General features: G+C 37.5%; 1 protein-coding gene and 1 pseudogene across 3 annotated transcripts; one reads left to right on the plus strand and one right to left on the minus strand.

Annotated features, from left to right (window-relative positions):
* Positions 1–25,052: 25,052 nt before the first annotated feature.
* LOC143556099 (uncharacterized) lies at positions 25,053–26,761 on the minus strand (annotated as a pseudogene).
* A 4,120-nt stretch (positions 26,762–30,881) lies between these two features.
* On the plus strand, positions 30,882–34,328 carry LOC143556100 (uncharacterized). Of its 3 annotated transcripts, XM_077045519.1 has the most exons (5): positions 31,223–31,297; positions 31,393–31,557; positions 31,867–31,942; positions 32,492–32,580; positions 34,264–34,328. In XM_077045519.1, the coding sequence occupies exons 1-4, from the start codon at positions 31,241–31,243 to the stop codon at positions 32,548–32,550; spliced, it is 357 nt and encodes a 118-aa protein (XP_076901634.1). In that variant the 5' UTR covers positions 31,223–31,240; the 3' UTR covers positions 32,551–32,580; positions 34,264–34,328. The 3 variants fall into 3 exon arrangements, 2 of the variants coding, with proteins under 2 accessions (XP_076901634.1, XP_076901633.1); XM_077045518.1 differs by lacking the exon at positions 34,264–34,328 and having other exon boundaries at positions 32,492–32,991; XR_013139318.1 differs by lacking the exons at positions 31,223–31,297; positions 34,264–34,328 and adding an exon at positions 30,882–31,058 and having other exon boundaries at positions 31,867–32,991.
* Positions 34,329–72,089: the final 37,761 nt, after the last annotated feature.

Raw genomic sequence — 72,089 nt, forward strand, 5'->3', positions numbered from 1 at the left:
TTTATTTTTTTTTTAATGACAAGTAACGTCGGATACTTCGTACGCGGTCCCCTATTGGCTAAAGGTAGCCCGAGCCGGCCATGAGTCCGGACGGACGAGCCCATAGCTGTCCATCTATTTAGGGATTACATGGATAAAACCTGACCCTCACGCCCGCCACACGGCATGACAACGAGAAACCGGTAAAACCGGTTGAGATCAAGATTCGAACCCTGGCTAGCCAGGATCATCCCTCATATCTCCCATATAATTTAGTGATAGTGAGATTTAATCCCATACCTCTAATTAGTAAAATGAGTGTTTTACCATTGAGCCACATCCAATTTATATATACTAGTTAGGTGCACACGCGATGCAGCGGGGTGCACATGAATGTCAGTACGTTCCTCGCAACAGTACGTGCATAATCTGATGATGGTATGTGCGTAACGTGACATCAGACATGTAACCGGTGTCGGTAATTGCGTCACACAACGCCTACATGCAAGTAATCCGGTACACATAAACAAGATCATCCACGTAACTAATGCCTGAACGCGCGTAACCGGTAACAAAAATCAAGAAGCAAAAATGAAATGTATAGTAATTTCAAGTAGACCAATTTTAACCCAACCTGTTTTGACGTGAAACCCACTCCAACCCAACGTCGTTTTAACCCAAAGCTCGTTTTGACCTGGCCTCTTATGACCTGAACCCATCGAGAACCGAAACAAATTAACCATTTTTTTGTATCGACATGTTCTGACCATAATTTGTTATGACCCATGAGCCGAACATGTCCGACCATTTGCTGCAACTGATTGATAATCACATAACATGTTATTTTTTTTTAATTAATAAACTATAGCAATATGATACTCAAATTAAAGATAGTAAAATGCTCGTTTTTATAGTGTAACTATTTTTAAAAAATACTAACGTGTGAAAAAGTTATGGCTGTTTAAAAGTCGTGGGGATAGTTTGTTTAGAATAAGGTGTAAAAGTGTAAGTATTATATAAATTAACAAAAATTAATTGAAGTTGAAGGACTAAAATTGTAATTTATTTTTGACAAAGTTGAAGTTAACTGTACATTGATATGGGTAAAGAAAAAAGTGCCCTTAAAATCTTATAATTTGATGCATCGTGTGTTGTACAAGTTGCATTATAGGTTGGACATATTAAAAATGGAGAGGTCCTTGCTATTCTTTTTATATATAGTATAGATATACATGACCATAATGTTTTTATCCTACCCTTCAAAAATAACTATAAAACATGTACAATTCAACAGGGTCCTACTAGAGACACCACCCCAAATTAAAAACACCCACCCAATCCGCCATGGATCGGGCGATCCGCCATGGATCAAAGGGTTTTATCTTATTATGACAAAGGGTTTTGTCTTATTATGTCTGTACCCGATCCGCCATGGATTGGGCGATCCGCCACAGACCTCGTACACGTCAACCTCGGATTATCAAATCAGTCAAACCTCATACATGATCCGCCATGAATAGGGCGATCCGCCATGGATTAAGTCAATAATTGAATTTTAAGGCTCCCGTATCCCTTTCTCTATATATTATGAATGTTTCTTTCCACTCACTTTGTTAAGATTAAAAACAAGTATCTAACCTAATATTTGTTAAAATATACAAAGATAATGTCGTTGTATGATATTTGGTTTGGTGACGGGAACGACGAGCAGTCGGGCTACGCATATAAAGATCAGCCGGAATAGTCGGGATTGCCAGATTTGAATGAACTTCCAGACTCGAACCATGAGTCGGGCTATGCAAATATGGAACAGTACGACTTACCAAATCCTGACCAGGTTATTTAGTATATTTATATAGTACAATAGCGCGCTAGTTATTTTTTATATATCATACGTTGCTATTATATTTTATCAGGGGTATATCATATACGGTAGTCACCCTTCCTGGCCGGAGGATAATAGGACATCGCCGATACATACGATGCCAGACCCGAGCAGCCGTATGGTCAGTCTTCGTAGCAATTACATGTAGACGGTCCGTATTACGGAACCCAGAATTCGTACCAGTTACCTTTATGAGAGAAACCATACATGTCAAGACCAGTAACGAGCAACGTCGTTGATGGCATTCAAGAGGCTCACGGCGAAGGAGGTGATGACGATGTTGATGATGATGATGGTGATTGTTACATATGCGAGACGACATGTTCCTATGTAACTGATAATGTATGACCTATGTTTTTTTAAACTTATTATTATTCTTTTTCAACACGTTAATAAATATTACTTTATTTACATTGCTTGATATCAGTATTTTAATTCTCTTGATGAGTTGGTGGATTGGTTTAAGAAGACAGGACGGGGGCATGGTTGTGTTATCTCTGTCCACCGTTCAAGGAACAAAAGTGTTGAACTTGTATGCAATCGAGGAGGGGAACCAAAACTCAAGGCCAGGGTGAGGCATACCGAGAGTATTAAAAGGGGATGTCCATTTAAACTTGTCGAGAGGTACAACGCGGCAGGTGATTGTTGGAAGCTAGAGGTTGTCAACGAGACGCACAATCACAGTCTCGTTGTGTTTGAGGAGGGGCACCGGCTCTAAGGAAACTGACCGACGAGAAAATTGATATGGTTGCGACGTTACATAGGCAGGGTCTGAGGCCTACTCAAATTAAGGCAACTATAAAGGAACGTTTTCCCGGTAACAAATGTAATACTAGGGACATATACAACGTCGTGAAGCTTGTTGATGACCAAGTAAAATTGGTGACACCCCCATGCAGGTACTTTTTGTAAGAATATTATTATTTTGTAAAACTCTTTTTAATATATATTATTTTGTAAGACTATTTTGAATATATATTATTTGGTTTTATCATATATAAAATATATATATTCTGTAATATTTAATAAGAATATTATTTATTATATTATTTTTATTATATTCTAATATTTAATAAGAATATTTGTAATATTTAGTAATTTTTTGTTAAACCCAACGTAGGTACTTAAAAACTTTCTTTAAACCCATGGGTTTACCTTTTACACATGGGGGAATCCTTCCACCAACAGGACGGATAATGTTTTCTTCTGTCATGAGAAGTCATATACCATGTGGCGTGCGTTGCCAGATTTATTATTGATTGAAACGACGTACAACACCAACATGTACAAGTGGTCGTTTGTTCAGTTTGTTGGTGTGACGTCGACATCAAAGTCTTTCTGTATTGCACAGGCGATTATCTTTAGGGAACAAGAGTGTAACTTCACATGGGCCCTGGAACGACTTAAAGACATGCTCGGCAATTGTAGGGAGCTGCGTGTGATCCTAACTGGCAAGGACCAAGCCTTGATGAAATTCTGTGAAATAGTCTTTCCCGAAGCTACCAAAAACCTTAGTAGGTGGCACATCACACAGAACATAACACAAAAAACATAAGAGTCTTTTTCAGACAGATAACTTTGAATCCTTCTCTTACTGGTGGAAAGTATTGTATGAGTCGCCAACAAAAGGTATTTACGACTACCTGCAGTCAAATGGAAGCAACGTTAGCTGGACACGGCAGACGTGGTAAGTCTTTGTCTCGTATATACACATGATTTTAGATTCTAGTTGTACATTGCCTAAATTGTTTTTTTATTTGTTTCTAGAGGCTTGGTATTATATTCGCGACAACTGGTTGGATCCATACAAAGAAAAGTTCGTGTCCAGCTGGATTGACGACCGACTAAACTTCGGTGAGCATACAGCAAACAGAGTAGAGGGCCAGCACACGAACTTGAAGATATACCGGCCAAACAATTCTCTAAACTCTATTGTGGCGTATGCCCTTCAAGTCGTGAATTCCCAAATGGAAGAAATCGGTGCAACCTTTGAAGACTCCCGTGTTAGGATCAAGAAGTACCATCAGTTGACTTTGTTTAATAAGCTACATAATAGGGTGTCGATTTATGCTCTCATTAAACTTGAAAAAGAGCAGACTTTGCTTGACACATTGCAAGATACAGGGGGCTCGTGCGACCACCGGTTACAAGCATCCCGGGGCTTGGCGTGCGCTTGTAAGCTTAACTGGTACACTATTAACAATATACGTATTCCATTAAAAGACATAAACCCCTTTTGGAGTAAGCTCGATTTCAGTCCGGCGTTTGTTCGATACGAAGAACCAGACTATGAATCAGAACTGGAAGATGTGAAAGAACAAGTTCTAGGAGTAAACAACCGAATGCAAAAAAAAAAATGTCTACTCTCAAAGATAATGTCTGTTCTTCCAGGGAAATCAAACAAGGAGGAGCCTGAGAAACGAGAGGACCCTCGGGGCGTCCAAATCTAAACCAACAAGCCAAAAAAAAGAGAAACCCCTAGACAGTGCTCGTACTCCCCGTCCTCGTCAACTGATCCCCACAGACACAGCTCGTACTCCCCGTCCCCGTCATTTGATCCCTACAGACACAGCTCGTACGCCCCGTCCCCGTCATTTGATCCCCAGAGACATAGCTCGTACGCCCCCTCCCCGTCATTTGATCCCCACAGACACAGCTCGTACGGCCCCTCGTCACGGGAACCAACACCCGAAACCCCACCCATTTGTTGTCGCGTTCCCAGTCTCAGTCTCGGGCCCGGTTTAAGATACCTAAACCACCGAAACGTTCATCTAAAAAGCAACAGACCGCAACCAACCTTGGTTTCCCATTATTGTGTAACCCAAAGGACGTCCCAATCATAGAAAAGTATGTGCACATCATCCCACCTGGGCATACCCGTTCATCTCAAGAATAAGCAATGTAAAACCAGATGGTAATTTCGGTTTCCGATCAATCGCTCTCGGTTTAGGCATGCGTCAAATAAACTGGAAGGACGTTAGAGCACGCATGAGGAATGAGATGGACACTAACCAATCGTGGTGGTGGCACAGGTTGAACTACAAGACAACCAGTAATTATGACACGGTTCGTGATTCGCTAGACTACTCGACGTCAGCTTTATTCCAACAAAAGAGTAGCTGGTTTTCGGTACTTGGGCACGGAAACGTAGTGGCTCAAACGTATAACTGTGTTTTAATCAATCTCCACCTGACTTCTAGTGAGAGTTACTTCCCTATGAGAATGAGTCCAGAACCACTATCTCAGATTCCAGTGATAGCAATCTTAAATGTTAAAGATAATCATTGGCTTAACATACGATTAGAAGGGAATTTCCCCGTGCCGCTACCAGCACATCAATGAGAAGGATACGCCAATGAAGCGGCACACGAATGGAAGTAAGTTTTTGTTCGAAGATCGTATAAAAGAGTATATGCAAATAAGGGAAACTTGGCGAGTGCAAACTGAAGTGTCAGTTTATTTAGGATGATGTGTACGCTGTAGTATGAGAAACTATTAATAAAATGTTTGTATTATTGTGAATAATTAATTAATAAAATGTTTGTGTTATCAACAATGATTTTTACATATACTTTTTTTATATATACTTGAGAATGATAAAATAAATATTAAAAATAATAAAAAAAATCAACAATTTATTTTTTAAAATAATATTTAAAAAAAATGTATTTTTAAAATAATATAATAAGGAATAATATATTTGATTGTGAATAAGGAATATATTATTTTTTTAAAATAATATATTCTTTTATAATATATTTTCAAAAATAATATATATTATTATAAGAAATAGCATGATAAAAATATACATTAAAAATAATATAAAAAAATCAACAATTTTTTTACATATATTTTTAAAAAACAATATATAAAATATTTTTAATAAGAAATAATATAAAATAATACAATAAATATCTGCATGCGGATCAGATCCGCCAAGGATTGACCGATCCGCCACGGATCTGCTGCTCCGTGGCGGATCTGATCCATATTTGATTGTGTTAAATACCCACGGGTTATAACCGTTCAACTCCCCAAAACCTCAAAAAACGCTCAACATTCAATCAAAACATCACCAGATTATACCACCAAAACCACCACCACCACCGCAAAATAATGACGATGGGGTCCGAAAATAGCATCTACACAGCCATAATAATTTCGTTCAGAAATAGTGGTGGCTGTGTAAAGACTATTTTGGAGTCCGTTATTATTACAAAATAAAAGCCCAAATAAAACCATATGTTGGCGGAAAATAAAGACGACGGGGTCCAAAAATAGTATCTACACATCCATAATAATTTCGTTCAGAAATAGTGGTGGCTATGTAAAGTATATTTTGGAGTCCGTTATTATTATAAATAAAAGCCCAAATAAAACCATATGTTGGCGGAAGATAATGACGATGGGGTCCGAAAATAGCATCTACATAGCCATAATAATTTCGTTCAGAAATAGTGGTGGCCGTGTAAAGGCTATTTTGGAGTCCGTTATTATTACAAAATTATAAAATAGTGGTGACTGTGTAGATGCTATTTTAAACTTATGTGCTACCAGTGCAGCTGTCGAGAGCTGGCGGAACACTTTAGTAGTCCCCCTTCATAAATCCCAACAGTGTCTTATTATTGGGGATTGTGGTGATTATGGGGATCGACACTGGTCAGCCACATAACAAAGTCTCGTATCAACCTAATTGGGGGTTGTCCAGTATTAACAAAGATTGCACTGATGCACCCACATGGGGTTCATTTAACAATCTTTGATGAATTCGGTGTCACCCCCAAATTGTCACCTTGTTGAAGTTAACCGATCGATGACTCGATCATATCAGCAAGGCCCTCCACAGCTGGTGGAGGAGATATGCGGGCATAACTGTACCCCACTCTATGAATCTGGTGTCACCAGTAATATCCGCAAAGGGCTAACCCAGCTGCTGGAGGAGATATGTGGGGCAAAACTGTAGCTGTGACCGACACAGATTTGCTCACCTGCCAGTGAGTGGAGAGCCGCGTCAAATATCTGCTGTGTAGATGCTATTTTTGGAGTGGTTATCCAGAAGAACTGCTAATAAACCCAAAGATGATTAGGAAATAGTCGCTGTATAGATGCATTTTGATGTAATTATTCAAATTTGTAATTTATTATTGGTTTAATATAAAATTTGTGTTGTTATTAGTATAAATCCGTTTATATATTATGAATATAATATTATTTTATATAAAATATATTCAAATTTGTACTCACAATATATAAAATTTATATAATATTATTAAAAAATACGAATTAATGGTTTTATGTTGTATAAATATTACACATAATATTTAAAAATTATATAATATTATTTTAAATGTTAATACGAGGCGGATCGGTCGATCCCTGGCGGATCCATGTTCACACACATATACTATGTACGCTGTCTAGTTACACTTTTAAGCATAACAAACACAAACCCTAACACATCGATTCAAGATCCGACCATCGTCGTCGTTTAACATAAGCTATTCCAGATCCGACCCGGCAACATCAAGGTAAGTAAAATACTTGTATTATACTCTAGTTTGATATAGGTTTTGATTTAGATTAAGGGTTAGGGTTTGAGTTTTGAAATCGGGTTTGGATTCGGATTTGAAAACGGGTTGGATTAAGGGTTTGATGTTAGATTTGGGTTTTAGGTTATCAAACTTTTTCATAACGGGTTTGGATTCGGATTTGAAAATGGGTTTGGATTCGGATTTGAAAACGGGTTTGATAATGAAACGGGTTAGATTTGGGTTACGGATTTGATAATGAAATGGTTAGATTTGGGTTTGAGGTTAACAAACGGGTTTGATAATGAAACGGGTTATTTGTATTATATAATTATAATAAATAAAAATAAACATTATATTTATATCTTAAACATAGATGGAGAATACCTACGTTGAAGGGGATCAACATCTAGTTGGCTACGTGCCTTTGACGTTTGACCCGGAGTTCGATTTCCATGTCCGGTTGACGCAGCTTCGGCGTATGGTGCCGCAACCTACTTCGCCTCTTGTCTGAGAAGTTTATAGAAAGTGTTCGGGCGGAAGAGAGGTAAAAAATATTGTTGGGAATAATACACCGTGGGAGAGATTGTTTACCGCCGAGCAGCCATCGTACCGGACGCTCACGCTAGATTTTTACTATACGTTCATTTTCAGGTATTTTTTTTCTTTTAAATTAACTTATAAAGTAGATTTAACTATATTGTTTCAGGCCACGCCCAAATGGAGAGCCGCAGGTCCAGATGATGCTTGATGGTGTGGATACCCGTCAGTCGGAGGTTCGGTTCTCTATGTTTGGGGAGGAGCGTTATCTTTCGATGGAGGAGTTTGCTTTGGTGCTCGGCTTGTACACACCTTAGGATTTAATCAAGCCTGTTTACACAGAGAGCATACACGATACACCAGATGACTTGTTGAGGCGTTTTTGGACGGCGATTAGCGATGAACCTTGGCTTACCGACGGCCAAGAATATGCCCTAGACTCAGGGACCCGTTGCACAGGTTTGTATATGTATATGTATAATATACTAGTAGGAGAGCATGCGCGTTGCGGCGAGATACAATAGAAATTCGGTCGATGCGTTTATACATCGAAGGAAAACCTTTATATAAGAAACTGAACTAATGGAGGCAAACCCTAGAATTCGTAGATGTGATTTGGGAATTGAAGATGAGGTCTTAAAGTAGGCTTCAATTGAAACTCATCTGGGATTCAATAGCGGGTAGATGGAAAGGGTAAAGTATTCATGTGTTGCATTCAAATGAAAGATAATGAATTATAATATAGATATAATGTATTATAATGAAAGATTCACTGACTCAAGCAACGAATGTGATAATGACAAAGCAATGAATGGAATTGAAGGTAGCATTCAATCCAACATTAAATATACAAGCGTCTCATGAGAGAGAAAGTGGGATGTGAAAGTTGTCTACATGTATTATAATGTAACTAGCAAAGAGCTCTCGCTTTGCTGCGGGTGTGAAATGTGACCATAATATACTGTTACTTATAGGAATTTATTGTGTTATAGTATCCGTCAAGTTTATCGTATGAATTTAATCGCTTTATTTAAGTCAAGATGTAGCAAATGTATCCGTCAAGTTTATCGTATGACTTTAATCGCTTTATTTAAGTCAAGATGTAGCAAATCGCGCACATCTCCTTAATTTTTGACCACACGGAATGGTTAAATTAGACTCAAGCAACGAATGTGGTAATGACAAAGCAATGAATGGAATTGAAGGTAGCATTCAGTCCAACATTAAATATACAAGCGTCTCGTGAGAGAGAAAGTGGGAGGTGAAAGGTTGTCTATATGTATTATCCATATCTTTAAGTCAAGATGTAGCAAATCACGCACATCTCCTTAATGTTTGACCACACGGAATGGTTAAATCAGAGTCAAGCAAAGAATGTAGTAATGACAAAGCAATAATGGAATTGAAGGTAGCATCAGTCCAACATTAAATATACAAGCGTCTCATGAGAGAGAAAGTGGGAGGTGAAAGGTTGTCTATATGTATTATAATATAATATAGATAATATAATAATATTTTATTGTATTTTTGTACAGGTACCTACACAAGCTTATCGCTCAGACCATACATGGTCGTCACCAAGGGGCAGATTAATACAACCTCCATGACCTGTTTTTTTTTTTTTTTTTTTTTTTTTTTTTTGTGATGCTTGCTTACGAGGAGACATTGCAACCTAGCTCGCTCGTTCGCCGACTACTTCGCCATATAATGGCACAGGAAGGATCGCGGGTCGTTGCTCGGTGGCACGTTCGTTACATGGATTGCGATTGCTTTGGGCTACGCAAACCGACTGGATGACCTACCCATTCAGTCGCCGATTCTAACGCGAGAGCTGGGCCGTTCACTGGTAGGGCATGCACATCATCTGAAAGATTAACGGCCAGTATCACCTGGTCACTGATCTACATGCTCCTCCATACGTTGAGGTCCCACTTGTTGAGCCTCCGCCAATTGAGGAGCCAAAGGTGCATATTTAGGGCGTCGGAGTTGACAATGCGAACGGTGATCATGTATGTTCTATTTTATTGTTTAATTTTTTTTTGTATCTTCGTGTTATTAACGTTAACTTATCGTGTTCATAACAGTCACCGCATCAGCACCCGCAACACGTTCTGCGTACATATCGCGCCGTGCGTTTGGATGCGGCCACTGACTCCCCGCTACGTAGAGTAGAGCGTGACGTGTCACAGCTCCGTAGTCAGATGACCTAGATGGTTGGGTATATGTCTGCCAAGCAGCATGGAGCCCAGTACACAGCACCAGCGCCACGTTTCGATGAGGAGGGGAGCGATGACGACGCAGGTGGTGCTGCGTTTTAGATTTATTTTTGTATGTTGTTTCTTTTTCCCGAACTCGTTTGTTTTTTTTTTCGAACTCATAATGTATTAAATATTATTATTATATAAATATGGTTATGCGTTATGCTTATTTTGTTTGTTTTCAATTTTAAAATTGTTGTTTCGTTATTACTTTAAAACCGATCAAAAATTGGTTACACCCGACTAACAAAAAAAGAAAACAAACAGAACTCGTTATGTAGTAATTATTATTATATATATCTCGTTCTTTTTATTTGTTCATTTTTAATTTTAAAATTGTTGTTTCATTGTCACCTTAAACCGATCAAAAAAATGGTTACACCCGACTAGCAAAACAACAAAACAACAAAACAAACATAATAAAATAAATAAAAGAAAAGACAACAAAAATATAAAAACACAATAAAATAACAAAAAAAAGACATTAGAATGACAAAAAAACACATTTTTTCCAAAACACCCCAGTAATCCATGGCGGATCGCCCGATCCGTGATAGATTAGGTGGGTATTTTGGAAACACCATATGGTGTATGTAACAAACCCCATTCAATAAATTATCAGACAAAATATACTCTTTCTATACCTTGAAAAGTGAGTCACTATCCTAAAAACACATTAAATAAAATTAGATATAGATGTGATTATGAATTTAGGATACCATAAAAAAGTTAATAGAATAGACTGTTGGAAGTAATTTCTAACTTAGTAGGCTCGTCATATGTAGGTGACTAGGTTGGACCTATTGGACTCGTGAGATTCATTATTGAAGAAACACTAAGGGACCCCGGCAGATTACGGATAATCTTAGGGTTAAGTAGATGTTTCCCATGAGGGTTAGGTCCGGCAAAGATGGTTATTCTTCTTGACCTGCAAAACAGACACCGTGAGCTCGTCACTGAGAAGGGGGGGGGGTCCTCCTTGTGACCACCCTCCGGCGTGAGAATCAGACTAGATTGCTCTGAATATAAGTGTATATTAAGAGAAATAGCTAGAGAAAATCAAATGATGATACCGTTCCAAGGTGTTGGAGTATTTATAGCCGAAGGTAGGTTTCCAAGCAGGTACGGCCAGCTGTATAATATTCCTTTTTCACCAACTACGGGCTACGTATGTGCCACGATGGGAGTTGGTGGGTAGGCAGCGGCTGATAGTGACATGGCCAGCTGTGTACTATTCCTTTTCCACCAACTACGGGCTATGTACGTGCCACGATGGGGGTTGGTGGGTAGGCAGCGGCTGATAGTGACATTTTGTACTGGAGCGTGCTTCTCCTCGTACTATTGTCGGTGAGCGGTCACCCTGTGATTGGTTCATGGGCTGCTTTGGTCAGATCTTGTCTATTTTGTCCATACCTTGGCAGGTATAGTACAAAAGGTCTTCCAGAAGCGTACGGACTGGCTCTTTTGGGCGGGAATATTCCCGCCTTGCTCATTCCTTCTTTCAGGTGACATTGCAGAAGTATAAGAGTTAGTGCCTTATGCGTGTAGCCTTACTGTTAGTGCGGGTAGCCTTCCTTCTTAGCTTGTACTCATAGCTGCGGGAACATGCAGGGTACTGTACCAAGGGAGGCTTTCCTGCGGGAACAGCTGGCTTACTGCGTGTAAGGTCTTCATCTCTCTGAGCATGGTGGGTCCTGCGGAACCAGTTGGTCTTTGCGCAGACGTACCTCATCAAGGTGTGTCTTGCGGGTCCAACTGGGCTTGCGGGGACCTACCTCTTCAAGTCCCCCCAGTCCATTATTCTTCCCATGAATTGTTAATAAGTGAGGTGAACTTTTGGACTTTAAGCAAGGGGTTTTTAAAGAGGTTTTTGTTTTTTAAGGTTTTCCGTGGGGATTCTTCCCGCAGTTTTCCTAATGTCACTTGCAGAAATTCCCCACTTTTCTGCCTGATCTTTGGTTATGATGCGGGTAGGTGTTTAACCTCTTCGCAAGTCGGGAGCGTTGAGTTTCATTTGTATAGGCTCTTCACTAGGTTTTGGTAGTTTTGGACATAGTGATCAGTTATGTTAAACCACCAATTCCGCCTTGAAGTTTCACACAAGCTAGTTCTCAACGTTCCCTCCATGCGGAGGTGTTATTTCCCTTTCCGCAAGCATGGCCCATAAGATCCTTCTTGGCTTCAATTCCCTGCAAGTGCTAAGTATGTGAAGGGTTTCGCCTTGACATTGTACCCGCACTTGTCTTATGGTTTTTTGCTTCCCAAGGTAAGGGGGTATATTCCCTCTTATTCTTGAATCTTTTTTGAATCTTTTTGAAATTTGAAGAGTTGGTGAAAGGATAAGAACCGTCCAAACGGTTGAAGTGACGTTGGCGTCTCCTGACGGTTTCTTCTGACAGTTTCAGGACGTGCAGGAAGTTATGGCGACGTGACAGTATATGGTCATTCCAGACGCTTTTTCAGGCGCGTGGGAGCGAGTTTCCGGGCGCGTGGTCGCGAATTTTACGGCACGCGTCCTTTCGACAGCTGTTGTCAGCTTGCTCTTTTCCACGTGTCGCCGTTTTATTGCACCTGCGCTTTCTCTCTCCTCCGCATTAAATTCATCGCATTCATTGCGATGAGTATATAAAGGGGGGAGAGGGTGCATTTCAATTCACACCTTCACTTCACTCTTCTTCTAAGCGATTTCCGGCGAATACTCAACTTTTCTGTCGAGCATTCTCCTGAAATCGTTCTCTTTCATACCCAAAACATGTCTTCTATTCATGATCCTGAGGTTACTGCGGAGGAGTCCGATGTATACCCCGAGAACCCGATGTCCGCGTCTGACAAGGACGACAAGAGTACTGCTAGCGAGTGCCAGTGTGCTCTTTCTGTCGATCTATACAACTATATCGTCAAGAAGTTCATGCTCGATCCTTACGAGCCTGAGTTTCCGGAGCCTCACCAGACGGTGTATGATGCCCCCAAGGGTAAGATAGGGGTTTATGCCTCATTCTTCATGTATGGGAATCTCATATTCCCATTAACGAAGTTTGTATACCGTGTTTTGGAGAAACACGGTGTACACTTGACGGAGGTACACCCAATGGCGATCGCTAAGGTCCGCCATTTTGAATGGGTGTGCCACATTCAATACATCGAGCTTCGTGTCGACCGCCTGATGACCTTCTACTCCTGGAGGTGCATCCAGGGCTGGTATACCTTGGTCACTCGAATCAAGGGTTTGAAGATCTGCGCTACCGAGCGCAGTCTTCGGTCTTGGAAACGGGAAGTCTTCTACATCTCTGCCCGCGTCGTCCCCATTGCGATGACGTTCAAGAACGGGAGAGCACTCCCCAACCTTCACGCCTCCAATTACCAGGAGACGGAATGGTTTACCAAGATCTCCCAGATCCAGACTCCGGTTTACCGCTTTGTGGAGTCTGGGATGGTGATGCTCGGGATTAGCCGGGTATGGAAGGATGCCGGTTCTAGGACGCCGCAAGTACCTATCATCCTCGAATACGGTTCGAATTCTACTCCCTGCGGTATGCTCCGTCTTTTGTGCTGATTTAGGGTTTTTCTTCTAACTGTTTCTTTCTTTTTATTTTCAGAGGGAAACAACTTACAATCGCTTCTGCAACCGCGGGAGACTGGTGGTCCCGCTCGACTGGGTACTCGTGATCTCGACGAGAACGAGTTGCCCATTTTTGAGCAAACGGCGGATAGGTTCGTGGAGGTCTACCCGCCGGGCCACGACATTTTGAGCGCCACGCGGCCAGGTATGGGATTCTTTAACCCTCGCCCTCTTCATGCTGAAACCTCTGCTGGAGTTCCTCTAATTTTGTCATCTTCTGATGAGGAATCCGCAGATGGTCTTTTCTTCGTGAGGAAAAAAAAAGCTGCCGGCGTGAAGGGCAAGGCGAAGGTTACCTCCACCGCCGATCAGGGAAATCGCTCTGATTCGGAGACCGAAAGCGAGGAGGCGGCGGGGAACCCTGGTGAGACCATTGTCTCGGAGGTTGGGACAGCTGTCACCTCCGAGCAGCCAAACGTTACGACGGTGACTGGCGTGAAGAAGCCAGTTCCATCGGGTTCGTCCCCGCCCGTCAGAACCTTCAAGCTTAAGAAAACCCGTAAGTATAAATTTTATTTATCTTTCCCGCATTTCTTTCCGCCGTTGTTCTAATATTTTATCTTCATGCAGGCGTGGATGCAACCGCATTCCAGAGTGGTGTGGGCGGAAGCAGTTCTGGACCCACGACGATAGGTTTGGTCAACCTATCCGAGGCGATGACCCAGGCGGCTGCGCCTGTTTCCCATGTTGGTTCAGTTGCTCATCCTGTTGAGTCAACTGTTCCAATTGTGTCGTCATCTCCGCCGGCTGTCAGTGCCATCTTCACCGCATCCTTCACTGAGCCGGCGGTGATTTTTTCTGCGGGCTCCTCCGCAGCGGCGGCCACGGTTGTGAGTTCACCTCCAGTGAGTTCACCTCCGATGGTCTCTACAGCGGCGGCTTCTACCATGCCTTCTCCGGCACCGGCGACTACCTCGTCCATGGCCGGTTCATCAGGTATGTTCAGGGTTGGGGCTTCTAGCCAATCTTTGCCTCCTTCCCATCTCTTTGACCTCTTGGATGGTATCCCTTAGGTTCAGGTGATGGGTTTGGTGGCTACCGGCCTATTACCGACCCTACAGGTGCGTGGGGTTCTTTTAGCCCATTATCCATTTTTATCATTTTTTCCTAACTGTTTTTTGTTTTTGCAGTTTTGGATTCCAATGAGGTGTACGCTCCACGGTGGAGTATCCGCCGGGGAACGACCCTCCGGACGGCTGCGGATTGCGTCGAGTGGGCGCGTCACGCAGCCCCAAGCGGTGCGTTGGGGGAGGCCATGTCTAGCTACCAAGAGGGTAGGCTAACGAATGAGCTCCGAATCCTCCTTGCCCGGATGCAGCCGCACGTCGAGTTGCTTTGTCGTGAAAACGACAAGTTAAAGACGGCGCGTAGCCTGGAAGTGGCTCAGGCGCGAGCAATCTGGGAGGAGAATAAGAGGCTTGCCGCCATTGCTGCAGAGGAGAAAGCCTTCAAGGACCTTGAGGTCGAGGTCCAGGCCAGGCATGAGGCTCGTTCCAAGGCTACCCAAGCTGTTAACGAACAGGTTAGGTTGGCTAAGGAAACTGCGCGGAACGCGACCGAGAGGGCCACCAAAGCTGAAGCCATTGCTGAGCCTCTGCGCGCCGAGAATGAGGAGCTTAAAGCCAAACTAGAGAGGCTTCAGCAGGCTCATGATGCTTTAGCCTTAGAAGATGCCAAGAAACTCCAAGAGCTCCTGGACCAGAAGGGTATGCTTGATCGCACTGAGCGTAAGCTGAAGGGCGTTGAAGAGGCTGCTGCGAAGGATGTGTTGCTTGCCAACCTTAACAAAAATGAAGCCGAACGCGCCCGTGATCAAGCTCAAGCTACCCTTCAGGAGGCTCTGACAAATAAGGAATGGCTTCTGCAAGAAGCGTTGCCTCAGGTATGCATAGCTTCATAATTTCTTTACGCTTTTCTTTATACTTAGAAAAGTTTTTGATATATATATATATATATTTGTAGGTTGTGCATCGGATCTTCACGAACACATCTTATGACGATGCCATGAGCGCAGCCCTCAACGCTTCTCATGAGGATGGGGAAAAGGCTGGTTTCCTGCTTGGTCTGGGGTTGTTGAGAAGGGCATCCCGCCTACCAACTTTCCTCTATATGACGAGGACACTGAAGCTGCCTACGACCAAGCAGTGAACCAGTATGCTGTCTTCCCGCATCCGGTGGTGGAGAAGGTGAACGAGATTGCTGCTGCTGATGATGGGCTAACTATTCTCAAGGCTTTCCTTGAACCGCCACAGCCAACTGATGGTGCGGGTTCAAGTGGATTTGGAGGGAGTGATCCTGAAGTTTGAACCTTGAGATCCCTTCCCACCATTAGGATAGATTTATATTTTTGTAGGCGGGTAGATACCCAACTATTCTTGTAATGTTTTAATTTTTATGGAATATAAATGTTTTGTTAATGCCTTGCCTTGTAAACCTTATATGTTTTGCTCATGCATATTTTAGTTTAACTTAGCAACTTTCTAAGTGTTTTGGATAAGTTAACCTGTCAACGTGGTAGATAATAAGTTCAAGTTTTGCTTCCTCTATCATGATTGTGCGGGTAAGATCGTCACTTTCACTTAGTAGGATGGCCAAACTTTACCTATATCTGACCTGCGTGAAGGTTTTCCTCATTTTTTCCTTAGAAATTTTTACCGTTTTTATGTTTATGCGGGTTTTGCCGCCTTCCACACGCAACTACTTACTTCTTTCCACACTTATTTATGCGGTGAATACCGGCATATCAGTGTGGAAAGTTCATAAGTATAAAGGTAAGGCTATCAACACAATGTGATAAAGGAGAATCATTTCCATTAGAAGTGGCTCTAGGCCTTTTCTTTACAAGTTTGGAATTGATCTACATGTAACATTTGCGTAATTGAGCTCCATTCCATGTTCTTGGGATGGGGGTGCCATCGAGCCTTTCGAGCCGGTATGTGCCCTTTTTCAAAACTTCTTTGATAATATATGGCCCTTCCCAGACGGGGCCCAGCTTTCCTGGGCGTTCTTGGTTCGAAGCCTCGTTGTTACGCAGTATGTAGTCTCCGACATTGAAGTTGCAGAGTTTTACCCACGTGTTGTAGTACTTTTGCATTTGTCGCTTGTAGTTCTCTTCACGCGCTGCGGCTAAGTCTCTTCGTTCTTCGGTTAGCATAAGGTCTAACCGTCTTTCCGCATCATTGTCTTCTGGTTGAGTCAAGAACCTTGGTGAGGGTAGACCAATTTCGACCGGGACCATGGCTTCAGTGCCATAGGTGAGGCTGAACGGGGTTTCTCCCGTACTTGCCTTTTTTAGCGTTCTGTTTGCCCAAAGGACGTGTGGAACTTCGTCCACCCAACCGGATCTATGTTCCAAGAGTCTTTTCTTTATGCCGTCGACGATGCTCTTATTTGCTCTTTCCACCTCACCATTACCCTGCGGGTGTGCCACTGAGGTAAAGGTGTGGGTGATTTGAAGTTCTTCCAGCCACTTTTGTAGCTTCTTGTCAGCAAAGTTGGTGCCGTTATCGCTCACCAAATTCTGTGGAAGTCCAAAACGACAAATAATAAATTCCCAAATAAATTTTTTGTTATGTTTTGCGGTTGTTTGGGCTAAGGGTTTTGCTTCTATCCACTTGGTGAAGTAATTGATAGCTACCACTAGGAACTGAACGTTCCCTGCTGCTGTGGGAAATGGGCCCGTCACATCGATGGCCCACTTCTGAAATGGCCATGAAGAAGTGACTGGAACAAGTTCATTTTTCGGGCGATGCGTGTTGGGTGCGTAGAGCTGGCAGGACCTACATTTTCTGATGTATGCCAGCGCATCCGTATGCATCCCCGGCCAAAAGTATCCCGCGTTGTTTAGCTTAGCTACAACTGCGCGTGGACCTGCGTGTACTCCACAGATGCCTTCGTGTACTTCCCTTAGGAGGTAATCAGCATCTTGGTCGTCCACGCATCTTAGGAGTGGGCCAAGAAAATTACGCCTGTAAAGTATGTCATCAACGAGTTGATAGTTCAGTGCTTTACAGCGTATCTTTCTTGCCTGTGCTTTTGACTCTGGTAGTATACCCGCCGCAAGGTAATATATGATTGGTGTCATCCACGTTTCCGTACCGGTTTGGATGACACAAATTTCCTTGTGCGGGACTGACGGTGCTACAAGGAGTTCAACGCGGATGTCCTTTCCCAAGTGGGTGAAGGCTAACGATGCAAGCTTGCTTAACGCATCCGCAGATTTGTTTTCGCTTCGCTTGATGTGCATGACTTTGCAATCGTTGAAATCGCGCATAAGGGTTTTTGCTTGTGCGAGGTACAGGGCCATTGTGTCGTTAACGGCCGTGTACGTCCCGTTTATCTGGTTGGCTATTAACATGGAATCCACGTGGGCTTTCAGGTTTTTCACCCCCATCTTCCGCGCAATTCTCAACCCGGCCAGGAATGCTTCGTACTCCGCTTCGTTATTCGTACTTGGAAAATCCAGTCGAATAGCGTAAGTGTACTCTTGGCCTGCTAGGTTGGTTAGCTTCAACCCTGCGCCTGAACCCTCGTTGTTGGCTGCTCCATCAGTGTAGAGTCGCCAGACACCATCAATGTCCTGTGCTGGAGAGGGTTGAGCCTCTTCCTGGCACTCTTTCTCCCGTGAAGCGGGGACTTCTTCAATAAAGTCGGCCAAGACCTGGCCTTTTATGGCTGGTCTTGGCTTGTACTTTATCGCATATTCTCCCAATTCTATTGCCCATTTGGCTAGGCGTCCTGATAACTCGGGTTTGCCTAGAACGTGTGCAAGTTTGAAGTTGGTGAGAATGGTGATTGGGTGACCTTAGAAATACCGTCTTAGCCTGCGTGAAGCCTGTACGAGCGCTAAGACTAATTTTTCCAAAGTAGAGTACCGGGTTTCTACGTCTGTTAAGACGCGGCTAACATAGTAGATGGGCATCTGGATGCCTTTTCGTTCTACTAGCAGGACTGCCCCGGTTGCTCTATCTGTGGCGGAGAGGTATAGGATTAACTCCTCCCCCGCTTCTGGTGCTGTGAGCGTTGGGAGTTCGATCAAGCGTGACCGAATCTCTTGAAAAACTGCTTCCGCTTTTGGTGTCCAGTGGAAGTGCGTTTTCTTTAAACAATTTCTCAATGTTGACACGAATGGGAACGACCTATCCGCATGATTCGCCAAAAAGCGGTTAAGTGCGACTAGTCGTCCATTCAGTGTCTGAGCTTGTTTGATGGTAGTAGGTGATTCCATTTTGATAATGGCTTCGACCTTTTCAGGGTTCGCTCTGAAGCCATCTTTGGTAACGATGACTCCTAAGAACTTCCCTTCTTCCATTCCAAAAGAACACTTGTTCGTGTTGAGCTTCATGTTTTTCTTTCTGAGCGTGTTGAAAGTTTCCTCGATGTCTTTCAACATCGCTTCTGGCTCAAGGCTTTTGATGACCAGGTCATCCATGTAAACTTCCAAGTTTCTCCCAATTTGGGCATGAAACTCTTTGTCCATCAGGCGTTGGTATGTGGACCCGGCATTCTTAAGTCCGAATGACATCATTTGATAACAAAACGTGCCATCGGGCGTCCGAAATGCGGTTTTGTCTTGATAGTCAACGGCCATGTGGATTTGATGGTATCCCTTATACGCATCAAGGAAGCATTTAAGGCGAAACGGTGCTAACGAATCTACCATAAGGTCAATTTCGGGTAACGGGTAACAATCTTTGGGGCATGCTTTGTTTAGTTCTTTGAAATCTATGCACATGCGCCATTGTTTGTTAGATTTCGGAACCATGACAGGATTTGCAACCCATGTTTGATATTTACTAACGCGTACGATGCCTGCGTCAAGGAGTTCATTGACTTGGGTTCTACACGCGTTAGCCTGTTCCGCTCCCATTACTCGACGCTTTTGTATGACCGGCGTAAAAGCCGGGTCACACTTGAGCTTATGCTCTGCTTTACTTCGAGGTACACCAGTCATGTCAGCTGGTGTTCACGCGAAGATGTCAGCGTTTTTCTGCAGTAAGCGTTTGAGTAAGGTGCGTGTGGGATCGGTGATTGTTGGACCAATGGTAACAGCCTGGTCAGGGTATTTGCCATTGAAGGCCCATTCTTCTGGTTCGGTAATGGTTGGTTTAGCCATCTTTGGTTTGGGTTTAGATGAGACAGATGCGATGCATACCTGGGGAATACCGGTGATCATCGCTACACCCTCAGCTGTTGGCCACCCCATCATGCCGTGGACTGAAGACACCACGGCATTGAATCTTGCCATCCCATCTCTCCCGAAGAGAATGTCGTATGTGTGGTGTGGCTTTCTCATTACGACGAAGTCCACGTATTCTGTGCGGGAGTGTTTCCCGTTCGTGAGAGTGACGGGGAAAGATAGGATACCCAGGGGGTGTTTGTGCTGCCATCGAACCCTTCCATCGAGGCGTAGACCGTTTCCAGGCGTTCTTTGTCTTCGTCGTTTAGCTTGTCGAAGAACTGCCTGTACATGACCGTTGACGAAGCGCACTTTAGCTTCCTTCCACGCACATGGTTCTGGACTAACAATTAGGGGGTTACAATTAGGGTTTATTATATTTGGTAATGTCTTGACTAACAAGTTAGAGTTAGTCTATATAAACCAAGTTATGGTTAGACATTATAGTGTGATGTGAGGTGTAACCAAGTTAGGGTTCATTCAAGAGGCACACACGAGATGTAACCGAGTCAGGGTTCATCTAGATGTAACCGAGTTAGGGTTCATCAAGAGTCAAACCGAGCTAGGGTTTGATAGATATTGTAATCAGTTTTTTGAGTCATATTTTCTGATTAATATAAATGAGAGTTAGTCGTTTATTCATGTTTGATTATCGATCCGGGACTTGAATTGGTATCAGAGCGGTTACGCTCTCGGTGTTTATCGATCAAAGACGTGATCGATAAGGAGGAGGATCATTTTTTGGAGAAGTCGTGATCGAAGTCACGATCCAGAAGGAAACCAGAATTTAATCGATCAAAGAAAAGGAGTGTCTTTTTGGGTTGTTCTTTGTATTGGTGGTTAGTCAAAGAAAAAGTGGAATTGAGTTATTCTAGGAAATTGATTTGGAGAACTCTTAAGTCTTAATTTGGTGATTTACGTGGCTAGCTCAAAATCAAAGAAGGTTCTAAATGTATTTATTGTTTCGTTGGCAGGAGGAATCCGAAGAAAAGAAGAAAGTCACCAGTGGGTTTATTTTTCTTACTTAGTTGAGTTATTTTGGGTAAACAAGTTGGTTTAACAATTATTGCTGGGTTTTTATTTGGATTGGACTAGTCGGTTCAATCGGAGTGTGTTTATATACGGGTTGAACGAGTTATGTTTTGACCAAGGATTTGAAAGATGTGCACATGTTTTGATTTGGGAACAAAAGATGATCAAGAAAAATTAATGTTCGCTCAATTAGATGACCGGGATCGCAACCAAAGGAGTGGTTATGGGTGTTCATACGACTGAGGGAATGGTCGGGGACAGGGTCACAGAGGTAGTCGAGTTCGGGGGAGCCGAAGAACAAATCTATGGATCAAGAAAAGTTCCGGGGAGATTAAGGCCAAGATGGTTGTGAAAACCGAGAAGGTCAAGTTCATGAGTCAAATCAAACAGAGCAAAAGAGACATGCTCGGAGTTGAAGAACCACCTATTTTGAGTGGGAAATTAGGGGGTGATTGTTGGAAGTAATTTCCAACTTAGTAGGCCCGTCATGTGTAGGTGACCGGATTGGACCTATTGGGCTCGTGAAATTCATTATTATGTAATGGGTTTATGGGATTACAATTAGGGTTTATTATATTTGGTAATGTCTTTGCTAACAAGTTAGGGTTAATCTATATAAACTAAGTTAAGGTTAGACATTATAGTGTGGTGTGAGGTGTAACAAGTTAGGGTTCATCCAAGAGACACACACGAGATGTAACCGAGTTAGGGTTCTTCAAGAGTCAAACCGAGCTAGGGTTTGATAGATATTGTAATCAGTTTTTTGAGTCATATTTTCTGATTAATATAAACGAGAGTTAGTCGTTTATCCATGTTTGATTATCGATCCGGGACTTGATAGGCGTGTTGGCAACTAAACTGTCTCCTTAACGCCATAATTTGGTTTTCCTGATCATAGGAGAACAGAGATAACAAGGCTAATTTGATAAACCACATGTTTAAAACTTGGGTATATATAATCACTGTTTTAAGGAAAGAAACAAAACACATTTGCTAGTAAACTTTTGAACAATTAAAAGCGAAAGAAACATAGACTATCGGTATTAATTTGGATTTATTTCCTCTAATTTCCTTCCAACTTAAAAACACACCTAATTAAAAAAAATTTCATTATTTTCCTCTCCCTTTCTTATTCTTCTCTCTCATTTCTTTTTCTTTCATTAGTTAAAAAACTCAAGAACAAGACGGAAGTTTTAACTTATACTTTTTATTAATTTATTCTATTAGAATTTGGTCCTAAAAATTAAAAACATCTTTACTACCATAATTGCATTTGCGTCAGAGTAGGGGCAAATCCCCACGATTTAACCTACGCCTATTTCCCCCATGAGTTTTGACCAAGGGTTGTGGACGTAGAGGGGGCGTCTCTCCCCCATCCACCTTAGTGTTAGCCACAGTGTTTTGAAACCAGGCCCGGCCGGTCGGACCGGTCTGACCGGGACCCAGTCACTATACCGGGCCGGGTTAGGGTATTGGGCCGTTTTCTAAAAACCCGGCCGGGTTTGATGGGTGGCGGTCGACCCGGACCTGGTGACCCGCCGGACGAACCGGCCAAATGCTTATTTGATCAGAAAAGAAAAGAAATCGGATAAAATAAAACACCGTTAACCTGTTCTTCCTTGCCGCCATCTCACTTCGCCACTGGTCGGTCATACTCAAGGAATTTTTCGGCGATGAAGATGTTGTATGATGAATATTGGCAAAGATGTGTAGTGATGAATGTTTAACGAAGATCTGACAAAAACTTACCGGAAGATGGTGTGATGTTCATGATGTAAACCCTAAAAAGATATTGAAGACAATCTTTGTTATAGAGGAGCCGGTTGTGGACTTCAAAGTATATTAAATTCCTTATATTTATAACCCTTTTATTTATAAAATTACACTTTTTACCCTGAAAATCATAATTTTATTTAAGTTAGTCCTATATTTTGGATTTTTAGATTAGAAAGTTTCATGAAAGTTAGTTATTTTTATGTATACTTATAATTTATATATGTATATATATATATATATATATATATATATATATATATATTATAGTTATGACATCATCCGGGTCAAACACCGGTCCGCCCTCCCGGTTCGGTCCGACCATTGACCCGGTAAGGCGTCCGGGTCGACGTTCGGGCCGGGTCTGAAAACATTGGTTAGCCATGTTCTGAACCATCACAAGCCACTGTGGCGCCGCCTTCCTACTAGTTCTTTGGCTAATCAGGTTAATGACCAAGAGGGCTCAAAAAGGTAGGTTCCAACTCAATTTTAGTGACTCATCTTTTTTTTCTTTTTATTTATAAATATCTTGATTAACTAACGTATTCTCTTGTTTTTTTATGATTGATTAGTTAATGTCCAACTGTCTAGTTGATATCACTTTTTGATTAACTAACCCTTACATAGCACATAGTCTTCTGATACATAGTTAGTATAAGATTTGACGATCTCACGTTTATACTGCAAGAGAACTAGCGAGCGAATGAATAACTTAATTTAGATACATAACTTTTGATCTGTTTATAATTAGATACCTTATAAAATATGGACATTAACGAAGGTTTGTTCCACAGGCAATTTAGCTATATGTAGTTGCTCAACATCGTAACGTCAAGCCCTATTTGACTAATCATAGGTGTGTATTCGGAGTTTTGACGATTTTCTTTTTCTCAAATTTTATCAATTTTGTTTTGATTGTAAAAATGCGTCAATGGTGAATTTATTTGCCCTTTAGACAGTCAACTTTTGTTTCTTAATATTCTGGCATATATTTTCCTTATAAAAGAACATTTTTAACCTCACTTTACCTCAATTTGTCTTTGATATTGTGTTTCCGTCTTACCTCAATTTCCGGAAAATGTTTTTCTTTGACAAAATTATTGTCTCGGTTTTTTTTTTTTTTGAATGGCAAATTGGCTATTTCTTAAACTCCTAAACACCTATATATACATAACACCACCACAGCCCAGGTTCGATCCTGGGCATCCACCAAAATTATTGTCTCGGTGCTAGCTTCACTTAAATCGAGTAAAACTTAAATCATTTGAAAGATTTTGGACCGTTTTGGTTTCAATGCCATTGAAATCGTGAAGCTTCAGTTTAGATGCCAATATCTATAAATGGTGCTAATCGATGTTTTTCAAGCTAAAGTTGATTATAACCTACCACGGAAATTATCTTATTTCTCAACCACCATACCTTATTCTATAAAGCCGCCTAACATTATGACTACGTTTGAGTAACATTACAATTTATACATGGCAAAACCTTTTATCAGCGCAATAATCTTAACTGTTCTAAAAGTCATATGTGGCCAATTTCAACTCAATTCAGCTATGAGTATTTAAACGGAAAGGAAGCATATTAAATGGGTCATTAGAAACATAGTCAGATGTAATAAAACCTTCTAAATCTCCTTTCTTAACTTTATTAAAGGTTTAGACTTTTGATTAATGATTATTATCATATAAAGATGGACATGAAGTCATATTTCGTAATATTATTCATGTGATATATATCAGAATAATAATTGTTAATGATTCTATAAAACCCAACTTGATTCATAGAAACTTTTTAACCGTTACCCTGGTTTTAAAAGAGTACACCTATGCCTGAGGCGACCTTTGGCACACAACTCTTCAATTTTGTATGTTTAAGGCGTGAGCCATGGGCAATTGGGGCATAGCCGATGAAGGGTTTTTAGGTTGTACACACATGTAACTATATGTAAAATCTTACATAAAAGTTATTTACAGCTACATTTTGAATGGGGGATACAAATAACCTATGATATTCCGATGACCCTATAGGTCTGGTGATATGATATCCTCTTACAAATGTGAGATGGTGGGATTTTGTTAAAAAAAAAGGACCTACAATACATTAAAAAGAGTTAAATAACCACTTTGCACCTTGAATACAAAACCCGGTTCACTTTTACGCTTTACACCTAGGTTCTAGACCCTCTTTCCAAGAGGGTTTTAAACACATTATGAACCATTCCACTGCCTAAGACGCAGAATCTAATACGCGGTCCTATATCATGTTTTACAACATATCTTAAAACTCATAAACCAAAATATAAGTGCATTCAGGTATAAACAAACATGTTTGTTCAATCATCATTACCAGAATCTTGATCTTCATAAGAAGATTTGTCTTCCTTAGGTTGTTGTTCATGGTACCCTGCTTCCAATTTCATCTTCTTTTCTTGTTTCTTTTGCATTTTCTTTTGGCGTTTCAAACGTTTTTTTGCAGTGCGGTCTTCTGCTGCTTTTAATCTTTCTTCCCTGCGCTTATTATACTCGGCCACCTGTTTTCTTTTTTTGAAGTCAACGTCCATTCTTGCAAGCCGGTCTTGCTCTTTCCGTCTCATCTGTCGATACTGTTCCAAAAAATAACTACTCAGATGACATTCAATAATCAAATATAAATAAACACCAAAAAGTTTATTTACAACAAGAAGATGATCTAACTTTACACTCAACCTTTTGTATCAAGTAAGCCTGCCATAATTTATTCAACCCTTTGGTTGTTTTGACCAACTTGAACCCCCAAAGTACATGAGGCGCATCTTTTTAAAACCATGCATGCATCATGTTTTAAAGTTAGTTCAAGAAAAGATGCAAGAAACACACATCAAATTGTTGAACAATTATCCATTAATGATAACTAGAGAGGCAATCGTTCCGGTTCATGGGCCCACACTTTGTCATTAAGACTGTGCATTGATTTGCAGAAATTGAGAGTGGTCCGGTGAGCCCGTCGGATTTGCAGAAATTGAGGAGTTAAGTTGAGATTTGGGGATGATAGAGTGTTTTGGCTGAGTGATGAATTTGGTGGATTCGGTTTGCGATATCAAAGAAAACATTTCCCGGAACACCTATTCCAAACCTGAGTTTGTTTTTGAGTGGAACCGGTTGGTTCCGAAGAAGGTTTCTTTTGTGGCATGGCGGGCTGGCCTAGGCCGGCTACCAACTCAGGCTGCTTTGATAAGAAGAAATATCCTGGTAAGTTCAAATCTTTGCCCGATTTTTGGTGATTTAGAGGAGTCGCTGGAACACGTTTTTATTTCGTGTGGCTTGGCTCAATCAATGTGTGTCGTGATCTCAATGTTTGCATTTTTCTTGTTCAGCTTTCGGGATTTGTTGGAGCTTCACAAGTTCTCAACATTTTCTAAAGACAAAGCCAAGCGGTTCGTCTAATAGCGGCGTGGTGCTTGTGGAAGAAAAGGAGTGCCCTCGTTCATAGTGGGGTTCCTATCGAGCTTGATTGAAGAAGTTAGGGTTTCCTTTGGGTAAAAATAGGGGTATAATGAGGAGCCATTATCCATTCACAAACAATGGTGGCTGTGCGTTATATTCATATATGTTAGGGCTCAGCACAGTATTGGATTATTGATTTTAGAGCTCTAAAATAAAATGAGAACGTTATCAGCTTTTAACAAAACATAGACAACACTGATTAACAATAACATTGTAAGAAGGATTAAAAACCTGACCTGATGAAAGTCTCCGGAGCCAGAACCAGCGGAGCTACGGAGGTATTATTAACACGAACTGGGACGCAATCCAATATACGACGGAGCTTAACCTCCAGGTCCTCCTCTTCCTGATTAGGCCTAGTGTATTCAACCACAGCTGTAGATTAATGGCGTGGAGGAAGGCTGGAGGAGGAGATTGTTGTTTTATCCGACGAATATACAATCTGCAAGTCTCCACCCGCCGAAGGTCTACCTGAACTCGACATCGGAATATCGCCGGAATTTTTTTTCTAGTTTTGGAAAATTGGGAAGGGATATTTGGGATTTTGCTTATTTTATTATAACTTCTAAATTATAAATTCTAATTGTGTTTGTGGGACGGTTAGCCTTAGCCGGGTGACTACTGAGGAGTTTTCTCTTACATTAAGGGTGTGTTTGAGATTCCTTATTTTAATTGAAAAGGACTTATTGTGATAAGTAGAAAAGAACTTATGGATTTATAATAAGGAGTTTTAAAAAAGTGTTTGGATTAATAAAAGATAATAAGTTATTTTTTAAAAAGTGTTTATTTAACTTATTGATGGAAAATGACCAAAAAAGACACTTTTATATTAGTGAATAAGTTGTTTTTAAAAAGTGTTTGGGTGGAATGAAAGGGTGGAATGGGTATTTTAAACATATAACGAGATAAGTTACCATATCCCAACTTATTCAAAACCCATTTTTTAGCCTTATGAATAAGGAGAAAGTAAAAAGGCCTTATTGATTCCCAAACGCTATATAAACATAAAATTAACTTATTTATCCTATATAAGTCATAAGGAGAGAAAAATAAGGAATCCCAAACACACCCTAAAGATAACTTATAGACGCTTAAAGGGTTTTGTACAATTTGGTTAGGTCAGCTGGTGATGAGTCCGGTCACCTTTAGCCATTGGTCACCCCGTAAAAAATACCTAAGCATTCTATGTTTGTTGGTCGTTAAAAATAAGTTATAATTTATGACTTATATAAATATATTATAAAAATGTTAAATAAGAAATTCATCTTGTACTGTTGGGCCACTAATTCAAACTCTGCATGCATCCTAACGCATGCATCCTAACGTCCACATTTTCCATCACTTTAAAGTCCATCCATTAAATTTAGATGTTAAATGTAACGATATTTCGGTAAATTTGCTATCGTTTAAATATTTATATTAAAATCATATCCACCTCCATCACACCATCCCAACTCTGCAAATTTTCCTTTCCCTTGAGATCTATTGATCCAACAAATCATGGCAAATTAGAAAAACGATTTCAATCGTAAATTAAGACAAAAAATAGATAAATAAATATAAGAATTGCCTCATCAGTATAATCGATGTCGGGCCATTAAATAGTCGGCATAATCTTTATTTTCTTGTCAATAAGAAACTGTTTAATTACTTAGAAACATAATCTGTGTATTAATTAGGCGTATTGAGTTGAGATGCAACAATTGGGAACGAATTCATGATGTCGAGTTTCATTTCATCGCCGAATTAAGATGCCTCATTTTTGTGGAGTAATTCCGCCGCTTGCAAGTCAATTTGAGATTCAAATTAAGTTGATTAGAAACATGATTTACGGAACAATTAGGTTATATATATATATATATTAGAGAGAGAGTGAGTGATGTCCGCGGAAGAAGCGTCCCGGCGACTTTGAGTTTGAAGGAGATCTAGTCAGACGTTGTTGGTTGTGATTGTGACACACGACCTTTATAAGACTCATTGTACTAATGTAATATGGGTTTATCATGTAATCAACTATTATGAGAAACAACGTACTGATATCTTACTCTAAAAACTCAAGAAATTAATGTATTATGTTGTGTTAAAAAATATAAGTTTTAGCGCGTAGAGAATTCTGCGTAAAACGGAGACTGGCAGTGACTCGGGTGAGGTTAAAAGTCCAAAAATATTCCTAACATCGAGAGTGACCTGAAAAATTAAATATTTAGTAAAATTAATAATAGATCGTAAACACAATTTTAGAGGTTTCAGTTCGCAAATATTCCTTATACCTTCCCACATATCTCAACACATTCCAACACAAACCGTCACTTACCTCTCTCCCTCGCTCACCCATTTCGGCCACCACCACCCCCACTCCTCCCTATTTATTCCATTTTGATCAAAACTCTTCCATTCCACTATTAAAACCTTAAGTGTAATCCAAAAATCAAGAAGTTAGAAACAAGTTAGGATGATTTAAGCCCTAAACACACACTTAGAGACTTACCAAACTTATCTTATCCATTTCTCTCAAACCCTAAGGAAAACCCAAAACCTAAAATCTAGTTATTTCAAGTTTTGGTGCAAAACTATTGTTATTGCATCTTAAAAACATTCAAACAAAGCTCAAACACCCAAACAAATGTGAAAATGGAAGTTTGATGAAAATGAGTGTGTTAGTCGTGGTGGTGTGTGTGGGTGGGTGGGGGGAGCCGAACCAAACCCACATATCTAACTATCTATATAATTGCCTACCATAAAATTCTATGTGTCGCTCTCAGGTTGTTCTCCTCATTCTCTAGAGCCACCGGATTGCTTGATTTATAAATGGAGTCTCCTCATGCATTTGACCCGAATTCGCGGGTATGGGTCTCACCAAACCCGGATAGTATTTAAATGGGTTATAACATCTCATTTATTTGTAAAACTATTTTAAAATCAAACAATAATTTTCGCGGGTCATGAGCCTCACCAAACCTAGATAGCCCTCAAATGTGTTATAAGATCTCATTTATTGATAAACACCTTCACCATCAAACCCTAATTTAATTTATCTGCTTTGCATGTTCTCCGTTGTTGATCTATCATCTCCATCGTCGGTTAACTTCCGATACTACCTACCATTGTCAGCTACATCAACGCCCCTTTTTTCATTAGACAAATATTTGTGTTCATGTTTGTATATTTTAAAAAATCAACATGCTTTGCTATTGGTGGGATATACTGAGTACGATGATGATGATGATGATGATGATTTGTATATTTTAAAAAATCAACATGCTCGTGTTCGTTTATGTTTGTTCGTTAAAAATCTAAAAAACCTAAACATCTCAACTGATAAAACCTAAACATTAAAAAATATAATAACAAACTAATATATGTGTATTAAAGTAAAACAGAACTACGTTAAAAAATAAAATAAATCATTATAAAATAGCAAAACGATTAAAAACAAAACTTTAAATAAACCCCCGTAACACGGGAGGATCAAACTAGTACGTACATACACACATACATATCACTTCCATTTTCATATTTGTTGAGTTTGGTTTGATGATTATTGAATTTTAAGTAGGGGTGTTCAAAATTTGATTCGAATTCGAAACATTCGAAATTCGACTCGATTCGAATTCAAATATAAATATTCGAATTCGAATTCAAAATATTCGAATTCGATTCGATTCGTATTCGAGTATAGTAATCGAATACGAATCGAATACGAATTCATGATTTCTTATTCGATTCGATTCGAAATTCGAATTCAAATTATATAATATATTAATATATATTTAAGTTATTAATTTTGGTCAAATTCGTAAATAATAAATGTTCAAAACATAATAATTAAGCCCAATAACCTGTACTGATATTTCTTAATTTTGCTAATACTTAATTTTGAACTTATTATCATGTGGTATTGTTGCTACTTTAAACTTATATTTATGTGTTTTACATTGATGATTATGGTTTTTTGAAGTTTTTGACATATGTGAACTTGAATCAATTCGAATTTATTCGAATTCGAGTTTCAAATACGAATAGAATCGAATTTCGAATATGGGAGATCATACGTATACGAATACGAATCGAATAATCCAACTTTTAAACGAATACGAATCGAATACGAATAGTAGCATAAAAAATAAATTATTCGAATTATTTGATTCGATTAACTTGAAAATTCGTTATTCGATTTGATGAACACCCCTTAAAATAAGAGATAGAAAGTGAAGATATATAATTTTAAGAGATTAAAATGGATTCTAAAGGGAGCAAGTGAAGATATATATGTATATTACATTATAAAGAATATAGGCACCTGTTCAACTTCCTAGCCGTAACATTTATTACCCCATTCACCGGCGGCGACATTCTCCATCGTTTTCTGGCGGACTTCAATTATTATCAATATGCAATCAATTGAACTAAATGCAATCATAATACCTATTCAATTGAATCAAACACATGATCTGTATTACACGTTTCACAATTCAATCGTCTATGCCTGTTTCACCCCCCCAACCCCCATGATTATATAAGTAATAATGCGTTGCTATCTCAATCGAATTGGTTCTCACCATCATCCGATTAGGGGATTATGTCGATAGAATTTTGAGGGGTACCATGGCCAGCGTTTTTTACCCTAGGTAATCTAATCAACTTCTAATTCCATTGTAATCAAAGTCGAATGTTCTAATAGCTTGGAGTTCTTCAGGTACCTGCTAATTATTGATGTTATTATAAAATCCAAATTCATGTGGTGTGGATCTTGTACATGAAAAATTCATAGCGAAGATGAGGTTAGTTTTTGATCTTGCCTCTAATGAAACTGGTCAAATTTTCTATTCTTTTATTGTATTGGTATGAGTCATAACTAAATTTAAGAAACCGCTACACTTGATGCGAGCTTTTTAGTTTTCAGTTTCTTTTCGTTTTAACGTATTTTGGCAGATTTTATTTTTTAAATGCACTGCAAGACAATATGGCTTCGGATATAGGACTTGTAGTAGAGCCTCAAAAGCATACTTATGCTTCCATGGTTTGCAGTTCTTTTTTGATTTTTGTATGCAGTGATTTACATGATATTTCATTTAATTGTCTTTAAATTGATTTTATTATCATTATTCTTGGAAGTTGCATGCTGTTAGAGGGCATGTTGCACCATTAGCACATAGAGAACGGCCTATCACAAAGCATACAGTTTTTTCAGAGTTGAATCATACGGCCGATCCGCCTGGACATTGGACGGTTGCAGCGTCATTGAGGCAATGGATGACACGTCTGATGTCAATGATGAAGGTGCATTTTTAATTTACTTGACTCAAAAAACTTTTATATTCTTTTAACTAAATAATATACATCATTGACATCTTTCGAGCTTCGGCGTTTCAAGCTCTATTTCCAAATCTCAAACTCCGCTCATGGGTTGTTTTTTCAAGTTCTAGGAGTTAATTATCTCTTTGTTTTTTCAATTCACTAAATAACAAATTTTAAACTTGGATATATTTCATTTAGCACCCTTTAATCCTTGATGCCTTATAAAGCTATTTCTTCTTTTTGTTTGTTTGATTTTTTTATTTTATCTTATTATTATTATTTTTTTTGCAGAAAGCAATGTTCTCAGTTATTGATTCAATTATTAGCCTAATGAAGAAAGTGGACTATGAAGAAAAAGCTGCTCATGGTACTCCAATATTATGTTTATGGTGAATGGACTAAACAAGATTTATTTGAGCTCAAGCCCGATAACTAAACTAGATTTATTTGAGGCTCAAGCTCAGCTCGAGCTCAAAAAAGCTCGCCAAATTACGAGCTTTTTATTGATCCGAGCTCGAGTATCAAATGCGTGCTAAATATATCAAGAAACTGAAGATAATAAATGAACTTAATGAAAACCATCCATGTCCTAAAAGTATCAAGAAAGTGAATATAAATGGCAAACAAGTGTGTCAAATCTGTGCTAAAAATATCAAGAAAGTCACAATAAAATGTCTGCAAATTGAAAGTCATAAATGCACATTTTCGGCCTTTGTTTAATTAAATATTTTTCTCGGTTAAAACCGAAACCAAGCCGAGTTCAGGTAATTTCAAACTGAATTGGAAACTAGGTTCAAATTTTGGTTAGGTTAGATTTTATTTTAGTTTAAATCAGATAACACTCTTATGGTTTCTTATATAGCTACTCTTATATGTTGGTGTTTTCATTTAATTTAGGCACAACCATTACTTGCAGGCAAGAAATACGTCAGTTTGGATAATGAAAAACTATCAGAGCAGTTGCCTTCTTTATAGCAGCTATTATACCGCCTTATGGCCTGCAAGGTCGGTTACCTTCTCCGTTACAGGTGGCAGGTCACTGGGCTGGTGGATTGGGTAATGAATTTAAGTTAAATTGGATTTTTTGTTGTGGATGGTGACGGTCCGGGTTGTCTAACTGCTATTAAAGACTTAACATACTAATACAAAAACAAACAAAAATAGTCCCAAGGTTGTATGAACAATTCAAATGACTTTGAACTTATTTGATCAGTTAAAAGATAAAATATAATCCAATTCAACGCATATGTCTACTTTTAACCATTATTTGTTTATTAACTAGACTGGTTATATTAGATTGTGTAAAATGACAGAACTTAAATAATTATTATTAGGGGTGTGTATGGGTTGGTTTGGGTCGGGTTTAGGCCAAACCCATTACCATAACCGATATGTCGGTTAATCGATAACCATAACCATAACCGATCCATTATGGCAGTTTCGGTTAATCGGTTTTGAAGGTTATTGCGAGTCGGTTAACCATGACCAAAACAATGTAATTGAGCCTAAAACTTTGATATTAAATATTACCAAAAATAAAAAATTAAAATAGCATGACATATAGTTCAACAAAATATATAATCCATAATATTTAAATCATATAGTAAAAAAATGAGAGTATTATTAGTGTATTACCTTCTTTAAAATCTCCAAATTATCAACAACGTGTTCTAATTATACTTTACAAAGTTGAGAATCTTGTAAATGGGGCGGCTCGGTTATGGCGGATTTGAAATTATCTTTAACCAAAACCGACCCGTATTTGGCGGTTTTCAAAAATTCATTAAACCGACCCACTGGTTATCGGTTAAAATAGGTTCGCTCATGGTTCGGTTAACGGTTATGACGGTTAATATGCACACCCCTAATTATTATTGTTACTTGGTTTGAATCGAATGTGGATTTTTAAACCAAATTACCAACTTGATTTTGGTATAAAATCAAACCAAAAATCAAATATCTAACTACCATTTTTTTTCATTTTACATGCATGCAGATCTCAACAGAAGGTGAGAAGAATATAACTATTAAAATGACAGACAATCAAGAGGGTGTGTTGGCAACTGGAGGTGAGTGTTTGTTTATAATCATCATAAATTATATTGAATTTATTTTTAGGGGATATTAATTGATTATAATTGGTTTTAAATGAAGTTGACGCCGATGTTTTGATATTACAACTATTACATGTGAGGCCATGACAGGTTTATCTTTTTTTGTTCAAAAATTGATTTAATGGGGATTTTGTTGACCGAGGATCATTTTCGGCTGAGGTTATTATCACACAGTTTGCATTCAAGTGTATGTCACCATCATGGTAAAAGTTTCCCATCTGCTTAAACATTTTTTCCATTCAAGCAATTGTATCGACTTATATAACTTTACCAGCTATAAATCTTAATTGTGGAAAACACTTAAGCAAAAGCATGAAGAAAATCTGTGGGATATTTGCAGAAGTTTTCTGTTATTTACTATTAGCCCATGCTTTAAGCAATAAGATATTGTCTTTAATTGTGGACTTTTTAGCACTGATGGTTTGAAGCTCCGATACTAGAGTAATTGATATGTATTGTGAGCCCCCATATGAAAGGTATGTATGTTTTTCTACGTTTATTTTGTATTTTAGTCCAGAAAGCTGTATTTATTGGTACTAATATCATATCATTATGTTATGTTAATATGTTATAGGTTTGATGTGTGAGATACTATGGAGTGATCCATAACCCAATCCCGGCGGAGGACCGAGCAAGCGCTATGTAGGTCTCTTGTTTGGTGGAGATGGAACAAAAAGGTTTCTAAAGGATAATAGTACATGCCAATCATATATACTTTCTCTTCCAAATTACTGAAACAATGTAATCTAATATTGTTTTTCGTTATAACTGTTAGGCATTGACTTTTAATATTTGTAATTATCTGTAAAAACTATATTGGTGTTGCGGATAGGAAACAAATGTGCTTTTATTTGATTAGAAGCTCCAACATCGGAGCATAAAATAGTCACATTTTCAGCCCTTCTTAGGTTTTTCACCTTTATATATATTCTCTTTTGTTTTAAACCATGCAAATGTTTTTTATAATTTCTAAATTATCTTATTTTTGTGAAACCTTCAGCCACACCTGATGTGAAGCCAACGTCATGCACAACAGTTATATGTGCATTTTTAGTTAGTGGTTATTGAAAGTGGTGAACTCAGGTCCGGCAAGTTCAGGTTACGGTTACCTTCTGGTCAAAACACGTCTATTCAGAAAAGGGCTATTTTGGTTCTGGTCGAGACATGTTTGACTATCTTACTTAATGGGCTTAACCGGTGTATGTTCTACCCAAACTACATTAATTTGAGAAAAAAAATTAAAACATGAATCAAGTCGAAGAGTGTTTAATGTGTAACTTTTACATCATTTTTGTTAACAAAAATCAGATAAAAGTTCTTGCCATCTGTAACTTATGAATTTATTGACGTGTGAGTAACAAAAAAATGCATTTTTTAAATTTTGGGATGATGGTATTCGCTTTGTTTTGTACTAAATAATGAATGAAAGACCAAAATTGGGAAGAAGATAGCACAATAGCACTCATTAGCGAAACGTTTGTATCGGACTTCCAAATTTCACAGCAGACTGCATTCTTTCATTTTTTCAAGTACTAATTCAAGTTTTGCTTTATCTAATTGCACTTAAGGAAACATTATAGAAATGAGTTTTATATTATGTGTTTAGCAGTGTAGTATGTGTATGTAATTGTATGTTGGTATGTAAAGTATATCATTTGATGTATGTTAGTATGGATAGGCTACTGTTCGTATGCATAGCTAAACTATTAAGGCTAACTGTATGTACTAATTCACACAATGCTACTTACCCGCTATCAGCCGCATTCCCGTTGCGTCCCCGTCGCAACGCGCGGGCACTACTACTAGTATATATATATATAGAGAGAGAGAGAGCGCCATGAGAAAGAGAGAGAGATAGAGAGATAGAGAGAGTATGAATGAGTGTGTTGAAGTGTTTAACATGGGTGTTCAAGAAATTCGAAATCCGAAAAAAACGAACTCCGAGCCGAACCGAAACCCAAATAAACCGATCTGATATTCAGATATTCGGGTCGAATCAATCCGAATATCCGAATAAATATTTCGGATTTCGGATCGAATTCGGATATGGAATTTTAAAAAATTCGGATTGTTCGGATTATTCATATATCCGTTTAATCAGAATAAAAAACATGTTTTTAGTGGTATTTTCCGGTTTGGTATATTTATTAGACTATTATTTGAAGTTTAAACTTTTAAATTTGTGTTAAGAGTAATTCGTATTTTCCGGTTTGTATGTTTATTGTGATTCTAAACTATTAAATGTTAGGAACAAAAAATAGGAATCCAATCTGAATTGAATTCGGATCGGATAGGAATATTCTTAATTCGGATCAGATCGGATGTCAGATAGAGTCCAAAAATTTTCAAATCCGAATAACCCGAACTGAATAATCCGTTATCCAATCCGATGAACACCCGTAGTGTTTAATGTTACATGCATGCTTGAATCATGATGTTTGATTATGCTAGAAATAGGATTGATTTTGATGATTTTGTAAGTTTGATGATAGAATTTGGCATTGCTAGTTTATGTTTAGAAAACCCACTTGTTTTTTATATTGAAAAATGCATATACCTTACATGCATGTCATATACTTGAAGATTGGTTAATAAAGACATGTAAATTGTTAAGGACATTGTTGGATTTTATCTTGAAAGAGTTAATAAACTTATTTAAAAGAGAGAAAATATTACATTATGGAACAATTATTAAAAAATCATATGCTAGTAAGAATAGTACAAAGTTTAGTTAAAAAAAAAAGTTAGGATAGAATCCTAAAAAAGTTATAATTTAACTAAAATATTAAAAGTTTAAGGGATATTGGTTTTTAATACTCTTAACTTTCACCTACCGGTAGATATCACTTCCAACTTTCGATTTGTTACCAACCACTCTCAACTTCCACTCTATTTGTTTCTAGCACTCCCAAACTTAACGGCCAGATCCTAACTCCGTTAGTGAACATGTTGATGTGGACGTTTTATGCTTGATGTGGTATGCCTACATGGAAAATATTCAATTAAAAGAAAATTAAAGTGAAAATCAAAAGTCTCTCTCTTTCAATGACTTAAACACCTCTCTCTCTCTCTCTCTCTCTCTCTCTCTCTCATATACCATCGCCACAATCACCATCAACACCCTCCACTACCAACATTAACCGTGTTACCCCTCCATTGCTGCCATCGTCTACCACCTTTATAGCAGCTAAAGCCCCTTTAAACACTCTTATCTCTCTCAAAAACCCTTTACATCAATTGTCTCTCATTTCCATCGCTGCCAACAGTACTACCGGCTGCCATAAATGAACTATATTAATGACTATCAGAAACCCAACTCGGCGCCTTAGGACAATAAACGAGCCCTAATCATGACTATCCGAAACCTAATCAGGGTGCATTTCTTCCCTTGCAGCAACACCAGCGTCACACCAGCGTCGCTAGGGTAGGCAATAAAACAATGGTGGATCAATTATGGGTTGTTACCAAAACCCCTTTTTGATAGAACCGCCGATGCTGATAGTAACCTTAATCATGGTTTCGACGACATATATAGAGAGAGATGATGAAGCTTTTCAGGTGGGGGGTGGGTTGTTGAACAACGATTTGCTGATGGTGGTGGGTGGAGGTGGAGACGATGGTAGCGGTTGATCGGGAAGACGGGATAGGCCAACCGTGATGGTGATGGTTTCCATATGTGGTGGTTTTATTGGTGGTGGTTGTTTACGAAAGTCTTCATCGGAGAATGTTGTGGTGGCTCACCGGTGGGGAAGAGTTATATCATTAGTGAACAGAACAAATGGGAGATGGGGATGTGGGGTTGGGTATTGCTTTTAAGAACAAAGGGGAGATGTGGAGGTGGGGTTGGGTAGTTTTTAATCATTTATATATATTAAAATGTTTTTTATTTTTTCCAAAACTTTTAAAAAAAATTTAAAAGGGTATTTTCCATTTAGGCATGCTACCTCGAGCATAAAATATCCACATCAGCATTTTCATTAACGGAGTTAGGGTCCGTTAAGTTTGGGAGTGCCATAAACAAATAGAGTGGAATTTAGGAGTGGTGGGTGACAAATCAAAAATTGAAAGTGGTATCTACCAACGGATGAATGTTGAGAGTATTAGAAACCAATATCCAAAATTTAATCATGAAATATTTATGATGAAATAAAATATGATTTCTAAGTTTTATTAATGTCACATGTTAATTATTAAATGATTACCTATGTTATATTTATTAATATCAGATAAATAAACTTAGGATAAGTAATAAATGCAAGTTTTAAATTAATAAAATATGACATTTTGTGATAAACAATCAAATTTGGAAATTTATAAGTTTTGCATGTTTATAATGATTAGTTTTTATGTGTTATATGAACTTCATGCTTTACTTGGTCTAAATTAAGTGTTAGTTGCTTAAATAGTAAAAAATTCGACTTTTATCGCGAAACTGACTAGATTTTAGGTGTCATTTTAAAAAACCACCCTAAAAATCAAAAACTCATATAAATTACATCATATGATTTATATAATGAAGTCAAAATGATAAAGCTTGAAAATAATCGAGTCCCGTCATAAAAGAAGACGCGAAACTGTTAAAAATAACCATTTTTGTGAAAATTTAAACTAAACCGATGATGAATATATTTTTATTATCTAAGTTATAAAAATTATATATTTTAAATATAAAAGTTGTTTCCTTACTTTAAATAATAAAATTTTGGTAAAAACGTTATCCGGTTCGCCATTAAATGCGAAACCGATAAAATCATTAAATGCGAAACCGACAGAATCGGGAAGATATCTTTTAAAGTATAAAAATCTACAAATTCTTAAATCATAAAATTCCAGCTAATTAAAAGTATTTTAATAATATTTTATCATTCAAGTAATATTTAATAATATAATTATTGTTAATGTATTCATTGTGACCGATGATTTATAGTAAAAGTATTCGAAGTTAAAGTATACGACAACTACATAAAAGGGGGAGTCTGTTAGTGCATGATTTGTTGTCCGCAATTGATCGAATATGCCAGGGTTAGTTTAGTCTTTATATTTATTGTAACATAGCCTATTCACTATGGATTGTATAGCGAATGGGGTCCATTCATCAGACTAGCTATTCATTAGTTAAAGTAAGAGCTCATTCACTATAATGTAATGCTCATTCGTTATAGTAGCCTTACATCATACGAGTTTTTGGTTATTAATATAAAGTATAGGGGTATTTTGGTAAATTTACATGCACATTCTCTATAATGTAAGGCCCGTTCGTTAGAGTAGCTAATAACTAATGAGTCGTTGTGTTGATTCGTGTTCATTCGTTAGTGATGTTAACGAATGGAACCAACGAATGTGCTGATTCGTTATAGTAACGTATAGGAGTTTAACGTTTGATAGCGAATGACTCTCCTTCATTATGACATGTATAACGCTTGAGGTCATCTCCTATATATATGCCCTGTAACTTATCGTTTAATTAACACTTCTTATTATTATCGATTGAGCCTCGTTACTCTATCCAAATACTCTCTCAACACACACAGTTACATAGTTAATGTATTCTAATCGTATTAAATATCAATAAACTAGATCCGTAATAGAAATCGATAACACATGGTGAAACATTTGTTAATTTTCAAACCCGAAACCCGACCCATTTTAGTTTTCAATGTGATTTGAAACATTTATTATCGATAAGATGTTTGATGTCTATGTTTTAGTCATGTTATTGGTCATTGATACTAATGTAAAATCATAATTACTATGCTAACATATTCGTAAGTCTTGATGAATGAAAAATCGTTACCTCATATCGTTACTTATAATGTGTTACGTATTTAAAGCCTTTGGAAACTCGTATAACCTAACTCGTTATTTAGAGTCCCTGATAAGTTATATATATATACATACATATATATATATATGGCCTATACATGATAAGTTATAACTCATAAGTGTGGTTCTTTCATTTTATTACAAAATAAATAGTTACATGGACCTTTATACATGTAACTAGCCTAAGTACTATATCTAATTAATTTAGCCAATGTTTCTTTGCATATCTTAAAAATACAATATAATACAACCTAAAACACCCCCAAAACCGTCTACCCCCTTTCCCCTTCTCCAAAACGTTTTACAAAAACAAACTTCCTAAATTATCTCCTCCAAATCTTGTTATTTATATAAGATTATCATCCCCTATTTTTCTTTTGTACCATTATTATTCATCTTTGAAATTATAAGAAGAAATTCTCTTCTCTCTCTCCATCTTCTTCATTTTTCTTATTGTTACTATTTTGTCAACAAAATAAGATAATCAAGTTGTTGTGTAACACTAGTTGTACTATCTTTATGTTTTTTATTCTCTTTCATCTTCTTCATTTACATGGTTTCAAAGCCATCATATATTCATTTCAAGTATCCCACATAATCTATACACCTTGGTATGTGTTGTGGAGGAGACAAAGAACTAAAGGTTGGAAGATGATCTTCAATGGTTACACATTAACAAAGTTCTTACATTCCATGTAACTTTATGTATTAATTTGATTTTCTTTGATACAGTAACCATAAGGGTTTGTTGATACATATTCTATATATGATGTATTCGTCATCCAATCAATGACTTATTATTTATTTCAGTTAAAAACCATTTCAAAATGTAAATGACATTACTAATTGTAATGATTTAGAATTGACATAATTCTTGGCCAACAAAGTTTGAGCCATAACATTGTCATAATAAATTGAAATGGTGCAAGACCAAAGTTTATGACTAAATTCATTGAGTTATGGTTCTAATGAAGCTTTATATTCATTTTATGACTCCATATTGATCAAATTAAATTAGTGCCCAGATCTGTACCCTTTTAATAGAGTGACTGTTTTTGCCAATCTCGAGTCCGAATCTGACCAAACTTTCTAAATGAAAGTTGTTTCTAACATATTGATTTAGTTGACTAGAGTTCTTTTATAATTTTTGAGAATCGTTTCATATATTTTAATAATCTGTGACAGCAAGCTGTCCAAATTCTTTTTTCATCTTTCTTTTCTTTTTTTAAGTACTAGTTATCATATAATCATACCATCATAATCCTTAGTTATCATCAAACACAAACTAAAACTAGCCTTATTACTTTTATTTAGGGCTTACACGTTAGGAAATTCAACACTTAACCAAGATCTTATCTTTCAACCCACAAAATTCAATGTGAGTTTTACATACCCCTTTTTTCGTCTTTTATATATTTTAGGGGGTATCATGTATACCTTATGAATTATTCGAGTTTTTTTTCCACATCTATTCAAAACACAATTAAATTTATGTTTATGTGTGATTATTGCATGCTCTATGTGATTAAATATTTATTTTGCTGTTTGGTGGTTTGGTATATGATCCTCATCTATTCTCATATAGTATGATCGTATATTTACCCAAGTACGTTGTGTATCAATATGAACGGGTCCACATATATTTAAATGTTTACATTTTCATAAGAATTGTAATTTTCATTATTTACATATGAAATGTGATTTTATCTATATATATATCTAAACTCAAACTTATGTATTCTCATCAACATTCGTGTTTACAAACTCTATTTTTATGCATGCTACATGTTCAAGTATTTGATGTAATCAAGATTGAAGACATTAGTTTTACTTTATGATATTTATTCAAACTACAAAGCATGATGTCTTTGTTTTGTTTATTGAACATTTTACTTGTTAATATCAATGAAATTAAATAATTATTGTCGCTTTAATTAGTGTCTTTTGAGCAAGTATCCAATTAGTACGTTACGCCTCGACATGTTCCGCCTTCTTTGGTCGGGGCGTGACACATGATTTCTCAATTATTACTAAATAACTAGAAGAAATTACTATGTGCGTTACTTGTATATTTTGATGCTAGTTGTAGATAGTTAATATAGGGGTTAAATATTTGATGTGGGCTAAATTATACATATTTTTATATAAACATCTCCTATACTTTTACTACTTTCTACATTTTTTGTTTAACATTATTTTAAATTGGCTCATATTTATATTTTAAAGTGTTTCACGATAGGACGATCCAATATGAAGTATTATACAAAGCTTGAGATTGAAAGTAAAAGTTTTAATAAATTTGATTTATTATAATTATCTACTTTCCTCAAAATTATTTACGTATACATATTATTATAAGTATTTAACTACGTAACTAGTTAATAATAATAATAATAATAGTAATAATAATAATAATAAAAGAGAAAGTTATGAGAAAAAATTCTTATAATATCTCATAATTCATTAAAGTTGTTTCATTAATTCAAATTCTTTTACATTAATATTAAAAACGTATCTTTAACGTAGGGCCAAATGTTATAATGTTATTGAAGCTCGAGAAAATGACGATTTATAAGGCCTCGTGTGGACACACACAAATTCCTAAAAAGAAAGAATAAACCAGATTGTGTCGACATTGAGAAGGGTTGTCACACCCAGCTTCATGGGCATGTGACCAATATTGATACATGTTTTGTAAGTATATCAAAGTTGTATGTGTAGCGAAAGTCTTGGTTTAATATACTATTATTATATTTAATACTTCGGGACTTAAATAACCTTCATTGATACAAAAGAGTTTATCATAAGAAAAACCATTAATTTACATATGGTTACAATATTAAAACTTTTGAGCTATCAGATCATCTAATGGCTAAACCACCATCTTCTACTCTCTATTCCTCATTACATCTAAAATAGTATATAAAGTATGTCAGTGACACATGCTGATGAACACACTGATGCTAAAATATCTTTATGTAAACCTTTAGTTTATACTCGAACAATCAACGACCTTGTAGATCAGCGTACTAATTATATGAGCCAGCACAACCATATAGACTGACTCAATTAGATGAGGACATGATGCTATGTATGGTGGGGTCTGCCTACCTTCCGCCACCATATGTAAGGGATCCATACACATGTGTAACTAGCCTAAATGCCAGTTAATACCAAAATTTTAGGGATCTGTAATCCCATGCAAACTTTTTTTATAAATGATTCGTGTTTATATTTGTAAAAAGATTAGACGTATTCACCCTTGTTATGATCAGTTCTCCACTGATTTATGCTTGTGAGTTGCCTCAGACATATAGTACGATAATAACCTTTTTGAAAATCTAGATCAATGATCTAGATTCAGACCTTTAGTCTGTTTTGCATAGCTTTAACCTTAGTAAATCATTTGTTTTAATAAAACATTTAGTCTTTCTGTTTATTTACCAATTATGTGTTACGTTTCTTCTTCACAAAGAGACACCTTCGCTAGGTTTCTTCTTCAAGAAGAAACGTCAATTTGACTATACCCTTTGTATGCAAAACTTTATGTTTCTTAATCATAAAGAAACATTATTTTGATTATAACTTTGTGTATGTAAGCTTTTGTATACATAAATTTGATCTAGGTTTAGGCTATACCCCGACTAGGGTCTAAGATAATAATAAAATAATTGCGCGAAACCCTTACTTAACACGGGTACTTGGAGTTTAACATGTAACGTTGGTTGGACACCACTTCTGTTCTACGTCGTGTACTAGGGATTAAATCAACATAACTTCATAGCTTGGCTTGTCGGCACCCACTTCAATGTTTGTGTGTATAATTGAGAGTGTTTTGTGATGTAAGATGTAGAGCACGACTGCCCCTTTTATAGGCAATGTTTGGGTTTCGTTGCTTATCATGACGTGTATCGCGTCGCCTTTGTTTTCTCTGAGTGCTATCACTTGGCGACACGTGGCCTGTCACATTGTGCCACGCGTTGACACATGGCCCGTCACATTGTGCCACATGTTAACACGTGGTTAAGCATGTGTCACCTATTACTTAATGAGGTCATCACATATCGGGATGGTCTAATGGATCTAGTTGTCGCGCCCAAACCTTGGTTTTCTCCCAAACTCTTCGCGTAGCTTGATGGACTTGGTATTGGTCCATCGCTTAGCGCAACGGTCTCAAAAACTCATATATTCAGTTTTGGTCTTTCTACTTTCATAAATTGCCAAAATTGGCCCGAAAGTTTCGAGATGTCACATCTTCCCATCCTTGGAATAATTCTCGTCCTCGAGATTCGTTAAAATAAATATGGGTATTTCTTCTTCGTTTCTGATTCTAAATCCTAGGTATATTATGGACCTCTCCGCGAGTTCCATCTTATTTCGACTAACTTTAGGCAGATTAGAGACATGAAATACATCATGTATTATGTTCAGATATTCTGGAAAACGTAATCGATAAGCTACTATACCGATTCGTTCTAACACATAAAATGGTCAAACGAAATATAGTATTCCCTTTTAGCCGAATCATACAACACCTTTCCAAGGCAATAATTTCAACAGTACGTTGTCACCCAATTGAAATTCTAACGGATTACGACGAACATTTACGTAGCTATTCTGTCTATCTCTGGCGTTTTAAAGTCGCTCTCGGATTTGTAATACTTTATATGTTATCATATGGATTATCTCTGATCCATACATTTGATTATCTCCCATTTTATACCAGCATAATGGCGTTCTACACTTACACCTATATAATACTTCAAATGGTGTGGCCTGAATGCTCGTGTGATAACTATTGTTGTATGAGAATTCCATCAGAGGGAGATGGTCATCCCGAATTCCTCTTAAGTTTATCACACATGCTTAAAATTCCTCTTAAGTCTATCACACATTCTCATAGCATATCTTCCATAGTTTGAATTGTTCTTTCACTTTGCCCATCAGTGTGTCGATGTTAAGCAGTGCTACGATTCAATTGCTGTAACGATTCCGACAAAACTAGGTATACCCTAACCGGTAGACGTTAGTTACGTCATATGTAATGTCGGGTACATGAGTTACCATGGTAATTATACGAGAATACATGGTTCATTGTATTGATTGTACATAAATATATAATTCACCGTATTGAATCTGCGATCAAACGATCGATAGTTATTGAAACCCGAATGAATCGAGGGTTCAAATGGAGACGAGATATATGATATTTAGTAATGTTACGAAGTATTAAAGCTTCGGGATAAGTGGATTAAGGCACAGAAAAAGGATTTCGATTTATTAGTACGTCTGTACGATAAACGAAACCTTTAACATCAAACCAAGCAAGAGACGATCGATCAAGCCGAAAAAGATGCACAATTATCGACAATATGATGTGTTAAGTCAATAAATGTCATGGTTTAAGTTTTTAAAGTTTTTAAATCGGTTTTATATAAATTTTATTTTTAAGCCGAAAAACGACCGTTTTGGCCTCGTTTTAAGTCGAATTAAACATTTAACCGAGACACGAACTGAACCAGATTATCCACAACATTATCCGGATTACACAATCCAAATGAGTGGCCAAGAATGGACTTGTGGGTCCCACCCCACCCCTTAACCTAGTCCGATCGGACTCCAACACCACCAAAACATTCATTTTTCTTTTTTACACAATCCCAACTCAACATCCTTCATTTCTCTCTAGTTCATAATCCAAAAACCGACAATTCTAGCAAGAATAACGAGGTAATGGTCGTGTTATGTACGTGTTTATCTTTGTTTCTTGAGTGTTCTTGCAAGAAAAGGAAGTTTCCAAGTGAAAAAGGGTGAAAACCCGAGATGGAAACCGATTCTTGCATGATCAAGTGATGTATACAAGTTATACAAGGGATCTTGGTCCAAGAAAGGAGTTAAAAGAGTCAAAAACGAATTTTTACGGTTAAAATATTTGTTTTAGTATCATAACCGTAACCTTGAAAGAAATGGCTGATCGTGAGTATAACTTGCTTGGTATTGTGGTATGTTGTTTGTAGATTTTGTATTTAATGGTAGACAAGGCGGAAAGATGAGTTTGTAGCTTGTAGTGGCGGAAAACGAAAGGTATATTCGGTTATGTTTGGATTTGGGAAATTTGGACAGATTGTTGGTCGTTTAGAGTTAGGTCATGAAATTTCACAGAGGTGTTAAACACATGAAAATATGAGTTCTGTGAATTTTTGGATAAAGGATGAATATTTGGTGAATTTAATGCTCGGTTTTGGCCAAAAATGGTGAAAAATAGTTAAATATCATGAAAAATTCTGGAAATTTCAGATAAGCTTTTCATATCATGTATAAGTCACACAAAAAATTTGAGGTCCGTTGAAGAAGTTTAAGTAGGCTTTTCGGTTAAACGAGTTCTAGGGATTTCTAGCTCGGTTTTAGTAAAAATGGCATTTAAAAGAAGATTTTGGTTTTGAAAAAATTACAGGGGACTATGTGGATGGCAGGGGACATCCAGGAGAAATTTGGGATTTTTTCTAAGATCGTTTGGTATTTACGACATATTTAGTGTTTAAATGGTGTTTAAAAATAGATAAGTAAATTTTAAATATAAGAATTAATTCTGGAAATATTTTTATAAAATTCCCCACTGTTAAAAAGTGATTTGTGCAAAATTTCAAGATCCGAGAGTAAACGGATAATTATTTGTGCTAATTATCAAACTTTTAAAGTAAAACGCGTAAACCGGTGAAGTTCGCTTAAGCGAGCTGACTGGTGTACAAAAACCCTAAAAATGAACTATTTTCATATAAATGAGCTAAACAAGTAAAAATAAATCATCCGAAAATAATTCGGATGATTTGAGTAATTTTAATCTATTTTAATAGTTTCCGGTACGCCAAAGACGGAAACGGGTCCCGCGGCCAATCGGGACGTCTAAACCGAGCTATAATTTCACATCTTTAATTAAATTATCCGTCAACCACTATTTTCGGGTCGTGTGTGACCAAACTCATTTTTGAAACATAAAAACGGATAACAGTGCTAGGCACGCAAAACGAGAAAAACGACTAATAGTAGTTGTGACCTTGGAACTCTAAACGACATCACAATCTGAGTCCAGAGAAGTGTTTCTGGGTTAACCTTGCCCCCAGAACGGGTACAGTGCTGGGTTGACAGTGTCCCCAGGTGTACCGATTGATAAGATTAAAGATTATATAAACAATAATTGTATAATAATGATCGTAGGGATCATATTACAGATTGGACGAGTTAACTGATATTGATTGTTGTTACCTACTTGCATGTGCTAAGGTGAGTTTTCACGAGCCCCTTTTACTGAACTGTTTTAAATATTTTCCCGGGGCGGAAAGCATGTTTTTATCAAAGTGTTAAGTACATGCTGATCGCATGAAATGAACGTATTTATATAATGTTTATTGTACGGGAATCGTACGGTAATGAATTAAGATGGTAATTGTCTGAGTTGCTAACAGTGTAAGGCCCGAAACAGTGTTCTGGGGTAACCGAGTTCCCAGAGGTTATTAAATGTGTTCTGGGGTAACCGAGTTACCAGAGGTTATTAAATGTGTTCTGGGGTAACCGAGTTCCCAGAGGTTATTAAATGTGTTCTGGGGTAACCGAGTTCCCAGAGGTTATTAAATGTGTTTCTGGGGTAACAGAGTTCCCAGAGGTTATTGGAAGTATTCTGGGGTAACAGAGTTCCCGGAGGTTAATCGATATGTTTTGGGATTAACAGAGTTCTCACTTGTGGGCTCAGCATAATTACATCGATAATAATATTATTTTATGATAATGATTTATCATGGTTTACTCGAATTGTGAAACTCACCAACTATTCGTAGTTGACCCGTTTTCTCACATGCTTTTCAGGTACAACTAAGATAAAGTGATTGATTACGTGCTAAGTGCTTGATGTGTGTAAGGTTTGCGTGCTGGACGTTAGGATACATTATAGCAGATAGAATTATGAACCGTATTGTATGATGTGTGTATCACCTAGACGGTAATGAAAGATGAGATAATGTAATTTTGAAGTATATTAATGCATTCGGTTTTCTTTATAAACAATGTGGTTGATATCAGAGGTGTCTGTCGCATCCCGTTTACGTTTCCGCTGCGGTCACGGGGTGTTACAGAACTTGGTATCAGAGCCATTGGTTATAAAAGAATTAAGATGTCTTTAAAAGATACCTAAAATATAACCAGTAGCTCAAGTGTTATAGGATCTGAATATCAACTAATAATTTTTTGTGACGAGGTCTGGATGAACTTGGATGGACAAGTGAGTTATTATGGTCCGGAACATAATAACAGACTTGTCCGCACGAGGGAATTCAGGGGAAGTCACGGGGAACATTAATAGGTAAAAATGGCAACATATGTGTAAAGTATATAGTATTATTTAATCGTGCTAATGTGTATATATATATATGTACATATCTTGTGGGTACATGTATTGGGAAATAAGACCCAGATAAGGAACCGGGGGATGTGATAATAAAAAGTACCGAGGATGCTGAAATTTCTAGAGCATCGGTTGGTGATAAGTCGGACTTATCGGTTTATAGTTATGATGGTACCAAATCAAATCTCCCGTTTGACATTAACCAGAAATGTCTAGTAACCGTCACTCCCAACCAAAAATTGATAAATCCCATACCCTACCAACACCGGTACCGCCTATTCTAATAACTTCCTATGTTATCCTTACATCCGTTAGATGTTTACACCCATGTATGCTCGAATAGAATGATTACCTATACACAAAGAAGTGTTGGAATCATTATGGCATAGTTGGTTGTTCGTTCGTAGGAGGTATACTGTGTATGCCGGATATACGAATAGACACGGATATTATAACTCCGTGGTACGTAATCGTTCGGTGCTCACGGTGAGCATGTATCGGTTATGCTGACATGCAAAAGGATATTGAAATCAAGCATATTAAACATTGATCTTTGTTGAGAAAGGTCTATATGTCAGTTGGTGACAAGGGTTATGAAACATATTTAAGCGTTAACCGATGTCAGGTTAAGTCCATATGTTATTATATTTGTGGGACATATATACTAGATGCCGGTATGTGTAATATATGTGATAATATTTGGTGTGTATGTGTACCTGCTGATATGATTGAACTGGTAACGAGTTATACGGTGAGATTAGTATTGATTACTGCGTACGGGACGAGTACGGCAGAATGACATAAATAGAGTAACTCCAATGATGGAGATTGATATGATTCAGTTGATTGCTCGAAGATAGCAGATGATGATACCGAATGTCGTATCACAGCTCACTGCTAGTATTGATGCGAATGTGATCGCAGAATTATAGATCGAGCAATCACATGATTTTGAATATTTCAATTCTTAGTGTTATTACTAAGAGTGATATTGTCCCACCGGATACTATTGTGACTACAAGTATTAGTTGTAAACTAAACATGAATAGTTGTCGTAATGAATTAGATCCGGTGTGAAGAATATGTTTATCGGTTGTGTTAAAGGGATTATTAATAGTTGACTGATGGTAAAGGAAGGAATAGATTAGCGAGTGGATAGAAAAGATCGAAATGGTTAAGGATATTGGGAAGAGTCTAGAACATTGTGTAGTGAAATATGCTACAGATATGTTGGTAGATTATGTTGTATCGTGATGGAACACGATGGTACAAAATTATAGTTAGAAAATTATTGCTCAGATGATATGGTCAGGATTTAAAATTCTTGTGCTAGAACACTTTTATTCGAGCAATTAAGCTCAGAGTTTGGAAACTGAGCTATGAAAGATAGAAATGTTGTGTGCTGATCACTTAGAGCACGCTAATTGTTTGAAGGAATTGTCATGTCTGGTAACATGGCTATTTACTCCTGAAACTAAGCGAAGTGAGCGCTATATTGAGGACTAACTCCATCGATAAGGAGTATAGTCAACCCTGTAAAATATACAACATTTGGAAGGGTTGTGTCACAAGCCAGCATTGATATGTTCGACTTTATGGGAAGCGGAATGGAAGGACGTTAAGTGAGACGTCGAGTGCTAAAGAAGAGAAATGATAAAAGTATAGTGCAAAATAGACTTGTGAATAGGTAGGTATGCCCTACATTCCAGAATTATACCAAGACTAGTTCTGGTGTGAAAACATGAACCGCAAGGGTCCTTCCCTAAATGTGGAAAATACGGTTATCGGCGGGAAGAAGAATGTCGAGTGATAGTAGGCCACAGGTGTGGTAAAGATGGAAGTAATGCCCCAATTGTAGAACCAATTGAAGCCATGTGAACCGGCAACCCCAACCCATTCGTGTGCAACCACTCAGAACCCAACAACTTCAATAATAATCCATCCAAAGAAATCAAATTATGCCAAACAGTTGTACTTGCTATGAATGTGGCAGTACAGAACGTTTCAAGAGAAATTTCCCAAAGTTGAACCAAGGTGTCGTTGAAAGACGAACCTCATGACAAACATCAACCTCTGATCAAGCAAGGAGCCGTACTTACGTGAGTAATTCGAATAAGGCACGTCATGATCCAAAGGTGGTATTAAGTATGTTGTAGTTTTAAATCATTATGCTTCAGTGATATTTTTACGGTCGTCGATAGAAGTTAGTTCCTGCTAACCTCCTACCCTTTGGAAAGATACCGATTAGTGAATCTATAGAACCCTATACTGTAGAATCGCTAACGGTAAATCCCTAATGGTTAACTAAATTGTACGGAATTGTCCTATTATTCTGAACGATTAACCTTTCCTTATTGACCTACGACCAGTAAAGCAAAGAAGTTTTGACGTAATAGTTAGCATGGATTGGCTAACTCAATATGAAGCAGAAATCAAATATGAAAAGAAGATGATTAGAAGCTCTCTTTCGGACGATGAAGCGATTAAATACAGAGAAAAGTGAACGGTATTATGTTGCCACTCAAATCTCATCTTGAGATGTTATAATATTTACGACAAGAAGACGTGGTGTATTTAACAAACGTGATTGCCTAAGTATTTAAAAGAAAACATATAGAAGATATCCCGGTGGTGCGCAAATTTCCACAAGTTTTCCCAGAAGAACTCCCTGGATTACCGCCAGCCCGACAGGTCGAATTCAGAATCGATTTAATGTCTCAAGCTGGCCCTGTTGCTAAAGCATCCTGCCAACTTGCACCGTCCGAGATGCAAGAATTATCCAATCAGTTACAAGAATTGCTGGATAAGATTTTATACGACCTAGTTAGTCACCATGGGGTGCACCAGTTTTAATTGGGAAATGAAGGACGGAAGTGTTAGGATATGTGTTGATTAGGGAGAATTGAATAAAATGACGATCAAGAGTAGGTGCTCACTTCTTCGAAGTGAATGATCTGTTTAACCTACTGCAAGGGACGATTTATTTTTAGAAAAAAATTGATCGTGGATATAGTTATCACCAAATGAGAGATCCAAGAGGAAGACGTTGCAACGACAGTGTTTCGGACTCGCTACGGCCATTATGAATTCTTAGTTATGCCTTTCGGGCTAACAAATGCGCCAGCAGCATTCATGGAACTCATGAACCGAGTCTGTAACTTTATTTTGACAAATTTGTCATAACATTCATTGATGATATTTTAATATATTCGCAACATAAAGAAGAGCACGATCGACGGTTAAGGAAAATTATGGAAGTGTTAAAACAAAGGGAGTTGTATGCGAAGTTTTCAAAAGGTGATTTTGAATAAAGAATGCATAATCCCTTGGTCATGTTGTAAAGCAACAAGGATTTCACAAAGATCCAAATAAGATAGAAACCATTAAAGTTGTGCCAAGCGCCGATTTTAAGTCTCCCCGATGGAGACGATGGTTTTGTCGCATATTGTGACGCATCGCGTAAAGGGTTAGGATGCGTGTTGACGCAGTATATTAAGGTTATAGCCTATGCTTCCTGACAGTTAAAAGTACACGAGTAAAATTACACTCCTCACGACTTAGAACTGGGAGGGGTTATCTATGCACTTAAAATGTGGAGACATTGCCTCTACGATACGAAGTGCACCATCTTCACCGATCATAAAAGTTTGCATCACATATTCGATCAGAAAGAACTAAATATGAGGCAACGAAGATGGGTTGAGTTGTTAAAAAAAAAAAAAAAAAATTTTATGACTGTGACATACGTTACCACCCGGCAAGGCTAACGTCGTAACCGATGCCTTGAGTAGGAAAGATCGGGTTAAGCCATTGCGAATGAGGGCGTTGGGGATGATAGTCCAGTCGAACTTTTCGGATCTGATTCGAGTCGCTCAACGTGAGGCGTTGAAAGAGGGACAATTGGAAAAGGAGGAACTTTACGGCAATGAGAAGAATTTCGAACAGCGCGTGGACTAAATTCTCTACTTCAAAAATCGGGTTTGGATCCCGACCCTCCATGACCTTAGTGAATTAATCATGGACGAAGTGCATAGATCGAAATATTCCATACATCCGGGATCGGATTGGACTATTGATGATACGAATATCTGAAAAGATTTTGTTAATGACCGAGAGTGGAGAAAGATATGGCTACGTATGTTGGTGAAAATTTAAGTTATGCAAGAGATAAGGCTGCATAACGAAAACCCTTGGGAACGCCACAATGACAGAAAAATTCGCCAATGATAGTGGGAATAAATTACATTGGATTTCGGGATGCAAATTCCCAAGATATATCAAAGGCATAAGGAAAATTGGGTAATCGCGGATCGATTAACCAATCCTCGCATTTCATTCCAATCTATGACGACTACCACAATGAATTCTTGCCTAAATTCCTGATGGTGAAATGGTATCTCGTCGTGGAGTGCCATTTTCAATTATCTCAGATCAAAATAGTCACCCTACTTCCATTATTGGAAGGCGGGGAAGGAAGCATCGAGAGCTTGAAGCTTTTTATGGGTGAAGTAATTATCACCAATTTGTTAAATTGAAAATGGGCGTCAATCAAGCCATAAGATTGGAATTGATTCGAGAAACAACCAATCGGATTTATAATATTTAAGACAAGTTGAAAGCTGCGCGTGATTGGCAAAGGAGTTATGCCAACGTTCAAAGGAAACCATTGTCGCCGGAGAGAGGTGACAAGGTATTTTAAGGCGTCACCTTAAAGAGGTGATATGAGTTTGGCAAAACCGAAAATAGCCTCTAAATAATTTGGACCCCATGAGAACTATCTCCATGGTTGGTCATTTAGTTTATCGATTAAAGTATTCTTGTAGCTAAGTACTATACATGATGTTTTGCCATGTATACGGATTGAATAGTGCCTAAGCGATGAGGCAACGAAAGTACTAGTAATAGAAGTACTCATAGAAGACATGTTTGATAACATAACTAATTCCGTAGTGATAGTAGACGGGAAAACTAAACAGTTTGGACATACCAAGCGTTATTAATTAAGATTAAGTGGAAATTCACAGCGAGGACCAGATTATACTTGGTAACGCGAGGGTGAATTCTGAAAGAAAAACCCCCCACCTTTCTCTCGAAGGGAGATGTGGGCGTGTAAAATTTTGAGGACGAAATTTCTTAACGGGTGGAGAATGTAACGATTCCGACAAAACCAGATATACCCTAACCGGTAGACGTTAGTTACGTCATATGTAATGTCGGGTACATGAGTTACCATGGTAATTATACGAGAATACATGGTTCATTGTATTGATTGTACGTAAATATATAATTTACCGTATTGAATATGCGATCAAACGATCGATAGTTATTGAAACCCGAATGAATCGAGGGTTCAAATGGAGACGAGATATATGATATTTAGTAATGTTACGAAGTATTAAAGCTTCGGGATAAGTGGATTAAGGCACAGAAAAAGGATTTCGATTTATTAGTACGTCGGTACGATAAACGAAACCTTTAACATCAAACCAAGCAAGAGACGATCGATCAAGCCGAAAAAGATGCACAATTATCGACAATATGATGTGTTAAGTCAATAAATGTCATGGTTTAAGTTTTTAAAGTTTTTAAATCGGTTTTATATAAATTTTATTTTTAAGCCGAAAAACGACCGTTTTGGCCTCGTTTTAAGTCGAATTAAACATTTAACCGAGACACGAACTGAACCAGATTATCCACAACATTATCCGGATTACACAATCCAAATGAGTGGCCAAGAATGGACTTGTGGGTCCCACCCCACCCCTTAACCTAGTCCGATCGAACTCCAACACCACCAAAACATTCATTTTTCTTTTTTACACAATCCCAACTCAACATCCTTCATTTCTCTCTAGTTCATAATCCAAAAACCGACAATTCTAGCAAGAATAACGAGGTAATGATCGTGTTATGTACGTGTTTATATTTGTTTCTTGAGTGTTCTTGCAAGAAAAGGAAGTTTCCAAGTGAAAAAGGGTGAAAACCCGAGATGGAAACCGATTCTTGCATGATCAAGTGATGTATACAAGTTATACAAGGGATCTTGGTCCAAGAAAGGAGTTAAAAGAGTCAAAAACGAATTTTTACGGTTAAAATCTTTGTTTTAGTATCATAACCGTAACCTTGAAAGAAATGGCTTGATCGTGAGTATAACTTGCTTGGTATTGTGGTATGTTGTTTGTAGATTTTGTATTTAGTGGTAGACAAGGCGGAAAGATGAGTTTGTAGCTTGTAGTGGCGGAAAACGAAAGGTATATTCGGTTATGTTCGGATTTGGGAAATTTGGACAGATTGTTGGTCGTTTAGAGTTAGGTCATGAAATTTGACAAAGGTGTTAAACACATGAAAATATGAGTTCTGTGAATTTTTGGTAATTTTTGGATAAAGGATGAATATTTGGTGAATCTAATGCTCGGTTTTGGCCAAAAATGGTGAAAAATAGTTAAATATCATGAAAAATTCTGGAAAATTTCAGATAAGCTTTTCATATCATGTATAAGTCACACACAAAATTTGAGGTCCGTTGGAGAAGTCTAAGTAGGCTTTTCGGTTAAACGAGTTCTAGGGATTTCTAGCTCGGTTTTAGTAAAAATGGCATTTAAAAGAAGATTTTGGTTTTGAAAAAATTACAGGAGACTATGTGGATGGCAGGGGACATCCAGGAGAAATTTGGGATTTTTTCTAAGATCGTTTGGTATTTACGACATATTTAGTTTTTAAATGGTGTTTAAAAATAGATAAAGAAATTTTAAATATAAGAATTAATTCTGGAAATATTTTTATAAAATTCCCTACTGTTAAAAAGTGATTTGTGCAAAATTTCAAGATCCGAGAGTAAACGGATAATTATTTGTGCTAATTATCAAACTTTTAAAGTAAAACGCGTAAACCGGTGAAGTTCGCTTAAGCGAGCTGACTGGTGTACAAAAACCCTAAAAATGAACTATTTTCATATAAATGAGCTAAACAAGTAAAAATAAATCATCCGAAAATAATTCGGATGATTTGAGTAATTTTAATCTATTTTAATAGTTTCCGGTACGCCAAAGACGGAAACGGGTCCCGCGGCCAATCGGGACGTCTAAACCGAGCTATAATTTCACATCTTTAATTAAATTATCCGTCAACCACTATTTTCGGGTCGTGTGTGACCAAACTCATTTTTGAAACATAAAAACGGATAACAGTGCTAGGCACGCAAAACGAGAAAAACGACTAATAGTAGTTGTGACCTTGGAACTCTAAACGACATCACAATCTGAGTCCAGAGAAGTGTTTCTGGGTTAACCTTGCCCCCAGAACGGGTACAGTGCTGGGTTGACAGTGTCCCCAGGTGTACCGATTGATAAGATTAAAGATTATATAAACAATAATTGTATAATAATGATCGTAGGGATCATATTACAGATTGGACGAGTTAACTGATATTGATTGTTGTTACCTACTTGCATGTGCTAAGGTGAGTTTTCACGAGCCCCTTTTACTGAACTGTTTTAAATATTTTCCCGGGGCGGAAAGCATGTTTTTATCAAAGTGTTAAGTACATGCTGATCGCATGAAATGAACGTATTTATATAATGTTTATTGTACGGGAATCGTACGGTAATGAATTAAGATGGTAATTGTCTGAGTTGCTAACAGTGTAAGGCCCGAAACAGTGTTCTGGGGTAACCGAGTTCCCAGAGGTTATTAAATGTGTTCTGGGGTAACCGAGTTCCCAGAGGTTATTAAATGTGTTCTGGGGTAACCGAGTTCCCAGAGGTTATTAAATGTGTTCTGGGGTAACCGAGTTCCCAGAGGTTATTAAATGTGTTCTGGGGTAACCGAGTTCCCAGAGGTTATTAAATGTGTTTCTGGGGTAACAGAGTTCCCAGAGGTTATTGGAAGTATTCTGGGGTAACAGAGTTCCCGGAGGTTAATCGATATGTTTTGGGATTAACAGAGTTCTCACTTGTGGGCTCAGCATAATTACATCGATAATAATATTATTTTATGATAATGATTTATCATGGTTTACTCGAATTGTGAAACTCACCAACTATTCGTAGTTGACCCGTTTTCTCACATGCTTTTCAGGTACAACTAAGATAAAGTGATTGATTACGTGCTAAGTGCTTGATGTGTGTAAGGTTTGCGTGCTGGACGTTAGGATACATTATAGCAGATAGAATTATGAACCGTATTGTATGATGTGTGTATCACCTAGACGGTAATGAAAGATGAGATAATGTAATTTTGAAGTATATTAATGCATTCGGTTTTCTTTATAAACAATGTGGTTGATATCAGAGGTGTCTGTCGCATCCCGTTTACGTTTCCGCTGCGGTCACGGGGTGTTACAATTGCATACCTAGAGCATTCTGGAAACTTTTCCAGAAATAAGACTGTTGGTGCATTTTGTGACCGTCGCTATGCAATTCTGACTAGATGGGACGTGTTGGTGAAGTTAGCACAACTTCACGTTTTGGTGAAGTTAGGACAACTTCACGTGTTGGTGAAGTTAGCACAACTTCACGTGTTGGTGAAGTTAGAACAACTTTACCTGTTGGTGAAGTTACCATAGGCCCAAGCCCAAGCCCGCGAAGATATTAGTCTATATATATATGTGTGTCATGTTTAGGGTTTGTAGTTAAGTTTTTCAGTTTTTTAGTTGTTTGGTTGATAAAGAGATAGAGTATTTTGTGAGAGAGAAACCGAGAGGGGTAGTCGCGTGGGACGGGCTGAGGTAGAACTCACCTCGGGTCGGCCGTCATTTGTTTTTCGTGTTCGGTATGTAATGTGTTTATGATTATTATATAAAGGATATGCAGATTCGTTTTAGCCCATTCGTGTAATTGTTTGTGTGTAATCGTGTTCTTCGTCTCCAACACCATAAACGAGTCTAGGAGGATTCCGTACTCCTAGACCTCGTGCGGATTTCGTATCGATCACTGACGCCCCGGGGGGACTTACAAGTGGTATCAGAGCCTTAGGCTCTTATGCTATGGTTCGAGATCTGCGTTTTGGTGTTTCTGGCCCGTTTCTGATCGATTTTTGGTCAGAACAGCCGTTTCGGCGAAGTTGTCGCTAATATTTTAGGGTTTTGGCGAAGTTGACTTTTTTGGCGAAGTTGACTTTTGGCGAAGTTGACTTTTTTTGGTGAAGTTGACTTTTGGCGAAGTTAATAAAAAACAAAAATAAAACAAATTTAAAAAAAAAAATTGTTTGGAGTTTTCGTCTGTATTGTGAGACCGAAAATGTTGCTCCAACAAAGAGAGATAATTGTTATCTCTTGGTCTTACGTGTGAACAAATACGGGACTACTATGGATTTGTAGTTGAAGTTGCGAATGGGATATTGGTTGAAACTGGGTATTGACACTTATTTGGTTATTTGGGTGTTTTTGGGCCAAGAAATAAGTGTTGTTCGAGGTTGACCAACTGAAGAAAGTCAAATTTTGTTCAGGTTTTCGTCATTACTGGATCACGGTCGGAGCATATTATTTATGTTATTTTCAAGGCGTTCGAGAGTTGGATCCTGAAAACGTGGGATACGAGCATCCGGGATGCTTATTTATTAAGGTGAAAATTTTTGAACAAGTTGGATTTAATCGGGAATTAAATTGTTTAAGCTCTCAACCTGAAAATGTGGGATACGGGTATATGGGATACTTATTTATTAGGGGTGAGCTACTTAAATAATTTCATTCTCGGAAATAATAAGAAAGTCATTTGATTGTTATCCCTGGTGATTGAAGATGCTTCGGATTTATTAATGGTCATGTGTGTTAGATTCTGTCAAGGTGGTTTTGTGATGAAATTGATCATTTGATGTTGAGCAGTTGAAGATTGAACCTTATTTTACAAACCGATTATGGTTGAGAAGACTGATTAGGTACCGGGATTGTCACGAACAAAGATCTCGACAGGTGTAATCTGGAGGGGCTAACACTGAAGGGGAGATTTGATACGGAAGACATCAGGTGATTGGTAGATTTGTAAAGCTTCATGACAGATTCAGACACTCCTGGTTGAAGACAGGATTGATGTTGCATGTATAGGTGAAGTTCAACCTTGAAGATCACTGTGCAATGTCTGAAGATCGGGTCCTACTAGAAGAAGAAAACAGAAGATCATCAGTTAAGGGGGAGTCTGTTGGTACATGTTTTGTAACAGATGATCTTTTGTGTTTGTTAGAATTGAGAGCAACGGTTAAGGGGGAGTTTGTTGGTGCATTTTGTGACCGTCGCTATGCAATTCTGACTAGATGGGACGTGTTGGTGACGTTAGCACAACTTCACGTTTTGGTGAAGTTAGCACAACTTCACGTGTTGGTGAAGTTAGAACAACTTCACCTGTTGGTGAAGTTAGCATAACTTCACCATAGGCCCAAGCCCAAGCCCGCGAAGATATTAGTCTATATATATGCGTGTCATGTTTAGGGTTTGTAGTTAAGTTTTTCAGTTTTTTAGTTGTTTGGTTGATAAAGAGAGAGAGAGAGAGAGAGAGAGAGAGAGTATTTTGTGAGAGAGAAACCGAGAGGGGTAGTCGCGTGGGACGGCCCGAGGTAGAGCTCACCTCGGGTCGGCCGTCATTTGTTTTTCGTGTTCGGTATGTAATGTGTTTATGATTATTATATAAGGGATCTGCAGATTCGTTTTATCCCATTCGTGTAATTGTTTGTGTGTAATCATGTTCTTCGTCTCCAACACCATAAACGAGTCTAGGAGGATTCCGCACTCCTAGACCTCGTGCGGATCTCGTATCGATCACCAACGCCCCGGGGGGGGGGGGGGCTTACAGAGACGTAAATCTACTATCTGTGGCACTCCGTGTAATGATACGATATTATTCACGTATATTTGTGACAATTAACCATTGAGGATGTTTCTTTTATTGATAAAAAATGAGCAAATTTAGTTAATTTGTCAATGATAACTAGATTTTATAATTCTGACGTGAAGTCTTTAGGAGCTTCGTAATAAATTCCATAGTTATCATTTCTCATTTCCAAACAAGAAGCTCTGGTTGCTGTAACAAGCCTGACGACTTCTGATGTTCGGCTTTAACTTGTAAACAAGTCAAACTCGTTAGCAAAATATAAGGCTATATCACTTTTAATTCCATTCCACCACTAGTTGGACTTAAGATTTTTGTACATCTTATCACTACCAGGAGCATTAAGTATTTTGATTTGCGCTCTTCGTTCATTATCCTTTCGCAAAAATCTACTATAATCGTTACCACATTCTATTCCCAAATATGAGAATATCATCATCTCTTTGACTAACAAGTCAATGATACCATTTCACTTTTCTTCCAAAATTTTATTTTCTTCTATCGCTTGCTTTTGATCATTCCTAATTTTTTCGATTAGATTAGTATGAAGTTCTAATCTCAATGCTTTAACCAACTTAGGTTTCTCATGCCCTTTCCAACTAAATGCGTCTGCTACAACATTAGGTTTCCCTTCAAGATAGATTATCTCACAATCATTATCATTTAGGGTTTCCTTCCACCTTCTTTGACGCATGTTAAGTTACTTTTGATAAAAGACATGTTTCAAATTCTTATGACCAGTATATATGATAAACTTAACTCTATTGAGATAGTTCCTCCATAATTCAAAGAGAATATTATGCACCTACTCTATATCGTGAGCTATATAGTTTTTTTGTGTACGTTTAATTGACGAGAAGCATAAGTGATAACTTTATTAGGACACAACCGAAACTTGAATGAGATGCAACATTAATACAACGAAATCTTCTATACCCTTTGGCAAGGCCAAATTTATAGGTGCATGAGTAAGTTTTTGCTTTAGCACATCAAATGCTTCTTGTTGTTTTGGTCCCCGTTTGCACTTTTTGCGTGTTAAGGAAGTTAAAAGGACTGCTATTCAGGAGAGGTTTTCAATAAATCTTCTATAATATCCAGAAAAACCTAAGAAACTTCTAACTCCGGTTGGCGATCTTGGAATCTCATATTTTTCTATCTCTTCTATTTAGGCGGGATCTATTTGTATACCATTAGCATTGACAACATGGCCAAGAAATTGTACTTCATGAAGCCAAAATTCACACTATGAGAACTTAGCATACAATTTCTCGTTTATGAGTAATTAAAGTAGAATCTTTAGATGAATTTGATGATCGTCCTCTGATTTAGAATTAATAAGTACATCGTCGATGAATTTGATTACAAATTTATCTAAATAAGGTTTGTAAATTATGCTTATCATATTTATAAATGTAGTTGGAGCATTAGTAAGTCTAAATGACATAACCATGAACTCATAATGTCCATACCTTGTTCTGAATGCCGTCTTCGAGATATATTCTTCTTGAACCTTGAGTTGATGATAGTGTGATTGTAAATATATCTTTGAAAAGAAACTCGCTCATTGCAATTGATCGAATAAGTCATCAATTCTAACTAACGGGCATATGTTCTTGATTGTTACTTTGTTTAGGGCTCTATAGTCGATACACATTCTCATTGATCCAAGTATTGGAGCTCCCCATGGTGATGAACTTGGTTTTATAAAACCTTTCTCCAAGAGTTCAATAAGTTGTTTCTTCAGTTCTTTCATTCGGTTAGGGCTAAACAATATGGGGATTTGGCTATTGTAGCGACACAATCTATTACAAATTTAACTTCCCGGTTGGGTGGTAGTCCTAATAGCTCATTTGGAAATACGTCAGGAAATTATGCTACCACTTGCACATCCTTGATTTCATTCTTCTTTGGTTCTTCAGTAATGTACGCCATGACTGCCAAACATACATGATTTCGGCAAATGTTAGCTTTAATAATGGAGATTATGTGAAAGCATATTCATCCAGGAGCTAGTCCCAATTGTGATACATCGTGATATACGAGACGTAATTAGAAAGGTTTCGAGCCAAAAGATTGTTTTCATTGATAACAATCGAATGATTAAAAGGATTCATAAATGCATCCATCCATCCATCCATCCATCCATCCATACATACATACATACATACATGCATGCATGCATGCATGCGTACAACATACATACATACATACATACATACATACATACATACATACATACGTACGTACGTACGTACGTACGTACGTACGTACATACATACATACATACATACATGCATGCATGCATGCATGCATATATACATGCATGCATACATACATACATACATACATGCATCATACATGCATACATACATACATACATACATGCGTACATACATACATACATACATACACACATACATACACACATACATACACACATACATACATACATACATACATACATACATACATACATACATACATACATACATGCATACATACATGCATGCATACATACATGCATGCATACATACATACATGCGTACATACATGCGTACATACATACATACATGCATACATGCATACATACATACATACATACATACATACATACATACATACATACATACATACATACATACATACATACATACATACATACATACATACATACATACATACATACATACATACATGCATGCATGCATACATGCATGCATACATACATACATACATACATACATACATACATACATACATACATGCATCATACATGCATACATACATACATACATACATACATACATACATACATACATACATACATGCGTACATACATGCGTACATACATACATACATACATACATACATACATACATACATACATACATGCATACATGCATACATGCATACATACATACATACATACATACATACATACATGCATACATACATACATGCATACATACATACATACATACATGCATACATACATACATACATACATACATACATACATACATACATATATACATACATGCATACATACATACATATATCATACATATATACATCATACATGCATGCATGCATACATACATACATGCATACGTACGTACATACATACATACATACATACATACATACATACATACATGCATGCATGCATGCATGCATGCATGCATACATACATACATACATGGTTAATCTCGATCCTCCTCGATTTGTACCTCGTGGCAGCCTATAATCCTAGAGAGAATTCGACATCATAACGTTACTCGTTGAAGAATAATGTCAAGATCTCTAAGCCCATTTTCTTGGAACAACCTATTTATAAGTCCAATCCCCATTCGCTAACACCTCAGGATTTTGGGGTGTTCACATAAGCGAATGGCTTCCCATTCGTTGAATTCCTCAGCGAATGGGCTATCTGGTAAACGAATGAGCATCCATATGCTAAACTCTAAGCATACGAGCTCCTAGGCTAGAGAATGGGCTGCCATACGCCAACATCTATGCGTATGGCACTTAGCCTAGAGAATGGACTCATACGCTTAAGATACTAAGCGTATGGGCCATATTAAAACATTTAATATTGACTAAACTAACCCTAGCCCATTTAATCAGCTGTGGATAACAAGTACTACAATAACAAACTCTCTCATTTTCGTAGTTGTCGAATAGTTCAATTGTAAATCATCACTCACAATAAATGTACTAACAGATTATTCCAAGTTGGCCAAATCTTTGTCTCCAACTATTTGAATTCGTCTTATGTCTGGGATAGGATTTCGATGGTTTTCTTGTTTTAAATGACACGAGCATGGTTATCAGATAACCAGTCCATACCTAGGACTATATTAAAACCAGCTAATGTAATGGGCAACAATTGAACTGGTATGACATATCCTGCTAACAAGACTTTTCCATTTTCGAGTACTTTGGATATCTTATCTAAATCGTCGTTGGCTATTTCGACGCTGATGTGTGTGAAATGGTATAGGAAAAGGTATAAAGTTTTCAAAGGTTTTGTTCACACAATGTCTAGTTTTTAACTTCTCAAAAATGATAATTATCTTAACTAAATCACACAAAAATAGGCAAGTGTACCTATCGTTTATGTAGAATAGTATAGGTAAGAACCAAGTATCGATCCACGAACACACTTGTTTGATTTTACTACTAAATCATTGTATTTATTTTAACCGGAAGTGAATATCATATTGGTTGTGGTTTGTCAAGTAAGTTTTAAAAGGAAATTAAAGACATAAATTAAAAGAGAATATTTTTGGGTTTTTTATATTTTTAAATAGAAGATCAAGGATAAAATTGTATCATCTTGGATCAAACTCCTCTTAACTTGGCTTAACAATTAGTCAGTAAACATGTGATGTGAGCTTGATATGGTGATTAAATGTGGGAATGACACCTTATTCCTAAGTCATGTTATTGCATGATAATTAAAGTAAGAGAGCATAATTTCATGACCTCCACTAAAATATCATTTTATGTAAGCAAGTGGTTTATAACAAATATTCATAAGGTAACTCACTTTAAAGATGAGACAATCCCTTAAATTACTATGTGAATTGTCCTTGATATTTTAGTAAAAATAACCTTTATATTATACTAAAAGTACAAATTAAAATTAGTTGTCTTTTAAAGGATTAACCTTGCAAGTATTAACCCGCATAACTCTTGAACAGTTATATAACTCGTGTAATAACCACCCAAGAGTTGTTTACAAAAGGTTATGTTGCACACTCACTTAGCAGTTAATTAACCAATTTTAGCGGATGAACATTAGCAATCCGTTTTCACAAACATTGTCAATAGTTCCCATTTTAAAATGATTAATTACTACTAAAACCCCATTTGTCGATGTCAATATTAGGATTTGTGTTTTTTTCTCAACCAAGCCCTTACAAGAATAATGATTCCTCGACTTATCATCAAGTTTAGAATTTGGTGTCTCTTTTAAAGTTTACTTAATTTATTAACCAAGCCCTTACAAGAGTGGCCGTTCCTCGACTTATCGTCAAGCTCACAATTTTGTGTCTGTTTTAAAGTTCAACAAGGCCTTACAAGACTAGCAATTTCTCGATTTATCGTTAATCTTGGCACTTGAGGTATCTTTTAAGACCATTATAACATTCCTCATCAAGTGATAATTACAACATAACCGTGACTTATTAAAAATGACCACATGTTTTAACTAACATTATTAAACTTCAATTATGATTTATAATAAACCAAGATGATACTATGAAAGTTTAGCTAAAAGTAAGCATGGTGTTATACATCAAAGTAATTGATATAAACATGATCAAATTGAAACAATCTAATAAATTTGGATGACTAATCCTTGATTCTAATAACTTCTTCCAAGAGCTTAATCTCCTTAATCTTCAAAGTTTGGATGGATAGGATAATTCCCTTATTAATGGTGGTGAAAAGAGGTGGTTAAAGTGGAGTAAATGAGGTTGTAAGGTGTATTGAATGTGGAATATGAGCATTCAGTTTATAGGCTGATCAGGTGCCCAAAGCACGACCGTGGTGACATTTTTGTCCCATTGCATTGATTGCTCATTGTCAAGTCGTACAACAAGGGAAAACAAGGACGTGGTAAGCAAAGCACGACCGTGGTGAGTTCATAACATTTCAAATTTATCTTTTCTCTAGTACTTTAAAAATGGGGTGTGTTTTGGTAAAGCACGACCATATTAAGGTTCACAACCTTCTATTTTATCTTTTCCTCTTGTTTTTGATAACTTGGGTGTGTTTAGGTTAACTTGTCCATGTTTTGTCTTCCTAAATTTTGTATTTACTTCGTATGATCTAGACATGGCCATGCATTGATTCACCATGGGGTGTGTTAATTCTGTTTTCACTGTTTTTCTTCATATATCAGCTTGTTTTACTCTTTAGGACTAATTTTACCTATAAATAGAAATTATAAACATTAGTGCTTTTTTATTCTAATATAATTGCCGGTATTACGCTTATTCGAAGATATTTTAGTGCTGAAAAGATGTATAAATTCGTGTACATTAAATCTCCCCACACTTGAACCTTGCTTGTCCTCAAGCAAGCTTTGAACAAATTCTTTCAAAAAAAAGTTAATCGAAGCTAAACAGCCTGAGAAATTTCAGAAGGTCCCGGCAATTCATAAAAGCAAAACGTGTTTACTACATGTAGTGATATTTAAAACTATGGTTTGCTTTTATGAGCTTTATCTTATGCAAAACGTCACGTGCTCGCAATGCTCACACACACTCAATTTTATATCTAGACACACATGTAATGTTGTATGTATAAACACTCTTAGCCAAGGTATGACATACAGAGAATATGGTTGTCGAGAGATCAATTCTCCACCCACTTTGTGAGTGTTGCATACATTGAAAGATATTATATTTCCAAAGGTTATGGTATGTGGGTGATAGATTTTGTTGGGTTATTCTAGCAAAGGAGTTTTTTTTGGAGGGTTATGACTAATCGAGCTTCTTCTTTAATACTTTCTTCTTTTTCTCGCTCTTGCTCCATTCTTCATCCCGAAGCGTGGTGAATCATCAATGTTTTTACAATCCTACTGAGTCTTTTAAGGTCAGATCGCCGAGACCAGTTTTATGTAAGATGTGGATCGGTTCTTTCTCAACCATGCTCTGAATGTAGCTTCCAACTCTAATGGATCGTTCGGCTTTCAGCCTAATAGCCCCCCACCCTCATTAGTTCGGTATATTGATATTGGGATTGGGTTTGACTTACTCGACATCTTCCTTCGTGAGACTAATTTCCACAACCCAAACATCATTCATATCTTCCCGCTAGCCTTTTATTGTGCTTTTGGAGTCCAATAAAATGGTGGCCTTTGTTACTCTTGGAGCCACTTTTTCCTCACTTTATTGCTAAAGAAAAATTCTCTCCCTAAGTTCTAAAGGCAACCTAGGATTTGAAATTGTAGGCAACAAAGTAATTGAACTTGAAACAATGCATTCCAATTCTTTAGGGTTTGTCGGTAAAAGACCAATGCTAAATTCTGCTGGTAAAATGGTAATTTGGTAGGATAGGGTTTTGGGTTGGCTTAGTGTTTTGGTGATAGGTATAGGGTTTATTTTGGTTGTTTATGGTTATGGAAATATATTACTTTTCTTTTTATGAGACATTACGTCTGATCTCGAATAGAATTCTCATGAAAAGTTCTAGCCTGCATGAAGAACATGGTACAAGTACTTATAGAAGACGAACCCATTCGTTATATATCACATAACGAATGGGGACCATTTGTCTTCATTCCCTATAAATATATTAAGGTACAATGAATGACTCATTCGTTGACCCTCATTCGTTAAATAGACTTAACGAATGGCTTAATAACATAGCGAATGGGCTCATTCATTATACATAACTTAACGACTGACACTTACATTAACGAATAGCACTTAAGACAATGACCAAAATGCCCTTACATTAATAATAAACAATTACAATAAATACACAAAGGCCGAGACACCAAAACATCTACTAACAGACTCCCCCTCATCTCAAGCTCTTTGTCATGATTACTTGAATCTCTAACTCTTCCAATCAGCGCAACTATGAATTCCAAACACATGGCAAACACGTACCACATGTTGAAATTGCATAGCGAGATTGTAATCCTTCATCTCGGCCCACCTAATATGATTATTGAATAGCACATCATTATCAGACTCCGAATAGTTAACCAACCACATCGGGTCGATCACTCGAATGAACTCCGTCCTCAAACTAGATTCAAGCACAATGACTGCTTCATCGGTACGGTTATCGTAGTACCACCGATTCAGTTTCTTGTAAAGAATTTGGGGAAAGTCTTCACAGGAACTTGCTTTAATGTGCGCGGTGGCTTTAATTTAAGTATGAGCTTCCTCCAACCAGTTCTTGGATCAATCTCATCGATATACTTTATCTTCGGAACTCGAGGCTTAAAAAATTTAAATCCGTGACGTACCTCATACAACAAATGTCGATAGATACAATCCGCCATTTGGCTTCCACCATGATTAACGAACGATCTATTCGCCAACGTAAGCACATCCCATCTCGGTAAAGTAAGAACATCGGCAATATGTTGATAATATCGGCGTTCCACTTTATAATGCATACCTTAAGCTCAAAGTTGTAAAGCCACGACATGATATCACCTTTAACTATCTTTGAAGCTTTAAATGAAGTCATCTGGTGAGCATTTCCACGAGCTTGCGTCTGTTTTTCAACATCTTGCTACTCATACCTTAATACACCAACAAGCTTCAAAAAACGAGCCTTATTGTGTTAAAAAATACCTTCAAATACGTTATTTAGTGGATCCTTCGAACCCGACCCAGCCTCCCTTACTTTAGTATTCTTTTTCTGCTTCCTGAGACGCTTTTCAGTCGCTTTTACATGTTCTGTCGTGAAGAATCAAACTCCTTCATCTGTATTTATACGTGTCTACAAATCATGGTATTCCTAGGCTGTTACGTCTTCCACTTCAACCTCATCATAATTAAACGACTTATTCTCGAGATGGAATACTCATATAAAATTTAACCTCATCATTATCGATAACATCCACATCCTCCTTGTTCTCCAACTTATACAACTCCTCATCGTTCAATCCAAGCGATAACGCGATTTGATCTCTGGACAATGAATAATCAGCGAATTCTCCTTCCTCAATCTCATCATCGTTAACCATGCCCATAACGACACCCTTCTCGTTATCCATAAATAACACCGTATTGGCCTTACATACTCAATAGGTTGCACATTAGTAGTGTCTTGATACACCAATAATTGCACATAAGAACCCGAACCTCCACCACTAGCAGAACCACCAGTCGTACCGGTCTTTGGTTGCTGCTCACTACTACCGGTTCCTGCATCAGGGTCTTTTTCATCATCATTACCTTTCAGCTTCTTCAACATATCTTCTTTGCCGGTTAGCTAAAGGATGATGCCATCTTGTAGCTTTATCTTCTCCCCTTGAGCAGTAACCAATGCCCACAGTTCACAATTTTCGCATTGGCAGTAGGAGATATGGCTCACCATTTTCTCTAATCTAACTGCATCTGTTCTTGAAATTGGCGATCAACAATCATCTGGTGCTCCTTTAAATGTATCAAGTTCAACAACATGTTCATTTTCTTCACACGAACTCGCTTTAACGTGCGTGATGGCTTTGCTTTAAGCACGAGCTTCCTCCAACCAGTTCTTGGATCAATCTCATCGATATACTTTCTCGTCGAAACCTGAGGCTTAAAAAATTTAAATCCGTGACGTACCTCATACAACAAATGTCATAGAAACAATCCGCCATCTGGCTTCCACCACGATTAATGAACGGTCTATTCGCCAACGTACGCACGTCCCATCTCGGTAAAGTAAGAACACAAGCAATATGTTGATAATATTGTATGCCGTGTTCCCACTTTATAATACATACCTTAAGCTCAGAATCGTAAAGCCACAAAACGATATCACATTTAATTGTCTTTGAATCTTTAAACAAAATCATCTGATGAGCAGTTGCACGAGCTTTCGTCTGTCTGTAACCTCCTGCTCCTCATACCATAATACACCAATAAGCTTCGAGAAATGAGCCTTATTGTGTTCAAACATACCTTCCTTGGATCCTTCGAACGCGACCCAACCTCGCTTACTTTAGTCTTTTTTTATAGCTTCCCGAGAGGCTCTTCAGCCGCTTTTACATGTTTTGTCATGAAGAATGGAACTCATGTCTACAAATCAGGGTATTCCTCGGCTGTTAATTCTTCCACCTCAACCTCATCATAATTAAACGACGTATCCCGAGATGGAATACTCGTATCAAATCTAACCTCATCATCATCATCATCATCATCATCATAATCATCTATATACTCCACATCTTCCTCATTCTCCAACTTACCCAAATCCTAATCGTTCAACCCGAGCAACAACACGACTTGATCTCTGGACAATGAATAATCAACGAATTCTGCTTCCTTGATCTCATCATCGTTCACCATGCTCATAACGATACCCTTCTTGTAATCCAAAAGTAACATCGTATTAGCCTTTACAGACTCAATAGCTTGTACATTAGTAGTGTCTTGATAGACCACTAATTTCATATAAGAACTGAACCCCCAGCACCAGCAGAACCACCAGCCGTACCAGTCTTTGGTTGCTGCTCACTACTACCGGTTCAAGCATCAAGGTCTTTGTCATCATCATTACCTTTCAGCATCGTCAACATATCTTCATTGTAGGTTAGATGAAGGATGATGTCATCTTGTTGCTTTATCTTTCCCCCTTGAGCAGTAACTAACGCCCGCAGTTCACGATTTTCGCGTTGGCAGTAGGAGATATGGCTCACCATTTTCCTCTGATCTTACCGCATATGTTCTTGAGATTGGCGATCAGCGGCCATCTGGTTCTCATGTTAATGTATCAAGCTCAACAACATGTTCATTTGTTGTTGAACAGACATAGTATGAAAAGACAGAGGAGCCAGCTGCATCGGACCCTGAGGACGGTTAAACGACATATACGAGAAGTCCATTGGTTGAATAGTCATTTGTATAGGCGTAGGATTTGTAGCTGCAGTAGTAATCTGAGGACTCAACTCGTAGATATAACATGTTAAGGTATCGATGCGAACCTCGGATCAGACGACATCATCGGCATTAATGTAAAAACTGGGGTACTAATAGGACTAGTAACCACCAGTGCTTGCTGTGCAGAAGTAGAACGTTGAACAAAGTCTCCAATTTCTACACCACCACCACTACGGGTTTTCATCTTAGCAGGCTTATCAAACATCTTTGCTTTACCCTTACGTTCGTATAAAGCAGCATTAGTACGAGCTGCTTCACCACCACTACCACCATCTCCATCACTACCATACCCATCGTTCCCACTTGGTCCACCTTCACGTTCAAAATCAGAATCATCGTAAATCCAACGATTATCAGGTGGAAATTCTTAATTAGGTCTCGCAACGTGACCTATAAACCTCTAGTACTTGGGCCTGTTCTCCTGTGTTTAGTTACAATATGTCCTCAAACATTTCATAGTCTCCTCAGATATATGTTCCAAAACCATAATTTCGTCCATGAACTCCAAATCACGTATAAAATTGGGCTCCCAGTGATCAATACTTAGCGGCAAGAACCTTGGATACATAAGTAACTTGTTCTTGTAGTGACGAGTAGTACAATTCTCCTTTAGATGATAAAGACAAGTTTAGAGAATTTGAATGGCTTTTGAGTACTAAAGCCACAAATGCGGGTTGAAGCATGATCCGACATTCATCATATCCACCTTTTCTGCCACCGAGACAATGTATAAGTTCGTGTAGTAAGTATTTACAATGCTCGCACAGAAAGGCCTTGTTGTACAGTGACCTGTCCAACTCACCCTTGTACTTCAACCTCTTGAATAATCCTTTAATAAACTCTTTGTCGAACTCGCAACGGTCATCTACAGTATCAGGAAACTGTAGTACCTTGCGTATCACCTCCACGTCGATAATTATCTTCTCGTTCTGAATCTCGGCTTCAATGTGTTTCTCAACGTCAATATATTTAGCAGAATCCTAGAATGGACGGATAATGCTAAAATAAAATATATAGGAACTTTATCAGAAATGGCAAAATGCATCCTTGAGCGTCAAAGAAAAGCAATCATACTTCCAAACAAATCTCTACTGACAAAATCATCAAGCAATAAAGCGCATATGTTATGCTTTTTGTCGTAAGTCAGTTCAGCAACTTGAACCTCCTTAGCAGCTTGTTGAAGTACATTTTGTACTTGGTCTAAAGTTTTCTCTTGAGCTGGAGCATTAACATGTTGTTCGTTAATCATTTCTGTAAAAACTGAGCATTAGAATCTAAAATAATACATTAAAAATTATAAGTTTTCACTAAACTTGGTGAAAAATTACATTATGTGAAAAATTACATTTTGTTTAAAATTATCAAGTCCCATTCGTTATACATTTGTCATGTTGAGATTAACAAATGAACCCATTCATGATGTGTAATGTATAACCGATGCCCTCATTCGTTAAGTTTATCATATGCTTCCATTCGTCATGAATGTATAAAAATGAACTCATTCTCCATGAAGCTTCACGAATTCGTTACACGCAACGAATATTAATAGTCGAATGTATTATTTGACCCCAGAATGCCAAAGTCAAAATCAGGAAGAACACACAACCGTCAACATGCAATTTTGAAAATCCAATTAAGCTCAAAACATCATGTTAAACCATAAAATTTGTACCATTATGACAGAAATCACATCGATAATGAACCCTAATGATCTAATTGATTAAAATGAATCATTAAATCAGTTAATTAGCCATTTTTAGGTCCGTTTATTATATCGATCTAATCACCCTATCAAAACTAGTTCAAATTTGATAACTCTTATATTTCCAAGCTCATCTTTCCCTTAAGATCACTAATCAATCACTCAAAATTCAATTTGAAGATGTTTGTGATTTTTGAAGAGTTTCTCTCTGTTTACACTCTTTTCAATGCTCTCAGATCTAAAATCATGAGGTCCATTCGTTTGATCTGGCCTCTTATTAACTTATACCTTTGCACACAAACCTAGGTGCACGAGTAGGTTCATTCTTTACAAACGAATGAGCACCTATCCGTTAGTTCATTCTTTAAGAACCCTTAAAGAAGCACCTTGTACGTTAACAACTAACAAATAGCCATTATTATTTAGCCATTCGTTATCCATAAACAACAACTGATAGTCCAATCATCAGATTAGCGGAAGCGGATGTATAAATAACTAATGTATCTCATTCGTTATCAAGATTTCAGCGAATGGCCTGTTGGAATCAGTCTGCCCAAGACACATATTATAATTGATGTGGCTAGTACGTTATGATCCAAGTCAGGTCATACCCAATAACAAGCTAGACAAACACCATGATATTTATTGTATATATGATTTAACAAATATTTATTAGCGCTTATGATATTGAAAATGGGTTTCTAAATATTTGCACTTGAGAAATCAATAAATTATATGGATAATTTATTTAGAGAGATTTATCTTATGATATTATTTAAGTTGGTTAAATAATATATACATGATAATGGTTATGATATATTGCATGAAACTTATGGCATGTTAAAAGTGTTACGTGTAACAAAGTTTTAATAGACTTGCGACTAGTACATGGAGTACTAGTCATGTGACTAGTACATGGAGTATTAGTGTGTTTCCAGGAAAGAAAGAAAAAATATTTTCTGGTAGGACTATCCATTTTGGGGGGAAAGTTCCCACCTTTTTGTTTAAATTAATTTTTTCTTTTTTATTTTCCTTGGG

The sequence above is a fragment of the Bidens hawaiensis genome, unplaced genomic scaffold, assembly GCF_021521415.1.
Source record: "Bidens hawaiensis isolate Kalapana, Puna unplaced genomic scaffold, B.hawaiensis_p1.1 tig00018434_1, whole genome shotgun sequence".
NCBI classification, from domain to species: Eukaryota; Viridiplantae; Streptophyta; class Magnoliopsida; order Asterales; family Asteraceae; genus Bidens; species Bidens hawaiensis.

Coding starts and splice junctions, on each gene's coding strand:
- LOC143556100 (XM_077045519.1), top strand. CDS start 31,241: ATGGCTTCGGATATAGGACTTGTAGTAGAGCCTCAAAAGCATACTTAT. Junction 31,558..31,866: donor GTCTGATGTCAATGATGAAG/GTGCATTTTTAA, acceptor TTTTTTTTGCAG/AAAGCAATGTTCTCAGTTAT. Junction 31,943..32,491: donor TGAAGAAAAAGCTGCTCATG/GTACTCCAATAT, acceptor CATTACTTGCAG/GCAAGAAATACGTCAGTTTG.